The sequence below is a fragment of the Emydura macquarii genome, unplaced genomic scaffold (assembly GCF_026122565.2).
Source record: "Emydura macquarii macquarii isolate MOO-44397 ecotype Brisbane River unplaced genomic scaffold, CSIRO-AGI_Emac_v2 contig_2636, whole genome shotgun sequence".
In the NCBI taxonomy this organism is placed as follows: domain Eukaryota; kingdom Metazoa; phylum Chordata; order Testudines; family Chelidae; genus Emydura; species Emydura macquarii.
This window is the reverse complement of record NW_027132773.1, coordinates 21,485,443-21,557,531: the sequence shown is the minus strand read 5'-3', so window position 1 is coordinate 21,557,531 and position 72,089 is coordinate 21,485,443.

Below are 72,089 nucleotides of genomic sequence, written 5' to 3'. Positions count from 1 at the left end.
CCCTCTCATCTGAGCCAAGTTCTGTGGGAGCTTGCCCTTTTGGGAGGGTCTGAGGACCTCCCTGCCCAAGGAAGAGATTCTGGGGAAGTCCTACCCCTTCAAATGGGGAGCTGAGAATGGGTATACAGCATGCATCTCACAGGCTCTAAAGCACTCAGGAGAGGATAGGAACACCCACTGAGATGAATGAACTGGTTCGCATGTCTCAGAACTATTGTTTCAGATTGTATTCATCTCGATGGGGTGTTCTCATTCAGATAAGAAGATCATACTGAGATGAATGGGGCACGTCAAACTTTTCAGAGACTCCTGTGCTGCAGATGGATGTAGAGAGAAGCCCTTTCACCTCCGTTGTCCCTCTATCCTTCCTGTTTAATGATGTTGCTTCTCAGTGCTCTAAAATCTGTATGCTTGCACAGATTTTCTTGAAATTTGCCTTGCCTTGTGGGAGTGCAGCATAGGGTTAGTGGCCCAAATTTGGAAGCATTTGAGCCATCAGTTCCAGAGATATAAACCTTGACAAAATAGCAGTTTTTCAAAAAGTTTCTAGGTAGGTTTTGTTGCATAGAGCCAGAGATCATACGGTTGACGTGATGTGGCTCAGAATGATCTCAGTTGGTCAATTTTTACCCAAGGTAGTGTATCGCACCAAGCAGATCTTTGGGGGTATTGAAGAAAGTGTTCATGTCTTCACTTGAGCCGATATGCAGTCTGGAAGTATTAGAGTGTACATGCACCAAAAAAGAAAAAAAAATGTGAGAGGTTTTCTTTGAAGTCACTTTATGCTTACCTGGGTAGTTTGAGGGAATGTGCCAATGCCATTGTCCCAGTGAACACAACACCACAGATATTTCTAGTCCAAACTTTTGTACACCCGTGTAATAAAGGTTTGCTAACTCATGTTGCTTACCACAAGCTGTTATAATATAAAGTGTTTGTATTTTATGGGGAGGCTTTCTATGAACACAGAAGAATAGTCAACAGATGATCTACGCTACATTTTTTGTTATTTTGAATGGAGAGGCACTGGAACAGAAGAATTGGGGGAGTGGAAGGGATAGGGACAAGGAGATGGGTTGCAGAGGGGTTGGGCAATGAGGATGGGTGGTGGGCAAGCCTTGGATTGGTTGTTTGAGAAAAATACGTATTTTTCTAACCTCTTGGGAGGCAGGGGCAAGGTGGCTATTTCCTGATCTTAGAGCAGATTAAAGTGGTGTTTCCAAACATACAGGGTGGAGGTACAGAATTGACAGCATAGGTGCCTTGACTGCTGAGGGAAAAGAAATATCCAACAGGGTTGCCAACACTTCTTGGATCACAAGATTGTAGAAGTTTGTGGCAGAGCAAGAAGCGCACCATGAACTGGGGATTGCTGACACAGGCTAATTTGGCTCTGTATGCAAATTGCAGGACATGATATGTACAACTTCCTAAATGACTATTAACTCCGACCAATAACGTATCTTTCCCTGTTAAAAAAATTAGGTAATTCAATGGCAAGAAACTGCATTAACACAGAGTTAAGGTTAGTTGGTGCTATGTCGTTCCCTTGCAGAATGCTGAATTGAGCAAATCTTAAACACTTAAAATGAGGAAATGCATAGTTACAGCTGCCCACTCAGTCTTAACTCTGCTATCTTTCCCCCCTTTTTATCCTTTAATAGTGTTAGCTGACTCTTGTGGGTGAGAGTGAATGGGTTGTAAAAGGAGGTGAAGAGCTTGCACATTTAAACTGCAGGTTTGAGAGAGTGAAGGTGTATGTGTTAACAGGGCATACTGAGGCATTGTTGAAAGAGGGCACAAGGGTTACATGGACAACTTTAACTTTGCATTTCCTCATTTTCAGAAGTTTAAGTTTTGCCCAACCTCAGTCTGCAAGGGGATGATATACCACTAAGAAACTTGAACTCTTTTAATGTAGCTTTTTTATCACTGTGATTTTTATATATACTATTATATAACTTCTGAATTAAAAATTGATATGTTGATATTTACAGTAAAGCTGATAGAAAGTGTATGGTAAAAAAGGAAAGAGGATATGAGGGATTTATGAATAATACACCAAAGAGTCTGATAGCTAGGGATCCTGAGCTGCAAAGTTAGAATCCAAATTTTCCTGTCATTCAGGCTTATATCTACTTTCTTTGCTAATGAAACTGAACTGTCTAATAGTTTTCCTTGAATATTGGTGAAGAATGACCATGCTCTAGAAATAGAATATTCATTTCCCCTTTATAAAAAAAATCTCAGATTTTATTAAGAAGTATAATTTCATCATGGTATGCAAGCAATTTGATACACAGTTGATAACCAACAGAGAGTTCATTTAGATTTATAAACCACAGATAAGAAACCATACATTTAAGTGTCCTTTACAAAATTTAACATTCACAATAATCACAGAAATCAAATTAAATCACTTAAATCCACTGTCACTATTCAGACAGTCTTCATTACCCCAGGCTTCAGGAAAAAATTGACTGTGAAATCCTTAACAATAATTTCATCCATCAGAATCTCTACAACATAGAAAAGATAGCTATACAGTCCCTGAAATCCAACTGCGAGACAGTGATCAAGCTAGTAGGCAACGGAAGTCCCCTCGTAGTCTTCAACCATGATGTCTATACAAACAACTCCTAAAGAAATTCAATTACCATATCCCACATGAATCCATTGCAGGGACCTTCTACATGCTTCTCAAGATACACAAACTAGGGAACCCAGGCTAATCCATCGTATCGGCCATGGCACCTTTACTGAAGGAATATTAGGACTTGTAGAAACCATCCTCAAACCACTCACCACACAAAGGGCCTATTTCCTCCAGGACTCAACAGACTTCCTCCAGAAACTCTGCAGCTTTAACAACCTCCCTCAGAGCACCATCCTTGCCATCACGGATATCACTTCCATATACACCAACATCCCTCACCATGACAGCATTGCTGCCTATCTCAAATATCTACAACTCAATGGACAATCCTTAGATATCCACCCTACACACATCACCAAACTCATCCATAACAACTTTACATTTAATAACAAAAATATTGTCCAAACCATGGAATGGCTTTGCGTACTAGGATGACTCCACAGAAAGTCAAACTCTTCATGGACTACATTGAGGAAGAATTTCTGGAAAAATGCTTCACAAAATCTATGATATACCTGAGGTAGACTGATATTTTCATCCTCTGGATAGACGACGTAAACTCTCTCAGAGATTTCCACCACAACTTCAACCATTACCCCCATGCATCAAACTCTCTAGAACATTCCCACACCAGCATCAGCTATCTGCACACCACAATCAGCTTCACAAATAGAACCCTACAGACAGCTATGTACAAGAAACCCATAGATCACCTCACTTAGCTCTATAGATCCAGTAACCACGCAAGACACAAAAGCTGTTATCTACAGATTTCTACAGAATATGCTCCAAAGAGAAAGGCCAGGATACACACCTTAGCACACTTAAAACAGCCTTCACCAAATAAGGACACTCCACCAGATAAATAGATTGAGTCATGGAATGGGCTACCCATATAGCTTGGAAAACCTGCTTCAGTACAGAAAAAACAAAACAAAATGACTGCACACCCCTAAATGTCACCTACCACAATACACTGAAAGCCAAACAGGATATTATCAAACAGTTACAATCCATAGTTGATGGAGACAACATCCTGAAAGAAACCTTTCCTGAACCCCCTCTTCTGGTCTTCAAACAACTCCCAAACTTCACCAAGATCATCAACAAAAGCAAGCTCCCCATAGACCAGGACACACCAACTCAAAGTTGCACCAGACCCTGCCAGAACAGAAGCATAACCTGCAACCGTATGTCCAGTGCTATAATGACCCATACCACATGCCTATCACATGCCTATCACAACATGTGATGCACCTCACCTAGTCCATCAAATGCTCCAACAACAACTATGTGGGTGAAACAGGCAATCACTATACTTTTGAATGAGCTCACAAAGAAAGATGATAAAAGACAAAAACACCCTATCACCCAGGGTGAACACTTTTAGTAAGGCAATCTCTCCATATCTGACCTCTCAGTCCTTGTCCCCAAAAGAAACTTGCACAATACCTTCAAAAGATGAGCCTGGGAACTTAAATTCATAACTCTGCTGGACACCTGAAACCATGGACTTAACAGATACTGGTTTCATGGCTCATTATAACAATTTGTAACACTGCTGCCTAATTTTCCTTTGTCCTATGACTGTAGAGGTGTTAATTACCCATTTTCACTGTAAGTGATGTCCTACAACAATCTGTCCTACCTTATATTTAGCTGTGACATATTGTTACCTTCTCCAGACCAGAGGAGGAGCTCTGTGAAGTTCAAAAGCTTGTCCTTCCACCAACAGAAGTTGGTTGAATAAAAGATATTATCTCACCCACCTTGTTTCTTTCATATCCTGGGACCAACATGGCTACAACAACAGTGCAAACAATAAATAGCACCATCTAACCCTCATTGTATGTATTTTATCTAACCCCCATGAAAACAATGGGTGAGAGAATCTATCCAATCCACCTCTTGCACTAGAAATTTATTTTTTACTCAAATTAATTAAGACCCAAGACAATTGAAAGATCTTTTTATATGGCATGTTTGGATGAGGGAGATAAAAAGCCACAGTTTCCTATTTAAATGGAAATAACATGGAGAGGTTGAACATATCTTCTCAAAGGGAGAATGACAGATGCTAGTGAAAGCCACAAGCTGTTGATGCTGGTGTCTCATCGAGTTTTGTTCTTGATATCTAAAATTATCTCTAAAAATGTTTGGAATCAACAAATAGGTGATAGGAGCTGCGTGCTCTTTAGATTATTTCAAATTTCATGACTAATTGCAACTAGTCAAAAACATAAAATAAGATAGTTTCCCAATTTAGGTAATGAATGAGAAACACAGGATTTTCAAATCACTAACATTATAAAAATGAGCACAGTCACTGGTGCTACTTTTATATAGGCTGAGTGACACTTCAACATTGTGAATAGAAAAAACATGCACTGACATTTACTGGTCATTGTAAAATGAAGGTGAAACATGTATGTATTGAAACTAGTTTTAACATATTATTCTATATTACAATTTTTCTAGAATGAAAAGATGAGACATTGGTGAGGACAGATTCTCATTACACTTTTTGATGGAATCTTTGCTTCATTCACTTTTCTGAGAATTTTGCCATTAAATTTAATGGGGTCAGAATTTCACCCTGTGTTTAGAGAAAGTCCTCTTATATAATATCAGAAATAAGGATAGTATTCTGATACTGTCCCTTACTGTACAAACAGTCCTCTTGAAATCAGTGACGGTACATGTGAAATAGAGCAATTTCATCCTGAGTAAGGGGTGTGGGTGTATATTCTGTCCTTTTGTGTCCTTAATGTTGGAGGTCCAGTACAATTTAAGTTGCTTGACCACTGTCCTACAGGCCTAGCATAGCTTCAGTTGCTTGCTTGGCTATTCTGACCGCTGTAGTATGACATCTTCCAGTTGGCAGAGACTGAATAACCTTATAGATGTCTCAGTTTCTGCACACCACAGCACATAATAAGACAAAATACAGATACTGTATGCTTGCAGCTGCACATAGATAACAGTGATGGGAACAAGAAGTTATCCTTGAATGCCTGGGGTACACTGTTTCATTGCCATGGGATATATTTTTTCTCCGCCCCGCCTATCACCAGATGTTGTTTTGATGACCCCAATTATCATGATGAGAATGGAATGTAGTTAAGGGTGGAAACTCAATGTAGGTGGTTAGCATATAGGATAATGAAAGAGAGATAATTAGGTGAAGGTTGTTTATGGAAGGGTATAAGTAGTCACTATTTAGACAAAGGGGGGCGCTCCATCAACACCTGACTCCGTGGGAGGTGCTGCCGGCTGGACCAGAGGATCCACTGGCTGAAGAAAGCTGTTCCTGTATACAGCCTTCTGGGTAACTGCTTAGCTCTCCAGGTTTAGTGAGTATGATATATTGTAGTTTATTTTAGGCTTTGTATCTAACTAGTATATTTATAGAAAACCTTGCACATTAAATCTTATTGATCTGCAAATCGGGCGTACCGTGTCTCACTGGTATCCACACTGATCACAAAGTGTCCAGAATCAACACTTAAGTACCTGATTTTCCAAAGGTGGTATCTACTTCTGTACATGTAACTTCGTGTTTATTCATATATCGGTGTGCATATTGCTGTGTACATTTTCACCTGTTTCCGAGGTGGATTTTGCATATGAAAATTCTATTTGTCCAAATATGTTTTGTCTATTAATCGTATCATCTGCAAGCACAAGTGACAGAATTTATTTATTTATTATTTATGCATTTGTTTAAAGGCATTTCTATAATACTTACTATACATAGGTCTATGCACCTTACAAATATTAATAATTTTTGCTTGACATTCACCTCAGAAGTAGGGAAATATTATCCCCATTTTACTGCTGGGAAATTGAGGTACAGAGTAGCTAAATGACTTGGATATGGTCACACTGGAACTCTGTGGCAGAGCCAGGACTAGAATTCAAATCTCTTGAGTTCCAGTTCTATACATTAATCACCAGCCAACCTCCCTCCCACATGTGCATAGATGAAAGTGAACATAAAGTGCATGTCCATATATGTAGATGCAAAAGCAAAGTATAGATTGAAGCCTTATTAAACATCAAGCTTTAATTAAGAAACAATCATAGACAAATTTTCAAACATAATCTGGAAGCCTAATGTTGTTTATCATATATGTAAATGCCATTTTAACTAGAAAAATCATGTAAAAATTGATTAATTGCATTTTAGATATGCATTCATATATTTTGAGGATGCAATTTAGGCATCTATATTTAAACAGTTGATCTATAAAGTCATTTTTTGTTCTGAATGCTTGCTTACCAGTAGATAAAATACATTACTCTACCAATTCTGCTTGAAGCAATACATACAGTTCAACTTTTAGAAATGAAGAGGAACTAAGCACTTCAGTGAAGTACTGAAGAGACCAGAAACCTAATGCATGTGGAATTCCCATCTGAAGGTCAAAAGAAAGAACCATTTATGAATATTAGACTGATAGAGATTGAGGAGGATTTTCACAGCTATCAATCAATATTCACTCACTAAATCTTACTAGAATATTTAGAAGAACTGAGGTCACTGCAGTCTATTACAAAGGCTTTATGGACAATTGCCGGATTGAGAGAAAACTTTGAAATGGGGATGTGAGGAATCTTATAACTACAGGATCCAAGAATGACAATTGATTGCACCAACTGGTAAAGTGTTTTAATCAGGATTTTCAGCCATACAAGAACACATATTCTTTTCAACCCTGAAAGCAGAGTATAGATTAGGATGGCTCAAATCAGAGAGGAAGTATGTGTATAAGTCTCTCAGTATTTAGCTCCAACAGAGTTTGAGCCAAATGATTTGAATAAAATAAGATCTTTCTGAACCTTCAGCCATTTTCAGAACCAAACTTGTGTTCTAAAATGTTCAAATAACTTTATTTTTAACTTGCAGTTTCAGTTTCTGGTTGGGACGGCAGAAATAAATGGTGAAATAACACAAGAAATGCTGTAGTTGAAGTAATCTGGACACAGTTGGAAGTCTAATTTCTGGAATCCTCATGAGAAAGCCTTTTCTCAGGAGATTTCTATGTCAGTTTTGCAAATCAAAGATGGTATGGAAAGTCAGAAGCTTTGGCTAAGCAGTTGAACCTTTGGATGTATATGCAAACCACACCTTAATCTTAAAACTAATAAAATAGCACAAAGGAAAAGAGATGTCCAAAAATTAAAGGGAGGGAAATTTGTTATTATCTGATCATTTTCTCTAGCTTGTCCATTTTTGGTTTTAAACTTTCACAAGCTCATCATTTTCCTTTCCTTAACCATATTAATTTATAGATACATTCAATCTCATTGTATCTTTCATTCCCAGTAAAAATCCTTGCTCTTACTTCTACACGAACAGAACTTGCTTTGCCTTTACAGCTTTTTGTCTTTTCTTTCTTCTTTGAAAGGTATCTTATCTGCTATATGCAATAACTATCATCTATTATTTTAAACACTCTCTCTTCTCCTTGTTCTGAAGAATTTATTTGTGGTGAACTTGTTCTCTGAATGAAGCAAGGTCCCTGTCAGGCTTTTCCACAAAGCAGATGCATAAAATTTCAGGCTGTGTCATAAAAAGTCATCACCTTTTCAGCAATTACTAGATGATAGCCTTATTAAAAGCTGTGTCCTTTCTACCTAGAAATCTAGCACCTTTTTTTCATACAGTATTTGCCTTGGTAGATGTTAAGGGCCATGACTCAATATAATCATTAATTAATTAAACTCAATTAATGGAAAGGGAGTATCTGAAGAGGTTTGTATCTATTTGCAATTTTTGGATTTCCTCTGCTTGTAATGACGCTGGCATTGGTGACTGCAGACAGAGCAGGGTGCTGTTGCAACACAATAAAACCCAAATGCTCAGCTTGACTCTCTTTTGTTTTTCCTCTGTGATCCTGAAAATTAAAGTGATTCGATTTAATCTGCAATTTTCAGCATATCACATACTCTTCGTCAACTTTATTCTTAGCAAAACACTTTTACCCCCACTCTTAAATTCAGCCATTTCTACATATGCTTCTGCTCTCACATTTGCAAAAGCCATCAGTTTATGTAAAAGGAACATATTTTCCTGACAGGAGGAATCCTTCTTAGCCTTTTTTTCTCCCCCCCTTTTTTTTTTTCGTTTCAGTTTGTGGTACTGAATCAAAATATTAGATTATGGAAAAATGGCATTTTAGCTAGTGCTTCAGACTGTCATTGACCTCAGAAACTGTTTTTGCTAATAGATAGTAGCAATATTCACTTATATGGAATCCTTCACAATAAAATCAGAGCGTGCTGTACAGATCAGTACAATGGGGCATATGCTCATATACATGTGTACAGACTAAATAATTGGATCTGAGCCTCCATCCTTTATTTCCAAGAGGGAGTAATTCCATTGGGCTTGATCCTGCACCATAAATATTCTTTCTCTTTAATGGGAACAGGATCAAGCCATTAATTCTCATGGGTCTTTAATTATAAACAAGTCAATTAAATAAATAAATTGCACCAATCTAAGAAAAAGAGGTAGACTGCTTGACTGTATGTTTGTATGTCATACCCCTTTAGATCACAGCAGGATATTTGCAGCTGGTTTGACATTTAAGGAGCTGTTTTGCCATGTAGCCTTAGTTGATTGAGATATGGATACATCGAGTCACAGACATCATAATATGGTTAAATGCAAAGGTTGCAACTTTATTTAAAGCTATTACCTAACTAGGGTAACCACCCCAAACTACCCAGCAAGTTTCTTCCAGTGCAGACAGCACTGGGCACCAGTTACCCTGTTGGACTATAAATCTGACAGCTATGCCACCTCTGCACCTTCAGGCCTGCCAAAGGACTCTGACTGGAAACTGGAGGTTGAAGAACTAAGATGAGGGGAAGCACAAGCTGCATGACACAGAGGCCAACCCTGCAACATGCAATGCTGTGCTCAGGACCACTCAGCCCATTGGGTTACACAGGCCTGAACTGGACCCTTTCCAAACCATAAACCATGCTTGAACCTGCCAAAATTGCGACAATTAAAATCTAAATCTCCCGAACCAAACCTCCTGGATGCCTGGGGGAAGGTGAAAAACCCACCCAGAAATTTGGCAACTTTGCCATGTGGGAATTTTCTCTTCCAGACCCCAGAACTGGTGATTGGCCTAACCCCCAACATCACCAGAGATCCAGCAACTAGATTGAGTGTGGGAAGGGAGAATTTGACATGGAGAACCCAAAATGGCCTCTATACTGTATCAACCTCCCCCCACACATTCTGCACCTCCAAACACAAGCGAATCACTCAACCATAGCATGACCCCAACCACTCAATGGCAGCAGCAGTGGGTGGAAGAGAACACAGAGTCCTGACCCCAGATTCAGCATGTGACACCCACACACATCCTGAGCACAAGGAAAGAAGGGAGGGGAAGCACGCTGAAAGCAAAGGAGGTACTGGAAAAGAGAGAAAGCAAAGTAGAGGGAGCACTTTGAGCATTGCCTCAAACACTCCCAGTTGCATTCTCTCCCCTCCATGTAGCCCCTCAAGGCGTCTCCACTGCTCCCAGCTCCTTCAAAGCCACACACCATCTAGCAAGGTGAGCATTTTACAAAGGCTAACAAATTGACTCCACTACATCTTGCCTTGCATTACTCATCCCATTCAATCTTCTACCAAACTACCCTGAAAATACTTAGCAAGATCCTTTGTCCATCTTTATTAATATTTGGGCAAAGAATTTGGGCAAAACTGAGAATTGGTGGAAATGGGAAATGGTCCATTGAGTTTGGCCTATTATCTTCGTTTTTTGGAAAAGATGGAGTGGTTATTGGTCTATACTTATTTGTTGTCTGAGGTAATTTTCTCTTCAGCGTTGGCCTTTAATGGCTGACCGGAGACATACCTGCACACAGAAGATACAGAATGGCCATATGTGGAAGTACTCAATTTTGCCATACTACTTGCACATCTCTAATAGATGCTTGATCACAACTAATATAATAGCAATGATATCTCTCTAGAGCATTCCTGAACAGTATACGCAAAGTTCACATTGTACAATTAAACAATTAATGCAATCATTTTGACTTTAAATGTGTCTTTACATGTAAATCATTGGACCATTAACCTTAATAATGCCAACATGCAGTCATTTATCATGCTCACCTAAATTATTTGGTACCATAATAATAAAACACTTCAGAATGAGAAATGTATGACTGCACTTCTGAATCCTAATAAATATAGCAACCTTTTAATGCACTGGGAGTGATTTCTAAAGGACAAATACATGCTAGAAAGAGTGAATGGAGGCCTTGGGGACATAAGGAAAATCATAAAGGTAAACATAAGACAGGTAAAGAGTGAGGATGGCAAAGATATGCGCCTGCATTATAACCAGACAGACACTTCAACTGCAGCAAATAAAGTTGTTTTTTAAAAAATCACGTGTATCCTGGCAGACACAAATCAGCCAGATCTGTTGACTGAGGTAGGTAGATAATATCTATCATCATCTTCAGTGATAGACTAAAAAAAACCATCGAAAGTTAATATGATTGAGTAACTAGAGTGTGTCACATTGTAAACATTATGAAGGTTGGTACACTGTGGGAAATATAGCGGGGAGACAGTGAAGAGCAACTTGTATAGATCTGTTCAACAACATATTCATAATGCAGTAGATCAAAAGTCCAATAGGTACTTCCACCGGGAAACTGGTTATCTTATAGCAAATGGATTTGGCCGTTAGAGATGGTGGAAAACATTATAATGTAATCATACCAAGCCCAACACCTTACTCTTTACTTCCCCCTGTGTAACCCTCCTCTCTGCTCACTAAAGCTTAATTACAACCTAGGTTTTTACTTTACAATTATTTTCTTAATGAGAAACTAATGCAATATATGGCATTGGCCAACAATTACTGAATTGCATATTCAAAACAGAAGAGAACAGTGATTGTTTTCCTCCTTTTCTCTCCAAACAACCAAGTAAGTAGTAAAGAAGAAACAGTAACACATAAGGCTGTATAACCAGAAGTCATGGCAGCACGAGCAGTGAAGATGGGTAAGAAAAAACAGAATCTTCTGAAAAGTTCAGGGAATATTTGACAGCAGGATCAGGGCAGATTTCTGAACTCCTTGTGTATCTTCAAATTCAGGAAAAAGTGTTCAAAGGAGCAAACAAATCTGGATTGTGCAATGATAGCCACCCTTCAGGCACAAGAACAAGGCAAAAGTGAAGATTACTGTATTTCAGGCTCTTTGGAGGATTGAAAGCAGCAAACAATCACCATGAACTTTCACAGAATGAAAAGAAACAATACCTTTATCATAACTTTTTGTCTCCCTCCATAACCAACTGTTGGCATTACTGTATTCTATGCTTTCAGAGCCAGAGCTATATAGTGTTACAGTTTAGACTGGAAGAAAATCTAATTGAATAACAAGCTCTAGGAGTCCTAATAATACATAATGGCATTGGCCCAGATTGGTGTAATTCCATTTAAATCAACTGAGCTGCACTGATTTACACCAGCAGAGGATTTGATCCAGTATTTCCACAGACTCAAGTCAAAATAACTTCTGTTTGTAGGTATCCATAAAAGCCAACTGGTAAGCAAATTTGCCTCTATCAAAAATAGTAGATCTGACGTTTCATATTAAATGACTAGTTGGGGATGGATCAAGCGACGTCTAACAATCATTCACGAACAGATCGACACAGTGAAGAAGTGAAATAAAGCTATATTTTATGTCATGCAACTCTCTACTTAATTAATGATGTGTGACTTGTGGCACAGGTAAATTAGATGCAATAGGAATAAACAGCATTACTATATTTCTTTATATGCATTGCACAATATCTAATGCTCTACACAAGCAATAATCATTCAAGATTGTCTATCATGCAAGGCAGTCGACTGTATTTTTTTTTTTTAGTTTGTAAGTGTCTAAGGTCAACTGTTGATGGAAAAACAGACTGTCTCAGTGATCCTCAGTCACTGCTGGATACAACAGTATTACATGTAACCAATTGTGGAAAAAAATATTTTCCTACAGCTGTATTTATTGACAATGTAGCAAATATTCTTAGCAATACATAGATATTGTAAAAAGAACAGTAGATCCCTTTAAGCCAGAGTTTCAGTAATGGTATTAGGTATGTTCTCCTTTCCTTGCTTGTATTTCCTCCATTGGTTGGACTCAGTAGATGATCCAGTCTGTTCAAGCTGTGCTGAAGGAGGCCGGGAAGGGTAGGAAACCTGCATGAGCATTCAATTCCAGGACTATCCAGGGATGAGGTTGGTCCCCAGGAGAAGTTAGAGACTGCTCTAACTTACATGCAGTTACACATAATCCTAAGGGGTGGTTCTGGCAGGCAGGGTTCATTGGGACAAAAGAGTGCCCTGGCCTCACCTTTTTTTACTGGTCTTGTCTGCTGTGTTGTGGGCTTTGTGGGAGAGAAGTAGCATAGAACCACAGAGAAGGAGTCCTTAAAAGGTAAGATCTATTGGCGTTCTGATTGCTTTGAGTGGGCTGTACACTAGTTAGGGATTCTCTTTTTGCAACTCTTCTTTGGCAGGGATGATTTAGCAGTATCTAGAGAAGGAACAAACTGTCTCGTAGTCTGTCTTCACTGCAAAAAAAGGTGTGCTCTTAACTCAGACTAGCTAAATCAGGTTAAAATAACAGTGAAGACACAGTAATTCAGCTTTAAACTTTGATTAATGGCTCCAGTTAAAGCATACAGGAGAGTTGGGGTTGAAGCAGAGCTGCTAACTGAGATAAAACTCAAGTTGCAGTGTCTCTGCTATTTTAACCTGGGTTAGCTAACTCAGGTTAAAAAACACACTTCTTTTTTCTTTATTTATTTAGTGCAGTGAAGACATACCCTCAGAGACACGGGACTCACCCTCAGTTTTCTTCTCTGTGGTGTTAGAATTTTAATCAAGGGACTTCTGTGAGCTCCCTTCTGGCATAGATCTTCAAAATGTTCAGAGTTTAAGCTCAGTTTAGCTATTTGTCAAAAGATCTTCTTAACAGTGGAAACCTCCAGTGTCTCCAAATTGGGCTGCAAATCTTAAAAGAGCAAGCTATTTCTGATGCTTTTTGATGCTATCTACTTGCAGACAGGTAAAGTATTTAAAGATTTCTGTTTCTAAACCTGGCAAAAACCGAGAAGGGTAGAGACATTAAAAAATATGAAAGTAGTACAAAACATAATTTTCTGAATCTCCAAAAAGACTGTTTGGATCCAATTCAAATTTGGGGCACAGGCATGAAGCTCTTATTTCATCCAGTCCTGTTTGCTCAGCTTTTCATATGAATCTCTTGATAATTCCCATTGCATTTCTCGTGGAAAGCTGCAGTTCTTTTCCCTTTTATATATATAAAACTAACCACTGATAAGTAACTGTACAAGAAGAAAAGGACAGTACAGTTAATTGAATACAAATTGCAAAATTCAAATTATACAAATATTAAAATTACATGTCAAACAAAAAGATTAGAATATGAATAATCTGGGTTTGTAAAATAACAAATAACAAAAGCTTGCCCTGGAGTTAATACTGCATTTAGTACTATTTCTGATGTTACCAACAACCAGTTTTAATCTATTTAATCAGGTTTCTCAGGGGTTCCATTTCAAAGAACAGTATGTGGGAGTTGTATGTGAAAAATCCATTAACAATAACAACTGTGTGTCTCTTCCTCCTGTCCACAACTTGGAAAATTTACTCCTAAGCATTTACTTAGTGTCATCTGTCATTACTTTCTATTTTCCCCTCACACTTATATAGGTCTGTATGGTGCTCGACTAGTGTGCACTAGTGATGACTTAGGGTACATCTACACTGCAGAAAGAAAAACCCTGAGGCAGCAAGTGCCAATGCCTGGGTCGGCTGATTTGGGCTCGTACTATAGGGCTAAAAAATAGCAGTGTAGATGTTCATGCATGGGCTGGAACCTCAAAGCCTGAGGTTCAGTCCAAACAAGAACATTTACACTGCTATTTTTAGCTCTGTAATGTGATCCCCATGAGCCAGAGCCAGTTGACCCAGACTCTGACACTCATTGCTGCAAGGATTTTTTTTGCAGTGTCAATGTACCCAATGAGAGTTGTGCACGCACACTGAGGACTTTGTACTTTATAGATTTTTGTTTCTTACTGATTACATGTGTCATTTTCTAAAGTTAATGACTCCAATTTCTCCTTAAAAGTCCCACATAGTTACATTCAGATCCACTTGCTGAAACAAGGGCTAGAATTAAAGACGATCAACGAGCACTTTCAGTCACAAGTTAGAAAAACATTGCACCTGATTGTTTTCAGTTAAACTAGCATAAATCTGAAATAAATCTACTGAAGGCAGTAGAGTTACACTGGTATAAAACTAGTGTAAGTGAGTTTAGACTGGACCCGTTTCCTCTATTTACATTTATATGATCATTTATATTGTATATTATCATATATTCAGTTCTTCATACAGTCACTTTTGTGTGCAAACAAACTTTCCACATGCAAACCCTCTTTGCACACAAAAATTGAGAAAAGACAGGCTTTGCATCAGTAAATTATATATTTGTGCACAAAAGTGGCAGTGTATAAAAAAACTGCAGGAAAGACCTTCAAAGCACAAAGGGCAGTAAAGGGCCCAACTCTCACTCAAAGTGATTTGAAGTCTCCCCTTGTGTGTAAGTCATTGAGGGCCAAATTCTATCTACTTTCACTTGTTGAATAATTCCATTAACTCTCCAAATTTCACCTGGAATTCTCTCCCAGTGTGTCTAATACTCTCTCTATTAACCTAACTCCCTTTCGGTCTTCTCCTGCATTCCATGTTGCCCTGTAGCCCCATCTGTCCGTCTCATCCCCCCTCCTCTCTCTCATCAGTTTCTGTCCAGTTTCCTAACACTGTCCCTGCCCCTCAGCCCCTACAGTCTCATTTCCTGCACCTCAGCATTCCTCTGGCCCCTGTTTTACCCTCATATAGTGATTGTGGAGCAACCAACTTTCTTGAAGACTGCCTGGTTTCAGACCCATTAGAAACAGTGGAATTTGGTGGCCATTTTTACTAGTCAAAGCCTCACTTTCATTTACAAAGGCTGTAGGGAAATGACAGTCATCTCTGTTGATGGCAGTCTGTGGCTTCAGTTCTGTTCACAGGAATGGGAGATGTTAACAAATTTGATAGCATAAAACATCATACATTTGAAGAGAGATATCAGGAAATCATGAGGAACCTAGTCCTAACAGATAGGTGATAAATCCTTGAGAGCTGGAAACTCTACTGGGTGTTGTGAGTATACACCTATTAATGTGTAAAATAGACTGTAGTGTTAAGTGTTTATGAAAATCAATCAATAAATCTTTCTGTGTTCAAGAGAGCCTTCTATGTGTGGTCTTGCTGGAGCGTAACCAGGTGAGACATCAGAATGTTAGACTCAGGTCAAGCTTTAGGGAATGGAATGTGTATTTAAAATTGTAGAGTTTAGTTTGTTTCAAAACTGTGACTTGTTTACAAGAAGACTAATCTCTTAAAAGATTTTATGTTCTGGACAGTCATGCTTGATTTGGAGGTTGGCTTTTGTCAGAATTATGTGTCAAGAGGAAGGCAGGGATGGAACACAAGTTTCTGGTTTATAGTCTTCTAGCTTTTGGCAGCATGAAGAATAGTTCCTACAGAAAAAATATTGAGATCACTTAAAGTCTCACTCAAGTGAATCTCAATATTAAAGTAAACTTCAACGCAGCTAGACTTTTTTAATAGAGGTAGGAATATTCTTTTTTCAACATTAAAATAGAACTTTTCTATTAAAAACTCTCTCATTGATTCAATAATATGATACTTTGATAAGTAGAAATATACTGAACCACACACAGATAGTATAAGTCGTGACAGTGAGCATTCTCTTCATCATCCAAAATGGATATACGTTGATTTTCTGGTGTAAAAAATAATAATCTGCAAAATATGTAAAATTGATCTTTCCTATGTAAATTAATTGCTAGCAGCTTCGAAAATGAAGTGGGCTTAAAATTTTAGTGGAATAACAATACATAGAAAGCTTTATGTCTTGTAGGAGGATTAATGAATTAATCTTTACAATATCCCTATGAAGAAGATAAGTATGTTTCTCCTCAACTGAAGAGGCAGAAACTGAGATATACGGATGAGGACCAACATTTTCAAAAGTTCCTGCTATAATTTTGGCTGCCTCCATGGTTTGCTGGTTTTCTTATACTTCATTTGGAGAATTTGATGCTCAGCATCTCTAAAATCAGGTCCTAGATATATCATATTGGGTACCCAAAATTAGTGGAGACTTTTTTTGTGATTTATTTTTTATTGACTTCCTTAAACAGACAATAAAAAGTACAAAGAGGTAAATGACTTACAGCTTAGATATATTTCCTGAATGCCACACACTTTGTGGGATCTTCAGTAGAACTATGCAATTGTGAAATTTTACCACTGAAAGTTGCAAGACTGCACAATACTACATAGACATAACATTTTAGATTGGGGGTTAGAGTAGTAAAATAGAAGATGTACAAGAATAGGGAAAGGAGGCATTATGTGGAATGGAGGTCTGGCATTCTGTCAGCAGTCTAAATTTTTTTACTAACGTATCTAAAAATGGGGAATTATTTTCTTTCTCCCATAACATTTTATTATTATCCCCTAGCCCCATAACACTGACTTATTTCCTCCCTTCTTGCTTCCTTCCTCTCACCCATCTTCTATTTCCTGAAATTCTAAATAGCTGAGACTTATTGGAGCACAGAGGAGGCCTCCAAACTGAAGATGAACAGCTGAGTGCACCCCAAACTTCAGGAGATACAATCGTGGCTTCAGTGCTCCACGAAATACAGATATGTACTATGAACTCTTACCTGCTTACAGAAAGGACAGGTGGCAGAGATGAAGGGCTATAGACTCTCACCAGCACTCAGAAGTTACAACTTCATCTAACCCATATCCCCAGTGGCTTTTTGACCTAGGGTATAGCAATAGCACTAACATTCTTCATCTAGTAGAGAGGAAGATCATTAACCTCAGTAAGTCTCTGTTCCCTTTTCCCCAAATATCACAGTTAAAATTCTTAGGGACTGAAGATTGTACATATTTTTACAGTATTTTATCTACTTGCAAGGGTATTTCTAAAGCCTTCTTGCGGAGAAAGGATATTTGGAAAAAGTTCTTGTAGGAAGATCTAAGAGAAATGTTTAAATTACCTTTTGCCATTAATAACCACATGATTCTTATGTAGTATTTTTCATCTATAGAGCTCAAAGTACTCTGCAAAGGAGGCAACTATCATTATAGTCATTTTACAGATGGGGAAACAGAGGTTAGGTGTCTTGCCCAAGATTACCCAGCCGGCCAGTAGCAGAGCTGAAAATGGAACCCATAATGCCAACATCCTATTGCAGGCTTAATACTCTTGGCCACACTGCCTCCAAGAAAAAGGCCAGGAAGAGCTATAGAACTGCAATAGCTCAGTCAAATATCACCTGGTGGTAAGCGTACTTGATCTGTAACTGATAAGTTATGAAGCTGATGAAGTGTTGGCATTTATTGTATATTGCCACCTTCTCCTTCTTTAGTGCTTTTACAGCCAATAGAATAATTTTAATATGTCTGTCCTTCCTCCCTCATTACCTGAACTTCATGCTGTATTGACAGATTTGATTCAGAATCAGATACATGGGACTAATTTTTGTGCAATGCTCAGGTCTCTTTTCACTGCTCTGGTGGTGCAAAGTGGCTAGTTTCTGGCTGTAACATTTCAACAGAGAATTTTCCCAGTGGAGGGGACTCCATGCTGCCATAAAGCCAGCTATACTGACTCCCACCACCCTGTCAAGGGGCAGGGAATGGCATGTCAGGGATCGGTTGGGGCATGGTGCCTCACACCAATACACCTCTACTGGTATAAAATACCTTAGGGGCCATTTGAAAGTGGTGTAATTTGGAGCAGCTCTTCAGCTGTGCTGATTCATTCCATTGCCAGGCTGGTGCAGAATTAGAGAGCAGTAATCAGCAAATGGCACCTACCATAAGGGACCAGGGCATAGGCAGTCTGGCCTCAGCTGTGCTGAGGTCTGCACTCCAGGGACAGCAGTCACCAAGCATCAGATTAAAGGAATCACAAGGGCCAGGTCCCATAAGCAAGAGTTAGGATCAAACTCAGAAGCAGTAGGAGGCTAGAATCAGGAAGTAAGGTCAGAGTCAGGCTGAGATCCAAGACCAGAAAATCAAGAAAACTCTGGCATTGCAGCAGGCTAAGGTCTGTGGGGTTATCCAGACAACTGGGGTTAAATAAGGTGCTTGGCCAATCAGAGGGCATCAGAGTACTGGGTGTCTTGGGTGGTACTTCCTGCAGTGTCTACTGTCCAGCATGATCCCTGGCAGTACCAGGGCCTGGCTTCCTGCTAGCCCTGTAGGAACATCAGCTATCCCTAGCTCTGCAGACCTGGGTTCTCAGCCTTCAATCCGTGCACCTGCATTGAGTGGAGTTTCGACACAGGGGAAAATAGACCCCAAAAGCGTGGCTTCTAAGTCATTCTGCCAAACTAAACCAATATAATTTTATTCACAGTTCATGTGTGTTGATGTCTGTTGACTGATTTTTTACTGACTCTAAGGGCCAAATTTTCAAAAGCACCTAATTGACTTAGGAACTTAAGTCTCCATTTAAACTCACTTAAGTCAAACGTTGGTCCTTTTGAAAATTTTGTCCTTGATCTTATTTCTTTCCTAATACCAATAACATTAAATAAACTTTTGAAAACACAGCTAAAGTATAATTAAATGATATCACGAACAACTTAAAATATTACTTCTGAATTACAATGAACAATGTTCCTACATTTTTCCTGTCATGAGTGATTGCAGCTTTGTTGATGTACAGTATGCTGTCAGCACATCCTCTTGAGAATGTGCAATGAAATAATCTAGCAAAATAATTAAATGCCAATGACACCTTCAAAATAGACTTTAAGTAGACAGCTGTCAGTTGCTAATTTACACCAAACAGTCTGCCCATGTCATACCCTAGGTTGCATGCAAAACACATGGTAATTTATATTTATTTACTAATTTCTATAGCACCTGTTACAAGGCAATCACCTAATTCAATTGCAGGGATTAAACCAAAAACGAAATAGTTAATCACAAATTGAACAAAATAAATGATCTTTATTTATTGTCCCTCAAGATTTTTATATTTGGGCTTTTATAGATTACCAAGGGGAATGAATTCCAGAAACAAGAGGCCTGCACTGAGAAAACCATATGTTTGTGGAGGTGCAATCATTTATATAGGGTCAATACCCTGATTCCCAGAGTATTCATAGCTGGATAAATCACCACCAGCTCCTAAAACTCCAAACTGAAGTGATCAAGAAGCCAGATCATATTTTGGCTTACGTATTCATGGTAATTCACACCATTTGGAAGATGGGCAGCTGTGTTCTGTGTTACCTGCAGTTTCTGGGTGAAGATCAAAGTAGTTCTAAGTGGGGTGTATTATGGAAGTCAAGTCTGAAGGTTAAAAGGGTATGGATGACCACTGGAAGACCCTTTCATGAGAGGAGTAGCCCCAGTTTCCTGGCTAGCTGCTGGTGGTATTAAATACTATAGTGACGGCACTGAATAAAGGCTTGAGGTGGAAAAATAGATCTATGGGAAATGTACAGCGGTTCACTACTGCTGCTTGAGAATCCAGGAGCAGTGATGGATACAGTATGTTGCAGAGGCTGCAAATCCTTTTGGGAAGTGTAGGATATCCACCATTAATACATGGTCCAGACAACATCTCTGCCTATAAAATCCCCAGAAATTTTCAGTGTTACCTCAGGATTTTATACTTCCCCTTCTCCAACCAGTCTAAAGAGGTTTATCAATGTAGCATTTACAGAGCAGCAGTGATTTCCTGCCAACACAGTCATAAGGGGATCCCACAATAATGTTCTTGCTTAGCTGGTAATAAACCCTGTACACTGTTTGTGTGTGCAGACAGGGCAGGAGGAGCTACATTTTTCTATGTAAATAAAAATGCTTTTTCATAACCATAAGCAGGAAAACAAACTTAAATGAAGTGCTCTTACTTGAAATGTTTATACTTTGATCTGGAAAATATATTGTGTCTATAGATACCAAAGCAGAGTGTATGTAGTTTGAATGGGTGGCTGACGACGGTGGTGGTGGTGGTGAAGACTTAGTAGGGAGCCTGAGGGTATCCTCCTCCAAATATATTTAGACAATTCCTTAATGAGGTGCAATTTTGGTACATTTTAAAGACAATGTATCTACTCTTATGAGTCTGAGGGATAGAAGTCATCTCCAGTAACCCTGCTCAGACTTAGCAGTCACCTAGATATAATAGCAATGGATGATTTATTAATATCATAGCTAAATAGAAAGTGCCCTCATTTTTCTCTTTGTTTCCCCATTTCAGTCAGTGGGGGATGCACAAATGTAACAGACCAATATTTGGAACGCAATACTCAGTGGGAAGTGAATTCCATCAAAAACCAGCAAACACCTCAACCCACCCTTCAGTGTTGAAATTGTGGGGGTGTCTTAAGAGGGAAGGTTGTCTCTTACAATTTTCACTATTACTAGACAGCATATTCTGTTATGTGCTTCCCAATATTTCAGTTTTAGTTCTCTCCCCCATGAGAAATGTTATAAGCATTTGAAATGAGAAAACATATGTTCATAGAATCAAAGAAGATTAGGGTTGGAAGGGACCTGAGGAGGTCATCTAGTCCAACCCACTGCTCAAAGCAGGACTAACCTCAGCTAAATCATCCCAGCCAGGGCTTTGTCAAGCCGCAGCTTAAAAACCTCTAAAGTTGGAGTCCACCACCTCCCTAGGTAACCCATTCCAGTGCTTCACCACACTCCTAGTGGAAAAGCTTTTTCCTAATATCCAACCTAGACCTCCCTCACTGCAACTTGAGACCATTGCTTCTTGTTTTGTCATCTACTATCATTGAGAACAGCCTAGCTCCATCCTCCCTGGAACCCCCTTTCAGATAGTTAAAGGCTGCTATCAAATCCCCCCTCATTCTTCTCTTTTACATACTAAACAAGGCTAGTTCCCTAAGCCTCTCCTTATAAGTCTTGTGCTCCAGCCCCCTAATCATTTTTGTTGCCCTCCTCTAGACTCTCTCCAACTTCTCCACATCCTTTTAGTAGTGGGCGACCCAAAACTGGACACAATACTCCAAATGCAGCCTCACCAATGCTGAAAAGAGGGGAATAATCACTTCCCTTCATCTGCTGGCAATGCTCCTACTAATGCAGCCCAATATGCTATTAGCCTTCTTGGTAACCAGGGGACACTGCTGACTCATATCCAACTTCTTATCCACTGTAACCCTCAGGTCCTTTTCTGAGGAACTGCTACCTAGCTTGTCAAACCCCAGTCTGTAGCTGTGCATGGGATTCTTCTGTCCTAAGTACAGGATTATGCACTTGTCCTTGTTGAAGCTCATCAGATTTCTTTTGGCCCAATCCTCCAATTTGTCTAGGTCACTCTGTATCCTATCCCTATCTTCCAGGGTATGTACCACTCCCCCTAGCTTAGTGTCATGTGCAAACTTGCTGAGGGTGCAATCTACCCCCCCACTCCAGATCATAAATGAAGATGTTGAACAAAACCGGCCCCCGGACCAACCCCTGGGGCACTCTGCTTGTGACCGGCTGCCAGCTAGACATTGAGCCATTGATCACTACCCGTTGAGCCCAATGATCTAGCCAGCTCTCTATCCATTTTATAGTCCATTCATCCAACCCTTACTTCTTTAACTTGCTGATAAGAATACTGTGGGAGACTGTATCAAAAGCTTTGCTAAAGTCAAGGTATATCATGTCCACCACTTTCCCCACATCCACAGAGCCTGTCACCTCTTCATAGAAGGCAATTAGGTTGGTCAGGCATGACTTGCCCTTGGTAAATCCTGATCACCTTCTTCTCTTCCAAGTGCTTAAAATGGATTCCTTGAGGACCTGCTTCATGATTTTTCCGTGGACTGCTCAGTTTTGTTGCAATCAAAGATTATGGAGCTGTAGAAGATCCTCTGAAGTGGGTGGCACCAATGGCTCTCCCTCACTGTCAATCTCTGAGGGAGGCCACACCTCCCGGCGCCCGTGCCCTGTGGGGAATCCAAAATAAAGGGGTCATGTATGGCTGTTAGCAGGACGAGCCTTGGTTTCAGGACCTGCCCCTTAGGGGTAGTAGTCTCTAGCCCTTTAATAGGGTGAGCACGTAATTCAGCGCCCCGACCCTTAGTCAGGGTAGACCAGCAAAGGGGAACAGTCTTGAGCCATCACAGGGCGAACAAACAAACAAACAGTCTACAGCCCAGCCCTCAGTGAGACGGGCAGGCAGTGGGAAACAGCCTTCAGCCCTCAGCAGGGTGAGGCAATTGTCTCAGGCCTGGCCCTGGATAGGTCAGGCTAGCAATGGGGAATACAGTCTCTAGGCCGCAAAGGGGCATGGGCACAGTCTCAGGGCCCAGTCCTCTGGCAGGGCAGGCTGGCAATTGGGGAAAACAATCTCTAGCCCCCAAAAGGGGCGAGGAAGTGGTCCAAAGCCCTGGCCCTTCAGCAGGGCAGGGCAGGCAGAAGGGAAGCAGTCTCTAGCCCTCAGCAGTGCGAGTAGCTAGTTCCACACCCAGCCCTTCAGCAGGGCATGGTAGGCAGCAAGGAACAGGATCTGGCCCTCAGAGGGTGATCACCTCTAGGTCGGACTAGGAAATGGAGAGGGAGACACAAGCCTACCAATCTCCACTGTGTCCCAGTCCAGGGCCCTGTCAGTGATGGGGTGTCCCGTCACTGGGTCAGCGGGGCTCTGGCTGAAACATGCTGATTCAGAGCGAGCACAAGCTCAGCCGGACCATGGTCGGCTTCCCTGGGCTTCTTCCTCCCACCCTCTATCTAGAGTACATGGTTTCCTGAGCCATACCCCGGTTCCTCGGGGTATTCTGCCTGAGAGACATTCCAGAAGCCCTCAGCCTCGTTGCTTGACGGCAGGTCTGGGAACTGTACGGAGTCATCCGTGGAAGGCAGCTTCTCTAGGTCACAGGGTCCGTGGGTCCCCTCCAGCTCACAGGCGGTTGGCAGCTCAGGTAGCTCCTCCAGATCCTCAGGGCCCCAGGCAGTGGGCAACTCTGGCAGCCTCTCCTCCGGGTCGTAGGATTCGGGGTCTCCTCCGGCTCATCAGGTTAAGGTATCTCCTCCAGGTCCTCAGGGCCCTATGCAGTGGGTAGCTCTGGCAGCCTCTCCTCTGTGGAGAGGTTGGGTGCAGCCCTAGGCTTAGGTATCAAGGGAGAGGTATCCTTCTCCCTTGGCCATTGGGCCCTGACTCAGCAGGCCAGCCGGGCTTTTATACTTCTAGTCCTGCCTACCTGCTTCTGGTCAGGTGGTGTACTCCCGGGTCCCAACCCCCAGGGGGGGGTTGACTCTCCCTCGCCATCAATCTCAGAGGGAGGCCACACCTCCCGGCTACAGGACCATACAGCAAAACTAGAATCATGCTGGAAGAGACCAAATGTCCCTAATAGGGTCTTTTATCCATATAGTTCAAGGTTAGTGCTATGACTAATGCATTAAAAAAACTTTCTAAACAGCTGCTTTGATTTCTTAATGATTTGTTGTCTCCATATTTGAACTATGAATGAAAACATTTTTTCCATAGTACCATATCAGAATTTCAGCACATTCATATCAGCGCTATCTTCACAGAAAGCTTCCAATTTCAGCCTCACGAAAGCAATTCCTGTTAGTTATACTTGATCTCTAGGATGTGTGTGCATATAATCATATTAGCTGTCTTTATGTATGGCACATAAACACTGAACTGGAAAATTCATTAACAAGGAGTTCTAATCCTTCAAAGATGTTTTCTGCAGTGTGGAAGAATGATTTCTCGGATGGAGGAAGCTTTCAGTGATTTTCATACTGCCATTCATTTAGGAAACTGCTACATTTCTACTGGGTTTCATTTGTTCTTGTGCTGAAAACATCACTGAGGGGAAGAATTAAATGATTCTATCCATTTCAGTTTCATTCTGATGCAATGGAACAAATCCGATACCTTTAAATAATAAAATAGAATACATGCTGGGAGGATGAATGTGATTGTGAGGAAATGGTATCTTACAGCAAATGGCTGGGATTTGATGATTTCTTCATTAATGAGATAGGTAATTAATTGCACCAGTAGTCATAAGATTTCCACATTTTCTACAGAACTTGAAGAAGTGGCTCATTAGAGAAGTTGTTCTCTGAGGCAAGGAGAATTCCTCAGGAGATCTTTACTGAGAAGTGATTATATAGTATTCCTCGGCTAAGTGGCTGGTTTTCTTCTGTGTAGTTGAGGCCTAACTGATTCAGTATATTGTCGCTGTAAACTGGAGTTCTAAGCCTCATTAGATTAATCATTAATTTATAAAAGGACATTTAAGGACACATACCTCTAGTTATTAGTTGTTCTTTTCAATAAAAGTGGTCAATTTTATCCTGTCAAGATGACCCCTCTCCTTATCTGCAAATCCAGCCAACCCTCTAGTATTCTAAATTTTTTCTATTTTTTTTTAAATGTTTTGTAATTTTTATCAATTATTATTAGTAGTTCTACTGTTATAATAGTGTCAGCTAAGATCAGGACCCCATTTTGCTAACTGCTCTGAATATAGACAGCAAGAGACAGCTACTATGCCAAGAAGCTTATGGTCTATATGGGCAAGGCAGACTTTTGTGGGTTATAGAAAAATAAGTATTATGAGTCCAATTTTACTAGGACGCAGAAAGGTTAGGTGATTTTCTCAAGGTTACACAGGAAGTCAGTGGCAGAGAACATAACTGCCTTGTTCCTGATGCTTATAATTATGTTGATATTTTGGATTAGTTCTTCCTAAGGATGGCAGAGATGTGTCTCCAGACATTTTGTCTTGGGGGAGCAGCATATGCTTGAAACTTTCTGACAGAACCAGTTCTTTAATTATCAAGTTCTGTTAGAAACCCAATTTCTGAAAAGTTGGATAAGGGAAGACATGTTGTTTGTGTGGCCATTCCATTACAGTCTCCCACTCTGAGCTAGTCAGTCAAATTTTTGTGAGTGATCTAAGTGGTGGTAAGGAGGAAAGAGAATGAGAGCATTAATGTAGAAAGCACCAGAATTTTGAGTGGTTTCACGTAGGGTTGCACAGATCAAGGGGAGATCTATGTGCCTGAAGGGTAGGAAGACCCAATGTTCAAAGGGACTCTTGATGAGAGTGGACACTGTAGCAGTGGACACAGTGCTGAAATCAGGGACTGAAAGACAGAGTGTATTTCAGAAATTTAAGGGTTAGGATAATAGTACAAAAGGAGGCAGAATAAAGGGATAGGGTTCTAGAACCATAGAAAAAGACATAATATGCACAAGAGGCAGGCATTCGGGAGGACAGGATTTTAATAGAAAATAAACCAATAAACGTCACTAAATGCACCATCAGTGGATGACTTAGTGAGCCAAGAGAGCTCAAACTGTAGTTAATATTTCATGCCATCTTATGAACTCATCTATTTAGTGAAACATATATTCTGTTCTAAATAATTCCTTTCTAACAAATCATGTGTGAATCTAATACTTGAAATAAGACTAATAGCACTGAGTAAAGCTTACCCAACTTTGGAAAGCAATCTGTGATTCTTGGATGCAAGGTGCTAGATAAGTGCAAAGAAAAATTTATTATTATGGATAGTTCCCATAGTGCACAGAGGCACTATTTAAACTTCCCCAGCAAAGCTCTGCCAGCACTTCAACTCTGCTTTGCAACTCCCCTGCTAGACATCTGAGGAGGTGATGTTAAATCATGTCAAATTTCACGGGGGTTTTCTGATGTGGACAAATGTGCAAAAGACCAGGTTGGGACTTATTTTAATTCATCGAAGTCAGGTTTTGAACTCATTTTTTCCAGAGGCCATAAAAAAGTTCCACGTGGTTAGAGGGACATTTAGAATTGTTTGTGGAGCTGTGTGGGTTTTGTGAGTCCCCAAACTTGCAAAGCCATAACCTTTAACATAGAGTTTGGCAAATCACTCATTGTAAAGCACATTTCAAAAGCTAATTTCATAACCTGACAGTTCTTCACTAGCGGTTCTGTATAAACTCTTGAGACGCTGGGCGGGGGAGGGAGGGAGGAAAATACTTTCAGGGGATGGAGTCGCAGCTATTGTTTCTGTTATTTATTCCATTATTTCAAAGGGAAAAAGGAATGAGTTGTTACCTGAGTTATTTGCAGTATAAAGTTTCCATTCACCAAAAAGCCAGCACTTCTCTTTCCTCCTTTGTTCAACAGTATTTCCTCTCTTCTATGTAGGATGCTAGAGACAATTTTTCCCTCTGCACAGTGTTTGCGGAAATATAAGATGGCTGTATTATTTTTTAACTCTCTCCACATTGTGTTTGTTCCACAGGGACTATCTTAGCTGAATGCAGCAGAGTGTAGCCACCTCTGTTCCGTTGAACTAGCACCTGGATCTTGGGGTATTTCTACACTGGAGCTGGAAGGTGTAATTTCCAGCTCAAGTAGATATACCTGCACTAGCTCTGACTGAGTTAGTGTGCTAAAAATAGAAGTGTAACCATGAGTGGTGAGATGGGATAGTCACCCAAGTCTGATCCCACCTGAGACCCTAGGTATGTACTCGGCTGGCTAGCTCTTCACACTGCTATGGTTAGACTTCTATTTTTAGCACACTAGCTCAATCAGAGCTAGCACAGGTATATTTACTCTAGCTGGAACTTACACCTTTCAGCTCCAATGTAGACATAGCCTTGGATCGTATTTCCCTCAACCCTCAACAGGTAGTTGGGGTGTGGGTGAGGAAGAATGGAAAATGGGCAAAGCTGTTGGCTCCAACAGTGCAGCTGGCACGTAGATCAGCAACACATTATTATGGCCTGAATACCAGGAGTAGCAGAGACCATGAGCTATAATACTCCCTTGCACTGCACTTGGGACAAAAGAGCAAGGTGCCAGAAATTACAAAGAGCTGTAGCCTAAGGACACAAACTAGCAGTGTCACCAACTTTTGTGACTATTGCCCATCTCAAATATACAACAAAAGGGAGTTTCTAGCCCTCTTGGTTGTGGGCAAAAGTTTGAAAATGTGACCACCCTAAACTCCCAAAAATCAAAGGGCAAATAAAAAACACCCACAATTTTTTTTTTAAATCTTGTGTTCTTTTGGTGCCTGACTCATGATTTTGACTACTTGGGATTTGCAGTATTGTAAATATTATAAAAATATTTTCTTTTAAGAGCTGATGTTGCTCCTGTTGACTTCAATAGCAGCAGAACTGGGCTCATACAAAAATCTGTTTTTCATGTCGTAAATACATGTCTGATCATTCAGAATTGTGATTTGTTTACAGGCTGTGGAAGGCAGAAAAATGTCTCCTCTTCCAAACTATCTGTGCCATGGCTATAAACAGACAATAATTTCCCAGCCCCTGGGAATGTGTTTTCTTTTCCGCTCTACATTCTTCCATGGTTTGTATTATCATTTGCTGAATGGATGACAACATGCCATTAACCGTAGTCTGTATCTTTGGAACTGTTGTGTGACTTTTTCTCCTCCAGATAGTTCACATCTAAATCACTGACTCAGAATTACAGCTTGTAGATGAGAATGAGTTTAAAGAAACATCATACTATTTTATAACAGTGTGTTCCAAAAAGATGTTAAACTTTTACATTAACCTGGAATTCAGCATTGCTACTTCCTCTGGAGCATACATAAGGCCAATGCTAAATTAGTGCCAAGTGTGAAGCTGTAAAGGGCTGTGCACTTTTGGTGCACATGAGGTGCCATTTTGCTGATAATACTCCCTTCTAGCACATATCAATGATTTCCTCACTTGGTGCCTAGTCACGAATACAGTGTCTTCTGACCTATGCTGGAAGAACTCAATTCTTTCTCCCCTTTTGACTCCCCTTAGTGAAAGATTCACCAATCCCTATTTAGGTGACCAAACTCTCCAGAGGTCTTTAACAACACTACTGGTCTCTAACACTCCAGTACTCTGTCCTCCATCTTAAAAACCCACGCCTCACAAACAGACCAGCCCCATGGACATCAACCTATGACCTCCATGTGTCTTTCTTCATATTCAAATCCCAGGCTTCCCCATATATGATAACCAAAGACTATGCAGCCTTATTACACATCTCACTAAACTGAACAACATTCTGCCAAGTCAAAGAGGGTTGGGCCATATGAAATAATTAAAGGCACATTATTAGTATCACTGTTTTAGCTCTCTAAATTGTATGTTTTTCTTTTATGCATGTTTACATTTGATACTCTGTCTATTTTTTTTAATGTTGTAGTCTAAGCACAGAACAAATCTATCATTTTCTCTTTTCTAGATTGGGTTTGAATGTTATTTTGAACCGAGATTTAAACTATAATGAATGTGCATTGCTCAGCACACAAAAGAAAACAGATTTTTTATTTGGTGTCTTGCAGTTTCATTATTTCCAACAGAAATGCTGCTTTTTTCCCTCCCCCTCTTCTTATTTTTCAGCCAGGTTGACTCTTTGGTAAATTAGCACTTGCATGACAGGCAATCCCAGGAAAAGGAACAAAGCAAATACTTATGATAAGATCCTTAGATCAAATGTTGATAGCTAAGCTTACTGGTGTTTATTTTTAATGTTTATTCAGCACCAATTCATTCCCTCTGAATGGCATTGGCCACTGTCTGATGAGAGAATACTGGGTTAGATGGACCATTCGTCTGGCACCGTACAGCCATGCTTATATTCTTGTGCCAAATTATTTGTGAGTGAAATAAAAGGGAGTAAATTCTGTTAGTAAAATATATATGAATTGGGTAGCAAAAGAAGATTCTTCTTGCAGGAGATTGACGAATGGGTAAATACTATTCTAGACCTTGCATGAACATACACCTAATTCCGCATTGTAAGTTCCTACCAGTGGTAGCGTGCATCCTTTAGCAAGTTAATCTTGTTAGTTTAGGCAGTCTTTTAAAAATAAAAAGCAGCTTACTTACTCTGAATTGTTCCTTGCTCTCCTTGGTCTTTATGTGGATACAAAAGCACTGGTAGAGTCATTGCCAGTAACTTACTTTCCCAGCTAGGCTTACTAGCATTCTGTTAACTTTTGCCACTCTAGAAAACCTGAATGAATGAATTGGTGAATAAGTTACTGACAATGACTCTCCTGGTGCTTTGTATCTGACGTGTCACTGTGGCCATGTTTCAGATTGTAACATGGTTGTGTTTGAGCAAGTAGTTCTGTATGAACTTATTTTTCCTTTATCTTATTAATCAGCATAATTGTGTGCATACTTTATATTTTAATGAACTGGTTCATATGTAGGCATTCCACTGCCTTCAATGAGTGGACGAAAAGAAGGCAATGAAGGACCCTGCTGGGGAGGAGGGAAGGAGTGAATTGAGGAAGGCTGAGAGCTGTAGTAAGGGAGAGATTTTATTGGGGTACCCTGGCTGGGTGGGGAAAATCAAGAATGTGTGGGAGTCTGTGCCAGTGAGAAACCCAATGTCTCTGCACTGAGATATCAGCACATCAAAAACTCCCACAAGGCTGCTGTCTTGGGTCCCCAGTGAACTGAGGTAGTGCCACATTGGGGATCCCTGAACGCACTAATGCCTTGGCACAGAGACACTGTTTCCTCACCACTGCATCCTGGAAAGTTGCAGAGCTGAGTGTCTCACCATCCAAGGCAACAGCATCCTAAGGGCTTCCCAGGATGGAGCTGGCTTAGTACAGGGACACTGAGCTCTTTCAACCCAGGACCCATGCAGCCTCCAAAGAGAGAAAGTACAAGCCACCTCTACTCAGTCCCTGCACCAGTCCACCACTGGCACAGAGATAAATCCCTCTCCCCACCAGGCATGCACAGTACTTAATAGTAAATGATCTATGTCCAGAAAAGATGTTATCAGTGTGTGTGTGTCTGCATGTACAATTTGGCATTTGTGGGAACTATGGTTGTTTAGTTGGAAGAATCCAAAGAAATGTGAAAAAAACAGGGCAGGATCTCTAAAATGGAACATCTAAAAAGTGTCCTCTGCAAAAGTTAGTAAATATTTTACTGAAAAAAATACACAGAAAATTCAGTTGTCCCCTGAGATATTGCATCACATTCAAGCATCAGTGTGAAACAGAAGGATTATAGTTCTGCTTTAAGTGGAAATCTCAATTCAGCCTAAAACTATGAAGTTGCTACCATTGCCTTTATAATATAAAAAACTACTTCACATGAGACAGTAAGTGAATAATAATCTTAATTAGCTGTATGCAAAAAAAGCCTTAACAGAAGTACAACTATTATGCTGCAATAAAGAAGTGAGTAATATTAGTGTTGAAAAAAAGCTCACCTCATTGTTCTTGGTGGCTAGGTAGCTAAAATAGCAAACTTTGTATGTATTTTTGGAATGGCTGTCCATGATGCATTCCTTAAGGTCACAGGTTAGCAGTTTGTTATAGAATAAAAGAACAGAAATATAAAAGGGACTGGAAATATTCTGCAGTGGGAGGCAAGATGGCCTTGTGGTTTAAAGAGCTGGGACTCAGGAAAGCTGCTTTCACTCACTCAGCAAAATGAAGAAAAAAATGTCATCCCTCATATAAATCAACTGACTACAATAGAGGTACACTAGCTGTGTGTTTAGCCTATAATCTCTTTTTGCATCAGTTTCCTCATCTGTAACATTTAGAGAATGGCAAAAAGATCAGTTGTTTAAATAAAAATATTACATTTTGCTACTACTTTGGTGTCTGTCACTTGAGATTGCTTCCCCAAATTTCCACTAGTTTATACAAATATTCCTTATCCTTACTTTGTGTAGTCCATATTCCACACTATTTTCTTAGATAGCAAGAAGATGCTGTAACTTTTTGAAGTTGCTGAAAAAATGTGCAATTTTTTACCTGAAATGCTGTTCTTGTTAGCTTTTACTAACTTTTGTAAGGAAAGTTTGAAAGGCAATTGTGGTAAATTCTCACTCAACGCTAGAAAGGCAGTTTTTTCTATTACCATATAACTTTTACAGCCAGCCAAGTCTGAGGAGAAGATGAAGAAGAATATGGAAACAACAAATATTTAATAAATTATAAACTCTCCACAAGATTGAAATGCTTGGAAACCAGCAGCACAATGATATTAAATTACAGTCATAAACATTCACTACAGTGGTGTGAATAAGGCATTTTGAGATTGTTTGAATTTAGAACTCATAGTAAAACTATAAGTAATTTCCCCTTCTTATTCCCACTATGCACTTTTCAAAAGTTCATACAATTCCGTGAAGATAGCGGTAGAGATGGATAACGCAAAATGTTGCAGTTTTCTTGTAAAAAATGTTACCTACTGGTTTCTGGAGTTTAACTGCAGAGTTACTGCTGGAACTGACCTGTGCTGCTAAAATATGTCAAAAGTAGAGCAAGGTGAATAATGGATTTTTCAATTTGTTAGCAATTTCAAAAGGTAAAAAGAAAACTCAGTGTTTTGGATCAGACTGAAAATGAAAAATTTTGGCAAATCAAAAAGTCAACAAAATAATTTTGCTAAAACAAAACATTTTGTTTGAACAGTATTGACAAAATTTGCTTCAATCATGACCATTTCAAAACTTTTTGAATTTTTAAAAAAGAAAAGTAAACTTTGAAACAAAAAGTTGTTTCAAACAAAAAAGAAAATCAAAATGTTTCATTTAGAAAATGTCAGAATGAAATTTTTTGAGTCTTTCTGGCTCTATAGCCTCCCAGGACTGTTCCTCTGCTACACCCAGGCAAGGGTTAGACAAATGATTTTTGAAAAATGAAAATTTTCCCAATGTTTGGCCAGCAACAATGATACTCCAGGGGGAAAAAAAAAAAAAAAGACAAAAAACAATGTCTGTATTTTTCCTTGCCAAAATTTGCAGTAAAATAAAATTTAGTAGAAAATTGCACCCAAGTTTTATTTTGAAAATCATAATACTTGTGCAAATCTTGCTATTGTTTGATTAGCCATTTGCAAAATGGATAAAAAAATTATCAGATTTGAGAATCATTTTTTCAAATGTTGCAGTTATTGTACTTTTTCTAAAAGTTTCTGTTCTATCTGTTGGAAGGTGCCCTTGTTGGAAGTTTCCCCTTATTTTAAGAGTCGTTACTTTTAAAATTTACTAATTATTTATTCAGGCTTCTTCCCAAAGCACAAATTCATCATTTTAGTATTTGGTATAATTTCTGTTGCACTCTTTCTGTTCTCCTAGTATAAATAGGTAAAATGTTTTTAGCAGCTGTCTAAGTGCCTTCAACACTGGATACCCATCTTCTAATTAAGGCTTAAAAGGGTATCTTTTAGCTTAATTAGTCTTTTATCACATTTACTGTAAGTGTATTTCCTGCCATCATTGAATATCAGTAAAGCTCATGAACTTTCATTAGATCATCATATTATTAGAGGTTACATTAAATTTTAAGCTATTTTTAAATTTGACTGACTTGCTGACTGTGCCTAATTTCAGATGGCAGATGCTTTTTTTGACAAACTATTTTAAATAAGGATTCTACAAATGTCTGGTTGAAGCCTGAACTTAAATTCTAAAGATATGTTTGATTAGTTCCTTAGCATTATTAAATATTGCTTGTGTGCATTTGTATATGTCTCATGAGGACTCAGACTGCCTCTCCGGCAGAAATTCTGCAGCATGGGACTATGGGAGATAAGGTCTCCTTAGCTGTTCAGTTCATTTTGAACTTCATCAATCATTTTTATTAATTAAATATATTAGAGTAACATGTAGATCCCCCAAGTAGGATTAGTGCTTCATTGTGCTAGCTGTTACACAAACAGAGTAAAAGAACAGTAGGACAATGGAACAGACTGCCTAGGGAGGTTGTGGTAGCTCCTTCGCTGGAGGTTTTGAAAAGGAGGCTGGATAGCCATCTGTCTTGGATAGTTTAGACACAACAAATCCTGCATCTTGGCAGACAGACTTCTAACCTTGTGATTCTATGATTCTAAGACACACCCCCATTTAGAAGAGCTCATAATCTAATTAAGGCAATTCAACACGTGGATATAATTGAACAATTAGAAAGAAATGGGCAGAGGAAAATATTGCTGATCCTTTATGTAATTGTAGAAAGCACTAATGAATCAGATTGTTAGGAGAGAAAGTATGACAGCCATCGTTCTGATTGACACAACAAGGACTGAACTAGGGACTTGGCTGAGCTTTAAAAAAAGAAAAGCTTATTGAGGTGCCTCCTGGGGCTGGACCAGCAGACACAAGCATCCTTGGTAATATCTGTTGAACGGCCCACAAAATGTATTTAAGTTTATCAGAAACATTTGTGAGGATATTATATATAGAGAGAAACAAAAATTGTGGAGCAGCAGTCAAAAAAGCTAACAGAATGTTAGGAACCATTAGGAAAGGGATAGATAATAAGACAGAAAATGTCATATTGCCTATGTATAAATCCATGGTATGCCCGCATCTTGAATACTGCGTGCAGATCTGATCGCCCCATCTCAAAAAAAGATATATTGGAATTGGAAAAGGTACAGAAAAGGGCAACAAAAATTATTAGGGATATGGAACAGCTTCCATATGAGAAGAGATTAAAAAGGCTGGGACTTTTCAGCTTGGAAAAGAGCTGACTAAGGAGGGATATGATAGAAGTCTATAAAATTTTGACCTGTGTGAATAAGGAAGTGTTATTTACCCTTTCACATAACACAAGAACTAGGTGTCACCAATGAAATTAATAGGCAGAAAGTTTAAAACAGACAAAAGGAAGTACTTCTTCACAAAATGCACAGTAAATCTGTGGAATTTTTTGCCAGGGGATACTGTGAAGGCCAAAACTATAACAGGGTTAAAAAAAGTACTAGATAAGTTCACGGAGGACAAGTCCATCAATGGCTATTAGCCAGGATGTGCAGGGATGCAACCCCATGCTCTGGGTGTCCCTAACCTCTGTTTGCCTGAAGTTGGGAGTGGACGACTGGGGAGGATCACTCAATGATTGCCTGTTCTATTCATTCCCTCTGAAACATCTGGCATTGGCCACTTTTGGAAGACAGGATACTGGGCTAGATGGACCATTGGTCTGACCCAATATGGCCATTTTTATGTTACGTTTACTTTGTGTAACTTGCTCTGAAACTCTCATTTGAATATAAAATAAAACACTATGTACTCTCACTTGTTCTATTTTGGGACTAAACTTCACTAGCGCTTGTAGCTCACTCTGCCTACCTTGCTTTGGGGCTTTCCTTTTTTGTTTCCCCTATACTGAGGCTCTCAGCCCACCCTCCAATCTCTGGGGTTCTCAGGTTACCAACACATCCTACAGAGCTCTGAATTTCCCAAGGCTGGGGCTTTTTCAAGCCATACTCTGTTTCTCCCCTCACTGCCTCTATGCTAGAGAGAAGAGGTGATGAAGTGGCTTAGTATCCACTAAGTGTAGTGGCTACTGTTACAGTGAGCCGGTGGCTTTGAAGAGACGAGGAAATTGCAGGGCAAGTAGGGTGGCAGGAGGCTGGAAGAACGGCAGGGTGGAGAGGAAGAGGTTGCTTTCTTAATTGTCTCTCACAGAAATCAAAAGCCTGGGAAATCTCAGTCCTTTGTTTACATTAGCAGCAGAAGTTGGCCCTCATAGCACTTGCTAGCTATGTTGTCCCTCAGATCTACCACTGGGAGTGTTATACCTCTTCACTTGAAGAATCTGTGTGTATGACATCACTGTTAAGAGAAGCAAAGCACAGAGGAAGAGGCAGAATGCTTCCCTCAAAGCCTTGGCGATGAAGGAGAGTAAGGATGGTTATCTCATTACACTCAGGCAGGTTGGTGCTTAAGATCAGAAATATTAGTCTGATGCTCTTTCATCTGCCAAAATACATTTTTAGAGGGCGCGTGGACTTCTTTTTCATCCCCCCAATTTTACATCAAAGATTGAGCTTTAAAGGAATGGAGAAGGGCAGACCTTCTGACTGGGAGATGAGTGGAGTGCTGGGAAATCACTCTCTTTGCATCTATGATTCAATATCTCTGATTCAGAATATAGTGCAAATGATGTTAAGAACAGAACACTGACAGCGCAATAGGGAAAAGTGTGAAACACCCCATGTCTTTGTTAATAGGATTAGTTTGTCACTCTAAGCAATGTGAATCATCATCACATGGTGAGGTCACGAAAAACCCACCATCCCCAAATTGACAAAATTATATTGAAAATTGCCAAAAATAATGGGTTACATTATTTTAAAATAGCCTTTATTTTTTCTATAAAAAGTTCTTTATATTTCACATATCACATGCTGACTATTACCAGGAAAAGAATGCGGGTCTCTAAAATAAACTGGCTTCTTAAAAAAGAACTATTTACGGGGGTGCTGCAACTCCAGCCAGCATAGAAGCCATGACATAAAGACTGACTTCCTGGTGCCACCTCCAGACTCTGCCCTCTTGCAGACTGTGCTCCTCCCTCCAAGGCCCATGCAGGTTGTTACACTTTATAACACTATCCCAGTGCTGAGTCAAGCAACCATATAGGAAGACAGCTATGAGAGAACTGACAGTGCTTAATTTGTAATGAAACAGACTCCGGGGATCAAGTAATTAGGTGCCAGGGCTCAAGCAATTTTTTCACTTTCATAAGTGATGTGGGAAGCTCAGAGGTGCCAGGGCTATGAACTGCTAAGTTTAGAGGTGCTGAGGACCTGCTCTGTCAAGGCCTAGCACGAATTAAGCACTGATATTTATTCTTCTCCACTGAACACTGCCCAGAATACTCTTCAATCCTCCTAAAAATAGTGAAATCATGGAACTTGTGACACCTTCTCTCCATTGTGACAACAATCAACCCACTACTCTTGACCTTGATCCTGCAGTTTATTGTGTGACTGAATGGGGCTCCCTAGTGGTACAAAATCCACCTGCTCATTGACACAGAGTTGAGACCCAAGTTTTGAGAGTTCCTGTTCTCACCTGCCTGTATGACCCACATTTTAACTTGAAAGATCTAAATGGAATTTGATTAAACTGTGTACTATCAGATTACCTATCCATATGCAAAAGTCCCAAGATATCAGCAGTAGAACTGGTTGGAAAATTCTGAAAAGTTCAAGATTTCAATGAAAAATAGGGAGAGGAGAGGGAAAATTCACATTTTTTGAGTGGAAATTGTTTTAGATTTATCTCACCTTCTCTCGCTAAAAACCATTGAATATTTTCTTAACAGATGAAGATAATAGAATCTTTTGACTCATGACAAAAATGATTACATTAAATTATTTTACTGAATGTAGTTACCTTTAATACCAAAGCTCTGAAAAATGCATTAAGGGAGAACAAAACATCACCATTTTTTTTATTTACCAGTTACTTTAATGTACATAGTTTTTCACTTAGTGCTTTTCATGCCAGCTGACAGAAAAAAAGCTTTTACTGAGAGGCAAGCATCAGGGGAATCTTAAAATGAGATGTACATAGAGGAAGTGAATGCTCAGTAAATGGGACCAGTGAGGGATTACCACCACCGCCCTCAGATTTTGAGACTGATGGGAGTGCACAGTGAACACGTTAAGAAGAGAGGAGCAGAGGGAATGAGCAGGTGGGAACAGGGATAATAGGAGATGAGAGAGGAATGAATACATGGAATTTTTAAAACAGCAGGTGAACTGTCTTATTTACTCAAAAAAAGGCACAAGAGCTTTTACATTGAGAAAATACTTCTAAAGAAATCATCATTCCCCCACATGTATCTCAGGACCTTAAAATTGCTCCAGCTGAACCAGTTACTGTAATGTACTAGATGTAGCAGATGTTATGCATGCTCCCCTCTGATATGGAATATGGCAATCAGAATTCCCCACCCTTCCATAGTGTGCTAAGTGGTGCAGAATGCCTCTGCAGGGTATGTCCATTAGTGCCTAGCCCACTAATGCAGCAGAAACAGGTCTTTCTGGTACATCCAGGGGTATGTCTATACTGACGGTGGCAAAGTCGCCACCGTCAGATTGACCTAGCTGGATCGATTGAGTGGTCAGTGAAGACCCGATCAATTGATCCAGAAGTGGACGCTGTTAATCCACCCCCTCAAGTGGCGTAGCGCTGCATTGACGGGAACACGGTTCCCATCGGCGCAGTGCAGTGAAGATGGTGTGCAGAAGGGAAGCACAGCAGTTGCCGGGAGTTACACAAGCTACTATGCGTAGCTTGTGTAACTCCCGTCGACTGCCGCCGAAACACCAGGTAAGTGTAAACCAGGCCTAGATCTTCTGCATTTGGTTCATTATTATTTTTGTTTCATTTTCAGATCTATAATGGTGTCTTTCAATTTTATGTCAAATTAAAAAACATCTGGTTGCTGCTGATGCTTCTTTCAGGTTCATCAAGCATAACAGACCCAATATTCCCTCATTTGTTGAATCTAATTCCAAAAAGTTAAGTGTTAAACTAAACCCTGCTAAACAATCAGTAAATTGGAAAGCAACTATCAATGAATATGGTATCTACACTTAGTTTCCTCGATGTTTCTCAGGTGTATAGAGACAGTTATTATGTATAGCAGGGATCTAACTGAACCAGTGAATAGTGGCAGAAAGTTACAACCCTGGTAGTGAAATAAGAGCCAATCTGATTTTGCAGCATTACAAGCACTATTAAAATATCTCATAATACAAATGTAAAATGGTACCAGCAAGGCAATTGCCAAGATGGATAGAGGATGCTCGAATAAACTTTAAAAGCCACTTTAACTTAGCAGGTTTGATATCTACTTTTGAAACGGAACTTTTACATTTGAAGCTCCCTGAAATTGTTATTAATGCCACTGCTCAGAGATACAGATTCATTTCTCAAACTTCATTGAAAATCATCACAGTTAGTCACCAAGCACGGAGAACATTTGGATAAAGTTACTGAAACTTCTGTAGCCTTCCACTTTGGAATTTAAGTTCCATGATGATAGACTTGCTCTCTTGTGGCACTTTTGCTTCGGGTCCAAAGTGAAAATACAGTACCATGAAAGCAGCTATTCCTTATGGTATTTGTTTTGACCTTTCTGGTTCTATCCAGAAACCTTAAGTGAAAAAAACAAATGTTTCCATCAGTTTTAATTAATTCCTAGAAATGGCTGTAGATTGTGCAGGGCTCCCTTATTGTTCTCAGTCTAGTCCACAAAGACCTGTTGTTGCGTGAATGACATTGACAAAAGAGTATGTGTATACAGGTCAAGATTTTCAAAAATAGGAGTCTCTTGGCTATGATCTAGGCTTTTAGCACCATATATCACATGACACACACACAGCTCATCCCTCTGATTCTACCCAAAAGACTGCCGGATGTCTACTAAAGCAGAGTTTTTCAAAGTTTCAACTAAATATTTTTTTAAAAACCAGCTCTAGTGCACAAACCTACTACTAGCCAATTTGTTAGAATATAAACAAAGTGGTGTGTGGTCTGTGTAGCTGGAACATTTTACAGAACAGATTGGTTTCAGAAGTTCTTTTGAAGGAGGAGAGGAAAGGAGCTTGATGTAAATTAAGTAGGAGTCTATCAGGTATAAAGGGTGACATTAAAAGGGCACAAGATTGGATGTAAGCGAAGGAGACAAAGAGTAGTTAAGGAAGCATTGGCATTTGGGCCAGGCATTGGGAATAGGATGGGACTTAGAAGGAGATGAGGACATAGGCAGAGTTATGAAGTTCTTTGAAAGCAAGGAGGGGAAGTGTGAACACTATGTGGAAGAGGAGTGGAAGCCAATACAGAGATTAGGAAGGGCAGAATATTACTGTATATTATTCTCATTAGCCCAAATCCTGCCTAGTGCATAGAGTTCTGCGGAATTCCTCAAGGTCTGTAGAGGCAGAACTCCTTCCTCACAGACCATGGAATAGCAGCAGATCCACGTTGTAGTTTCTATTCTTCCTTCAGAGCTGAAGTAGCATCTTTGGCACCTGCATCTTCCCTTCGATGGAGTAGAATAGTTGGTGGACTCTGCAATTGTGGGAAAGGGAACAGGAAGAACATTTCATTCTTTTCAATGGGACCTTATGGTCTGATAAGAGCTTAGGCTTGTATGCATTGAAATGAAGGTTAAGGGACAGATTGTGAGAAGCCTCTGTGTAGTGTAGAGAGGCATACAAGAAACACTCTCTCTCCCTCTCCCATTGAGCTGTGCAAGGTCCACTCAAACCAGCAGTTTCTATGTTGTGGGATACATATGAACTGCTTGATGTAGCTCTCCCACTCAAGGGTGCAGGATGTCATAAAGGACGTGGGAGGGACAGGGGGGCGGCGAGGGTGGAAAGCAGATGGTGGGAACATGGCCCTGTCCACCCTCCATCAGACTGTGTAGGGGTCTGCTGCATTGTGAAGAATACTGCCCTATGGGAGTGTGTGGAGTAGATTCTGCTCCCCTCTTTCACACTCCTCCTCTAAAAGTACCTACATAGGGAACAAATATTTAATAATGGGCTCTTCTGTCTGTTAGAGAAAGGTATAACATGATCTAATGGCTGGACGTTAAAGCTAGATAAATTTAGACTGGAAATAAGGCATACATTTTTAACCACCAGGGTATATAACCATAGGAACAATTTACCAAGGATTCTCCATCACTGACGATTTTTAAAAAATGAATGGATGATTTTGTAAAAGATATGTTCTAGGAATTATTTTGGAGAAGTTCAGGTACAGATAAAAGTAGAAGATCGCAGAGGTGCCTTCTGGCCTTGTAATTTATGAATCTATGCACAAGGAAAAGCCTTGTGAGAGACTGTGGTATCCTGAGGCAAAAACATTTTTCAGTGCTCCTTCTAGGGTGGTGTAGTTCCATGCCACTCTCTACATGGGCCTATTGCACAGTGGCCATATTCCAGCCCTTTATGTGTGGTTGCTAATTTAAAAACATCTCATCATCTAGATCTTGTCTTATGTAACCATGCCATCAATTTTTAGACCAATACCGTCAGGAACAGCCAAGAAATGAAACCAGGAGAAATCAAAATAAATACTCTGCCTATCAAGATTTCAATGTAGCAATGGTGCATGGAAAAGCGTTATGCAAAGTAATTTTATTGACTGTTTGGAGCTACTAGGTAAACTTCTTAACTATCTGAACACTTTTTAAAAAGTCATAAAAGGCTCTACTAAATTTCAGCTTTCAAAACTGGCATGCTTTTAGCCCAGACATTGCAAAATAAATGCCCGAAGTCCCAAGAATTCAGTGTTTTGCTAGTTCCTCAACCAAAAGTGACATATAGCTAAATATAGCTATTTAAGGCTTCTCAGGGGACAGGCTAAATTTCAGCCTGATGAAGTCTTGAGCTGCAGAAACATTAAAATCTTTAAAATATAGTTTAATAATGGATATGTTGACAGTCTTTGAACTAGAATGGTGCTACCAGTTGTTGCTGTCTTATACCATACTGAAAAAAGCTTTCTATAACATACACAACTTTCACTCAGTTCTGCAAGCATGCTAATTTCACTTAGCTTAGTTTCTTTTTTACCTTGTGTTTATAAACCTAGTTTAGCAAGTCTGTTCCACATGGGAACCCTTTCGGCAGGTGTATCTTACATCTCTATTATTTATTTAAAAGGTGTCTAGATCAGTTTTCTTCACCTACCTCTGCTGGATAAAGTACAAGCTTGTTAATCATTTATACACCATATTCAGACCCGATGCAAGCAGGTGAATCTCTGTTGACTTTGAATGGATTTGTACCTGCTCCCACTAATTCTGAATTTAGCCCAATATTCATTGTTTCTACTCTTGTGGATGGAGAGGAATGCTTGTAAGGAATGATGGGGAGAAAGTGGGTACTGCAGGATCTCTCTGCTTAATGATCATTGCATCAGATGTGAAATATGTGCTCTCTGGAAACACAGGTTAAAATACTGATAGGGTCAACATACTGTAGCTTTTCATCCTTCCAAAGTTAAAACATTCATTTCCCAGCAATTTACTGTGTATGGGTCTTAAACTTAAAACCTAAGATCCTGTCTACTCTGGATGGAAAATAAAGATTGCATGAGATTTCTCTTAGAAGGTAGGATGTTTCTCCAGTGTCCTTAGCTAAGTTTCCTTCCTTGCAGTGTGCAGAGAACCCACATTGTACCATAAGTAATTCATAGAATAATGTGTGGAATAATTCTGGATCAATTTTACTATGCAAGTTATCATTTCACCTCTTTCCCACCCTCTCAGAGGCCTGAGTTGGACTAATTCATTTTTTTCTCCATCTTCTCTTCTGAAGCATATCACTTTTGTGTTCACCATATAGGATGACAGAGATCTACAAGATGCTTAGTCCCCTAAAGGGCTATATACACTGCCTCTGTAGTGCAAGATTAAAAATTTTAGTCTATTTCTGTCTAATATTTCTCACCGTATGAACTTATTTAATTGTTTTTACTGAAATACTCTGTAGTGAATAGCAATATAGAGTCATGTAGATCAAAACCATAAATTTACAAGGCAAATTCATTCTTTTCTTCCTCACTTATATTATTTCTCATGTATATTGTTATCTGGTCCTGCAACTTTGTCTACATTGAGTGCATCTGACCTTTATATAACCAATTTCTGTTATTTGGCCAAATCCTGAAGTCATAAGAGAACAGAAAGTGTGATTTGTAACTTAGGGTGTTTCATATTAATTCCTGAATGGGGAGGGAACTTACTTCCCTCTTCTTCCACAACTGAAGAAGCCACGAGTTAAGACCCAAGAACCTGCAGTTCTTGGGGAATTTGCAGGAGGAAGGGCCACTCTCACCATGCCAGAAGATCACTCCGTTCTTGCTCCTACACACTCTACTCAGAGACATGGGCTTCAGTTTTATATCATCTTTGTAATATTTTGAGGATGAGCAGATCAATTTTCAGATAAATTCTTTATTATGAACAGGAACTATCTACAGAATTGAGGGAATAGAATTTTCTACTATTCTGTCTAGCTACAGCCTGCAACTGCCTGGCCCTGGGCCTCCTTGTTTCTGCCCCAGCAGAGGAAGTGTGTGTCAGGAAACCAAAGACTATCTCTAGAGTGTACAGGCAGTGTGGCATCTCTGCACTTCCTGGAGGACTTATTCTATAGCACATCTTCCCTTTTTTAAATCCTTTTTTAAAATATCCTGACTTAACTAAAACACTATTAAATTAAACTACAAACTATGACAAATACAATAACTTAACTCTTCAGGTTGCTTAAAGTCAACCTGACATGTCTCAATCAGTCTCTTAGGGCATTTCATCAATCTTCCTGATCTGCTGTATTGCAAGCTCTCTTTAGTTAAATCCTTGTCTATAACAGAGTGTTTACTTTCATGGTCAATAACATGGTCAGTTATTGAATTGTTTTCAGCTTGTATGTTTGCTCTCACTTCACTTTTCTCAGGCCAGTTGTCATGTATCTTTGGCAGATGCTTAAGATTCCTTGGTAAGATTTTGCCTTTATCTGTGATTACTGAGTGTGAACGAAGGGACTCTTCATTGATCACTTGCTTTGACTGGCCAGTGCACATCTTGCTGAATTCTCACCAAGTCTTTGTGTTTTAACTGTGGTAGAGGTTTTGCTCCTTTATTGTACTATTTTGTCTGATTGTAATTTCCCAGTTTTTTCCTCACTATCGCAGACTCCTTTGTCATCTTTTTTCTTTTTGGTCTCATATCTGATAATGAGTATTTTTATGTCTGTTTGTAGAGGAGTTCAGCAGATGACTTTCCATTTTGCAGCTCTCTAGTTGAGTGTAGCTTTCTAGCTGAGTAATGCTAAATATGGATAGTCTCTTGCATTGATTTGGTTTTTGAACAAATTCTTCACTATACATACTCAATATTCAGCTGATCCATTGGCTTGAGGATATCTGGGACTAAATATCTCACGATGAAAGTTGTACATTTTAGCAAAACTTTCTACTAGCCAGTGTAACTGCAGCCTGCAAGCATCTTGTCCTAGCCTTTCTTGTTTCTACCCCAGCAAGAAGTGTCCCAGGAAACCAAAAAAATGCCGCTAGAGTGTTTAGGAAGTAGGGCATCTCTGTACCTCCCGAAGGACTTACTCTACAGCACAGTTCTCACTTGAGCAAACTCTGAGTGAAGCCAAAGGGAGTTTGTCAAAGTAAAGACTTCAGGATTTGGCTGACAGTAAAGTATTTAACAACTCAGCTATTTTTATATTCCCAACTAAATCTTACCTCTCCCATGATGCCTATGAAACTCTTCCAGCTCACCACTACTAGGCAGGTGGAAAACTGTGACTATTGCTTACCATGTAAAATTTGTTCATTTCAGTTATGCTCATCCTTCTCTTTCCCACTACCATCTGTTTTATCCTATTGTTTCTTCACATAAACAAAGATGATAATTTTTTTTGAGGCAGGGACTGTCTTTCTATTTAACATCTGTACAGTGCCTAGCACAATCGAGCTCTGATTCCTAAGTTAGGTCCTTAGGTGCTATTATAAATCATCATAATTTTAATTGGCCCAGTGATTTCTTTTTACCTTGTGTCTCTAATGGGAATATTTGAGCTATTTTGTGAAATCTTCTATTTTTTCAGTTTTTTTCTATAGTTTAATTCATCTTGTTTTTCTGTATCTTCTTTGCTTGTTACAACCTCCTTCTAATCTTCCTTTCTTCCACTTTATTTCTATTATTTAAATGGCTTCTTTATATGGTATTATTTATCTTCCTAGTTAGCCACATTAAATTTTCTAACACTTTTCTCTTTTGTTTTGCTTGTGATCATGGACTAATTTTGTTGGCACCTCCAAAGTGTTTTCCACTTTTCAGTTTTGATTTCACATATATAATTGAATACCTGCTGGTTTCCTTTAACTTTCATATTCTTTCAAAGTCTGATTTCCTGAAGTCCCATATCTTTATATTCTTACCCTTTATGCAGACTCCCATTAGCACTTCAAATGTGATATTACAATCACTAAATCCCCAGAAATGCTATAAAATTTTACCAGAGTGATATGCATCTTAGACATACCTTAGATATCGTAGATAAAACTCAGTGGGAGCAATGTGGTCCATAACAAATGTACTGTAGTTTGTCTACTTTTTTCCCCAGTGAAAACCTAGGTACAGTAATTGCAATCCTTTATGACTAAAGTTCTGCCTTTTATTTTAAACAAACCTCATTTATCTGCAAAAGCATTTCTTGCTCTAAACCTTCAATCTATGTTAACAATCTATAGGGACATCCAAGAACCACTTTGTTGGTATGCTTTACTTCATCCAAATAATATATAGGGTCACCAGAAATATTACCATCTATTTCTGTGGACTCAATATCTTTTTCCTTAGAGAGACAAAGTTGGTGAGATAATATATTTTATTGGACCAACTTCTGTTGGTGAGAGACAAACTTTCGAGCTTAATCAGAGCCCTTCTTCAGGTCTGGGAAAGGATGTTTTTCTCTCTTATCCTCTCTGTAATTTCTATACCCATTTCTAATTGCGAAGGTGATTTCTTTGTTTAACTTGGTTTCTGTAGTTCTAATTATTTCACACTTTTCCTTCAGCTTGTATGGTTCTGATTCATATATTACTCACAGCATGGTGGTTGGCATGCTAAGTGGATATTTGAAATGTATGCAGACATGTACAAAATGGTCAATTTCCAATCAAATCCTTCTCTAAACAGTGTCATTTTCTGATATTGCAAACTCTAAATTGTATTTAGATCATTAGAGAGTTTATTGGATATAAATTGTATGAGAACAATGTATTCTGGGTGGGATTTTCAAGAGTGCCTAATGGCCTATTCCTGGTTCATTGGTTCAGCTTTTCCATTGACTTCAATGGGTTCAGGATCAAGCAAAAGTCCCATAGACAGTCAAAGTGTTTTGGAAAATCCCACCCTCTTTTCCAAAGATGTTAGGGTGTTATTCACATAGGGACTTAGGAATGGCAATGTTGACCATCACAGAGTGGAACTTTTAGACACCTAGAAAGTCTCAGGAACCAGACTGGGATCCACAAAGCCTGAGTCAGGCACCTAAGCTTCCTATACAATTAATGGGGAGAGATAGGTACCTAAGAATGCAATCCACAAAAGCCAGTGCACTAGATATGGAGCTAGCTAAGCTAGGCAGTGGGAGATGCTGACAAGAGGTGTGTGTCCTAAGCCCCACCCCTTGGAGATAAGCACCTATCTCTGCTTAGCGATCTATGAATGGGGACCAGCCACCTGGAGTCAGGTGTCTTAGGCACCCAAGGCATTTCTTTCACAATTGCTTTAATTTTTTGTGCATTATTCCATACAAAATGGGTGCCGGGGGGTGAGGAGCTGCTGCTGCTGATGCCCAAGATGTGGGACACCCAAATTCAATTTGCCCCTCTGTGCCAGAGGGGAAAGAAAGGATTTGAACATGGTCTCCCACTTCTCAGGAGAGTGCTCTACCCACCGTGCTATGGGATAGTCTGATATAAGGGCCCTCAATATCCCCTAAGGAAGCTGTTCCTCTTTTGATGTGTAACCTCTAGTTGGAATTTGTCAGCTCCTGGAACTCTGGCCTGAGCCTCTAGGGTGTCCTACCCTATGGACTACAACAATAATGGCTACCAGAGCTCTCTGCACCATTTCCCAGCATGCTTGAAGTCAGAAGTGGGGACAGAATGGACTAGAAACTTCTGGAGAGGCCAATAGGGAGGCTTCTGCATGGGGTGACATGGACAAGCAGTTTGCTGAGCCAATGATGAGCCAGGTCTGCTGAGCCCCTCATTGTCGCTGAGTCAGGCTGTCCTCTCCCAAAGAAACAAGGTTTAGTTTCAGTTCTGAACCCTCAGTTTTGGAGCTGAGAGAGAAATTGAACAGCTCAGGGAGTCTCTGATTGATTTAACTCATGCTTTCTGTAAAGGAAGTCTTTGAATTACTGTGGCATCTAATGCATGGGTCAGGCAGTTCCAATCCTGTGGAGACTAGCATCCATAGTGGCAGATATCTGACTCGGTGCTGGCTCCCAAAAGCCAGCTGAGACCTCCACAGGAATAAGAGCAAGGGGCCAGCGAGCCTGATAGGAGCCAGGAAAGGACCCTGCCCCGTCCAGGGGTGAAGACACAGTAAGGTGATGCTTTTTGTTTAAGCCATCCAACATTCACAGTGTTGCAGCACTCATCTCAGGACTCACCCTCACCATATCATCTGCCTGGGGAGGTGCCAGGGAGGGAGCTGGGGGTTGGGAAGAATTGTAAGTGTTGGGCCAGGTGGAGTTTGTTGATTTGTTAATGTTGAGTATTTGTTAAACCTAACCCTTTCCTTCCACAGATCCTATTGTCCTGCTCCCAGTAAAGTCTTCCCTTGTTACATGATTATGTTTGCATGTCATTTCTTTGCTGGGGTTTGTGTTGATGTACTTCATTGTTTCTCATGTACTGAGTTTTATATACCCAGGAACAACCCATGTGAGGAGATGAGAGAAGATATTTGCAGTAGAAAACGCCAGGGGACAGGCTTGAGCCAAACCTCAGGGCGGGACTACAGCTCAATAATGAAAGACTGACTGGTGCAGGGGGAACTGGACATAGGGGTTTCTATTGGGTGGGTGCCCTAATAACTGAACTACAGAATCAGTCTCTTTCTTTGGCCCAATGACTATTTAATTCTACGCAGTGGAACAGTCACTGCGCGAGAGATAGACTAACTCTGTAGAGGTTAGAGCACCCTCCTGAGAGCTGGCAGAACAGAACCCCCTACAAATCCTTTCTCCCCCTCTGGCAGAGAGGAGGGAATTGAACCTGAGCACATGTATTGGATTGGACCCCACATGGAATTTAGGTGGCCAAACTCCTGTCTTCCCCAGTTTTGAGGCTCAGACTGGAGTATTCTGGCTGACTTCAATTTTACTTTTAATAAAAAATACCCCAACAATAAAAAACCCCAATAAAGAAAAATGAAATAGATATTTATCCAATAAACACCAGAAAATACATTGGAAACAGTTACTTGTATCTAAGTTCTTGTCTACATGGAGCAGTAATGCAGGCTATGGGGGTGTGATTTGTAAAGCATAGTAATATACTGCAGATTAATTGGTCTGTGTAGACCCTGCTGGTATGCAAGAAAAGTTCCCTAGTGCACTTTAAGGTAGTGCTGCTTGAAACAATATATGCTACTCTCATGAATAATATAGATACAAAGAGAAAGCCCCCCGCCTCTCTCCCCTCCCCCCCATTTGACATCTACATAAAAATAAAAAATTGCTAAAAATAACCCTCAAAATGAAATGACTATCTCACCCTCCACCCCCAACAGAAGCCCTATGCAGGAATTAGGAGACCAGTATTATGCATGCCTAGAGACTGAAACACAGGTGCCTAGGGAACTTTTTCTTTGAAAATTTAGGGACCTAGTGAGTTTAGGTGCCTACAGGGTAAGGCAAGAGTTTTGAGTTTGGCAATCTGAGTCTTGAGTTTGGCAATCTGAGCCCCAGTTTTGGCTCCACTGAGCATTGCAGTGGAGTCAAAACTGGGACTCAGATTGCCAAACTCAAGATTTAGACACTTAAGTAACTTTGTGGCTCTGGGCCTCAGTCCTCTGAAGATTCCACCAGACATTAAGAGTGTACTCTCTCAAATTAATATTCCATCTAATTACATTATTATGGGGCCTCACTTTCCTATCATTTACACCAGTTTTAAAAGGGTATAGCTCCATAGGCTTCAGTTGCGTAACTCCTGAATTATTCCAGCATAAATGAGAGGAGGATCAGTTGCATGTGTTCTCTTGTTCAACTAATTGAGACAAGGTGTATACTAATTAAACACAAGGGCCGGTTAATAGTGGGATATTTTTATTACAGATAGTTTTCACAAAGAAGTTGACTTTACTCATACTTCTTTTATGCCAAATAAATAAAACTAATGCTTTTCAGGTAATTATTCAAGCTATATTTTTCATAAAATGTTTGCTAAATCAGACAACAATAGATAAGGAAATGTGATAACCATTTACATAACAAATGGTAAGGTTAGCACGTCTGACTTCAGTCTGGGGAACCTGATAACTCATTGCTGAGTCCTAGAACATGCCACATAACTTGATATGTCTCTAGTGGGTAGACCTAAATACTGATGCAAAAAACAGTTATTAATAAACTTATTTTAATTCATTCTTATGTTATTACAACTTTGCTTTTGCACTTGTACATTTTTTGAGAGAGAGTTACAGTTGTGTTCATACACATCATGCTTGAAGAACAGGATAGTTAAAATACTTATGTTAGTTATTTAATTATATTAAATGTCAAGCTAGTGAAGGAAATTCATGGAGGCCTGTGCTTTCCATCAGGCTCCCAAAATGTTAAAGAAGGTAATACCATGTTTATTACCTCAAGGGTATTTATAAAGACTCTGAAATGCAGGTTTGTAACTTTTATTTTGCTTTAACATTCTATACTATTTTCTTTGTACGATGTTTTGAAAGATATATGTAAGTGTTAGTTATTGTGACTTTGTTTGTATAATATATTTGATAGAAGTCTTTAATTGCAGGTTGTAAATGCAATTTATAAGTGGTAGATTGTATAAAAGTATATGAGGAATAATGCTTAGGATGTGTTAAAAAAAGTAATAAACTAAGTCATAAAACTGGGCTTTTTCACTCCCTCCTCTTTGCAAAGAAAACCCTAGTTCAAACCCGCACAAAGGACTACAGGAGTATTCTTTTGTAGGCACTAAAAAGCATACATTCATTCAACTTTAAGGAATGTGTGCACAGTTGAGAAGTGTTTTGGTCACATCTAACCCAATGTTTCCACATAAGGGTGAAAACTTTTGATGTTTCTTTTGAAATGGACATTTGCAAATATTTTGTATCTAAATGCAAGTCTCATACAAGTCTTGATACCTCTGTTATCTGAATAGTAAGATGTTTTATGTGCAATTCAGCAAGGTCATTTGATGCTACGGCTGGTTATTAATGTCAGAATCTATTTGATTAGAAAATTACTTATATTAATTGGGACATTAATTAGTTATCTAGTAATGCTTAAGCAACTCCTTACTGCACTCAGAAAGACAAGAGACTGGTAAGAAGAAAGGACAATAACTTCTTTAATGTTTATTCTGGTTTAAAGCCTTTCTGTAAGAATTATTAAAGTTTAAAAAAAAACTATTTTGTGAGCTGAAAGACCTTTATATGGGAAAGAAGAGTGTTTGGACACATCTGAAACAGAATTTCAACTCCTGTTAAACCATGATGGAACTAAAGGGCTATCTCAGAAAATGGACCGAACAGGAGAAAGTTAAAACTCTAAAGATGTGCTCAGAAGTTTTACACCACAGGACAAAGGCAATTAAAACCCTGCTGCATATGAATTAGCAGATTGTGTATTTCTGAGATGAAAATGCTAACAAGACCATCTCACAAAGATGTTGAGACAATGAAAGGGTGACAGCAGCTGATATTTAAATCCAGAGGAACCCAAGGAAGAGGTGTGTCTTCCTTCTTCAGGGAAATTATGGAAAGAGAAAAGTAAGATCTTTTTGAATTTATAAAGCAGCAGCAACACTTTATGCCCATCTCTCAACATCAGCAGCAGTCACAGCACCCTGTACTAAGCTCCACAGACTTCTAGAAGAAAAGAGCAACAGCAACCTGGCAGCAGCAGCAGCCTGACAGCTAAGAAGAAGCAGCTTTCTAGCCAAGCATTTTCTGCTCTCTCCTTCCCTCCTGTGAGAATGGATTCTGGTTGCAGAGGGCAGGGGCAGAGAGGACTTTCTGCAATAGCTCTGTTCCAGGAGGCAAACAACTGGACTGGCAGCCAATCAGGGGACTCAAATTTGCTAAAGGGTTGGAGTTTTCCCACATCATCGCCAGACTGGCTCCAGCCCCAGCCAAAATCCTGTCACTGCCAAAAAAAATGATCAGATTTGGCAACACCGTACCTATAAGAAGCTCCCAATATCAAACAATATTCATAAGCTGTATACAGACAGATTCCCCCCATCACCACATTCACATTAATTAATAACTTGTCTGAAGACAACTCCTTGAATGGCTTCCTCTAAGTAACTGGATTTAAAACATTTTCTTTGATTGCATAGTACTTAGTTAAGATTATTCACCTTTGCCCATTTATAAACAAAACAAGATGGAACCGTTAAATGAAATTTCTTTGGTAAAACAGAACTCACTGCTGATATTGGGAATAAATTACCACCAAATTAGTTTATCTAGATTCATAGATTCCAAGGCCAGAAGGGACCATTCTGGTCACCTAGTCTGACCTCCAGTATAACACACGCCATAGAACTTCCCCTTTCTAGAGCAGATCTTTTAGAAAAACCTCCAATCTTGATTTAAAAATTGTCAGTGATGGAGAATCCACCACAACCCTTGGAAAGTTGTTCCAATGGTGAATTACTTTCACTGTTAAAAATGTATGCTTTATTACCCAGTCTGAATTTGTCTAGCTTCAACTTCCAGCCACTGGACCATGTTATAACTTTCTCTGGGAGACTGAAGAGCCCATTACTAAATATTTGTTCCCCATGTAGGTATTTATCAACTGTAATCAAATCATCCCTTAACCTTCTCCTTGTTAAACTAAATAAATTGAGCTCCTTGAGTCTATAAACAATAAGTCATGTTTTCTTCCCCTTTAGTCATTCTTGTGGCTGTTCTCTGAAACCTAGCCAATTTACCAAATTCCTTCTTGAATTGTGGACAACAGAAGTGGACACAGTATTCCAGCAGTGGTCTCACCAATGCAAAATGCAGAGGAAAATAACCTCTTTACTTCTACTCAAGATTTTCCCGTTTATGCAGACAAGGATTGTATTAGCCCTTTTACTAGGAGCTCATCTCAAACTGATTATCCACCATAACCCCCAAATCTTTCTCAGAGTATCTGCTTCCCAGGATAGAGTCCCATCAGCTAAGTAGGGCCTACATTCTTTGTTCCGAGATGTATAAATTTACATTTACACATATTGTTTACTTGCACCCACCTTACCAAGCGATCTAAATTGCTCTGTATCCGTGACTTATCCTCTTTATTTACTACTTCCCCAATTTCTGTGTCATCTGCAAACATAAAATCATCACTGTTAAAGTTTTATTCCATGCCATTAATAAAAATGATAAATAGCATAGGGCCAAGAATCATAGAAGATTAGGGTTGGGAGGGATCTCAGGAGGTCATTTAGTCCAACCCCCTGCTCAAAGTAGGACCAACCCCAACTAAATCATGCCAGCCAGGGCTTTGTCAAGCCGCACCTTAAAAACCTCTAAGGATGGAGATTCCACCACCTCTCTAGGTAACCCATTCCAGTGCTTCACCATCTTCCTAGTGAAAAAGTTTTCCTAATATCCAACCTAGACCTCCCCCACTGTAACTTGATACCATTGCTCCTAGTTCGGCCATCTATTACCCCTGAAAACAGCCTAGTTCACTCTGGAATCCCATTTCAGGTAGCTAAAGGCTGCTACTAACAACCCTCCCCCCCCCCTTCTTTTCTTCTGCAGGCTAAACAAGGCTAATTCCCTGAGCCTCTCCTCATAAGTCATGTGCTCCAGCCCCCTAATAATTTTCATTGCTCTCTGCTGGACTCTTTCCAATTTGTCCACATCCTTTCTGTTGTAGGGGACCCAAAACTGGACTCAGTACTCCAAATGAGGCCTCACCAGTGCCAAATAGAGGGGAATAATCACTTCCCTTCATCTGCTGGCAATGCTCCTACTAATGCAGCCCAATATGCCATTAGGCTTCTTGGCAGCAAGGGCATACTGTTGACTCATCCAGCTTCTTGTCCACTGTAACCCTCAGGTCCTTTTCTGCAGAACTGCTGCCTAGCCAGTCGGTCCCCAGTCTAGCAGTGCATGGGATTCTTCCATCCTAAGTGCAGGACTCTGCACTTGTTCTTGTTGAAGCTCATCAGATTTCTTTTGTCCCAATCCTGAAATTTGTCTAGGTCACTCTGTATTCTATCCCTGCTCTTCAGCGTATCTCCCACTCCCCCCAACTTAGTTTCATCTGCAAACTTGCTGAGGGTGTAATCCATCCTATCCTCCAGATCATTAATGAAGATGTTGAACAAAATCGGTCCCAGCACTGACCCCTGGTACACTCCGCTGGTTACCGGCTGCCAACTAGACATCGAGCCGTTGATCACTACCCGTTGAGCCCCATGATCCAGCCAGCTTTCTATACACTTATAGTCCATTCATCCAACCAATACTTCTTTAACTTGGTGAAAAGAATACTGTGGGAGACCTTATGAAAAGCTTTGCTAAAGTTAAGGTATATCACATCCACTGCTTTTGCCACATCCACTGAGTCATTCATCTCATCATAGAAGAACTGATCTATGTGGAACCCCACTAGATACACACACATTTTGGTGATGATTTCACATTAACAATTACATTTTAAGACCTATCAGTTAGCCAGCTTTTAATCCATTTAATGTATGCCATGTTATTTTTATTAAAATAATAAAAAGATACAAAGTTGTCAGGCAGTACCAAGTCTAATGCCTTACAGAAGTCTAAGTACATTACACCATCACTATTACTTTTTATGAACTGAATTTGTAATCTCATAAAAAAAGATATCAAGTTAGTTTGACAGGATCTATTTTCCATAAACCCACATTGATTGGCATTCATTATATTACCTTTCTTACCCTCCAAGGGCAGGCCAACTCTCAGAGGTGCAATCTCTGTTAAAAGCTCATCATAGAGAAACATGCATGAGAGATTGTAACTGAAATAGCCTTTGTTTGCTGTTTGTTTTTTCTATCCTTAAATTATAATAGTCATAGTTAATAACTGTGATTATTTTGCTTGTCTTTTATCATACTGTTCCCTAGGGCATGGAAATAATGCCATGTAAGTAAAATAGTGGGAGTCAACCCTGAGCTGGCATTAAGAGACACAATTACTAAGGTTTGGTCTCAGCCATCTCTTGTTTCTCTAGACTGTAAATATTAGTAACTTTTGGAATAAAATTACTGGCTACTTGACAATTTAAGGCATTCCTTTATACCCCACATTTTATAACAAGAATTGAATCTTCTGCTCATTTGTAGTGACAAGGAGAAAGGCAAACATTTCTTTTTCAGTTGGTCCCCCGTTTAACTGAATGAATTGCTTCTGTTTAAAGTTTGTATATTACCTGAGAATACCTTTAAGATTTTTCAATGAATTATTCTAATAGAAAGAACCATTTAGACTTGTTTTCTTTATTTTTGACTTTTTTAATAGCTCAAAGTGAATGGAAATCAAATAGAAATCAAACAAGGTGCATTGCTGATTTACTTCAATGTTTTATAATATTTTGTTTTTTAATAAAAATGTATTTTATTAGAGATTTATTTTAGAAAATGAAGGACAATTCCTAATGGAGTTTCATACTCAAAAATAAGTAAATGTTGCAGCTCAAGAGAACTTGATAAATCATAATATAACCACTTGTATATCTTCAATCCCTATGTACTTTGATCCCCGCAGATCAGAAAAGATGAGCAGTCAATCTCAGTTATTGCATGAAGTGGCGTAAGGAACACATAGGTGCTGTGGGAGGTAGCAGTGGTGATCCAATAGGCTGCACTTTTGTCTCTGAATCTGTAATGGAAGAGATGCCTCAGCAAAGGATAAGAGGCTACTGTGTTATTAGGAAGCTGATGATCTAGGCTGAGTGAAATATTTACAGAAAACTCTTAACCCACCCTAAATCAGAGTCCGACTAGGATTCTTTATGAACTCAGACATTGACCCAGATCTGAGAGTGCTTCATGAACCATAGATTAGGCTATTTATACCACTAATGTGGTTCCTTTCTCTCTCCATCTTCAGAGTGTTCCCTCCATCCTGCTTGTCTGAAGACCTCTCCCACAAGTTAGCCACAGAGACTTTCAGGGAAATCAGAAAGGTGTGGGATTCGTGACAGTTCAGAGTCGAAGTTAATTCAACCTTCAGTGCAAACCAGCAAATGACAGACCAACCAGCCAACCAACCAAATGACTTCAACCAACCAAGGCCGTGCTCTAAATGAAAGCCACTCTCCTGGATCCCCATTGCATTTTCTGTCTGATTTGAATTGTCTTTCTGCTTAGACTGTATTCTCCTCAGGATAGGGAGGACCAGCTTCCTTTGTGTCTTATGAAGGCTTGATCCTGATCCACTGATGTCAATGGGAATTTTGCCATATGTTCTAATGAGGATGGGAATGAGCCCAGATCACAGTGTCAGTGTTTAACAAATAACAAGGCAATAAGAACAGTACTGGTGATGTCTAAAATTTCATAAAGAAACCTCATTCTTCTTCAGAATGTGTTGGGAGGTTTTCCTTTCCCCTCCTGAAAAAAAATTATCAAAATACCCTACGGTTTTAATTCTGAGCACAAAATGGCCAATATAGTGTTTGTATTAAACAGAACTGGTCTGGTGCAATGATTCAAGAGTCTGACAGGGACACACAAATGGGCCAGATCACAATCACCTTCAAAGAAAGAAGGAAAGATGAAGAAAGTCAAGGAAAAGGAAGAAACAGAAGAGAAGTGAAGACTAAAAGAAGATTAAGAAGAAAGCTGGGGACAGGAAAAAAAGATTGTATGTCACAGGTGTTTTCTCACTACCTCCTGGGGAGGTACAGCATCTGCATGCTTCTTTACCATGGGCTGACCCTACTGCCTCTATCTAGGCCAAGGGAGCTGTAGTAACTCTGTTTCCTCTGTATTCTCTTTGGGAGAGCCCTCATCTTCCTTTGTGTTTGTACAGCACAATGGGGCCCCAATCTTGAACAGAGCCTCTGGGTGTTATTACTAAATAGTAATTATAAAGCCCAAGTGCCTCCATCTGTTCCTGCTGGGTTCTTGTGCCTCCATACCATCCCCATTGTGCCCAGTGACTGAGGAGCTACACTCTGGACTTTGTGTGGAAGTGCATTAACTGATTCCTCAACGTTGACTCTGAGGGAATATTTTTACCATTCACATTTGCAGTTTGCCATCTGACTATTAAAATATGTTCTTACTTTTCAGGATTATATTCCTATACAATTGCCTTTCCCTGATTCAGTAAAGTCTATTGGATACTTTTCCTGCATGGCCCTCATTTGTTGGCTCTTCTGAGCAGGTTTCATGACCCCATTTCCTAGTAGGTTTTATTTAAGAAGAATACACTAATTGCCTCATTTTTCAAGACATTATCCACTTATATTTTAACCAAAAATATTTGGTGATATCCATCTTTTATGTTTTGTTTAGCTCTCCTACTTCAGAACATATTTTAGTAACTTTTGTTCTGGATATTATCTCTAAATTCCTATTAGATAGGTACTATTACAAAAGTTTGGAGGAATCTTTATATATATTTCTTCACATAGTAAGAGAATTTGGAAAGCTATTTGAAAGAAACTATATATTTCTTCTGTATAATCTACAGTATTCTATGTACTGTCTAGTTTCACTAAAAGTATTAAGCACTGTCTGTCATTTTTCTGTCTCAGTTTGAGAGAGTAAAGCAATGTTATCACCAGTGTCCCATAACAGATAATCGGATTTAAGACCACTTTTATATTTGAGTGCTAGAGAAGGAGCATCAAACAGAGCTGCTACTCCATTAGAAACTATACTAACTAAGCCTTTTCAAACACAATGGGACTGATTCTAAGTTTCTCCATTCCTGTGATTGACACAGGAATGCCTTTGTGCTCCCTGTAGAAGATGATTGTTCAGAGTTCTGCCCAGCACTCAGTGTAAGATGGAAATGGACTACTCTAACTTTTGTTCCAGCTCCCATAGCTTCCAGGAATCAGAGAATAGCCATAGTGCAGTGTACTCACCAGTGCAGTGTCATATACCCTTCCAATGCCTGAGCCACCCCCGATATGCTCTCTGTCCTCAGCGCTGGGGATACGGCTTTTGCAAAGCCATTAAATCAGTTCTAACCCAGAGGGAGAGGCTCCCTGCACAGGGGACATTCTCTGGGGTGCTGTTTCTAACTCTTCATGCTGCCAAAATGTCAATGGGTCCTTAGTGGAACTGAAAATTGGAGTTCCATTGAAATGAAGAATTTGGCCCAATATTTACAGTTTTTAAAGTCTTTGAGATACATTATTTCCATTTTTGAGTCTGAATATAAACTACATTTTGTTGTCTGTTTCCTACCTAAATGCTTCACATTTACATTTAAAACTATATTGGGGAATGGTTGTTTTGTTTTGTTTTGTTTTTTGGGGGGGGGGGTGTTGTTGTTTTTTTTTACAGTAGGACAATTGATTGGCTTATATTTCCATTCTTTGTAATACTGAGATCTTTACAAATGCCATAACAGGGAGTGTAAATTGTTCTTATTTCAATGGCTATTTTATATTGCATCAGTAACAGTCCAAGGTAAACTCAAATTTTTCAGATATTTGATATGGCCCCTTAGAGTATTTCAGTATGTAAATTTTTGAGTTTCCTCAAAATAGGTCACTAGTGTCTCAATGAAATAAAGGCAAATAAATGTCTTTGACAAATATGGAATTTAGAGCCTGCAAAGGGATACAAGGATTTACTAGGTTTGTTGTATGACCGTTTATGGTTTGATGTAGCTTTCAGTTAACCTAATGCTGACTTTAAATACATCTGAAAGAAACTTTTTGGAAGCTATGTTTAAGAACACAGATATTATACACTGAGTCAAGTATGTGGTAACTTAATGGCGTAAAATAATGTAAATTGCACCAACTGAACTGTTAGAGGCAATTGTCACAAACAACTGTAATTCAAATAAGTTTAATGGGAAGTAAATTCAGTTTTGTATGCATGTGAAACTTCAGTTGCAGCCAATGGAAGCTGCACTTATGAACAGAATCAATTTCACGCAGTGTGGATGTAAGTGAAACTATCTGTGTTAAATTTTGCTTTTGCATTCACTTTTATAAATGGGAGTATAATCTGTCCCTTTTTGTGTGGGAGATAGAAAGATAGCAAATTTTCCTTGATTTTGATTTTAAATTAATAATCGAAGCAAAACTGATTGTGAGCAAAAATTTAAACAGAAAGTGAGGACAAATAATCAGAGGTAATGAGCATTTTACTAGATGCTGAAGCCAAAATTCTTCACTTGCAAAAAAAGGCTGCTCTGGTTAAAAAAAAATCCTAGGTATAATAGGATGTGAAAGCAGCAATAAAAAATAAAAATGTCAGTAAATAGCAAGTGGAAAATTAGGATGTTGATTCCAACAGATATAAATTAGATATTAAAAATGCAGGCCATTGATAACAGAAACTGAAATAATCAATGAAAAAATCTATGGTCAGTAGAGTTAAGGATATAAGAACCAATGTTTTAAACAAAAGTAATAGTAAGAATATTAGTCCATTACTAGATGGAAATGGCAAAATTGTCAGTGATGCAAAAACAGATGTGTCCAATAAATATTTATTTTCTGTATTGGAACAATGCCAGATGATGCATTCATATTATACAAGCATCAGCTGAACTGAAACTTGAACATATACACACACAAAACCCCACAAAACCACACAGGTCTGGATAACTATGAAATATTTGACCAAGAAGCTCTCTGGAGCATCAGCATTAACTCTGAATAAGTCTTGAACCAAGGAGCCGCAGGGCTGAAACCCTGAGCTCTGAGCCACAGTGCCCCCACGGGGCTAAAGCTGGAGCTGCGGGCCTGAAGCCTGGAGCCCTGAGCCCCAGGGCTCCCTGTGGGGCAGAAGCCCTGAGCCCTTGAGCAGAGTTGGGAGGACACGGGGGTTGTTGCCCCCACAAACAGCAGTGCCTTACCCAGAGTGGGGAAGTCCTCGGGGCAGCTCCAGCCCCTGACCTCCTTCTCTCCCGCAAGCCCCACAAAGCCTCACCCCCCCCTTCCCCCCGGCATTTGCCTTCCAAAGCAAGTCCTTTTCTCCCAGTCATGGAGGCTGGAAGCTGGAGCTGGTAAGTTCAGGGCAGCTGCTGCTCTGACTGCTGACATGGAGTGGTCAGCTGTGGTGGTCTCCCATGTGCTGCTGCTGCTGGTGCCCAGGATTGCGGCTGCTCCTCAGCTCCCAGCCCCCTTTGACTGCTCATGTATCTGGTAAGAGCTGCCCAGGAGGGGCTGGAAGAGCCCTAGGGGAGCAGTGACCACAGCAGGAGGGACCCCCTGGCACATAGCCCCTAGTTACTCCTCTCCTTGCACCCTGAGGTCTCTTTGGTTATCCCTCAGTACGAGGATGATGTCTGCACAAAGGGTTCATTGGTGGATTTTAGGTGGCTAAAGAGCACAATTCATGCCCTGCAGATTTTCCGACAGAGGTGATGGGTGTAATCTTGGAGGAGACATAGTTGTTGGCTAGAATGTTATGTCCTTTCTTTCCTCCTTTGTCATTTTTCTGTCTCATGAACACATCAGTTCTCCTCAAAATGGGCTGTAGCTTAGTGTATTGTATGGCTCCACTGTGTTCTGTTCCTCCTCAAGTCATCCCAGTTTGTTGGATTGATACCACCTTTTTAAGGTGTACTTTCAGTATGTCTTTGAAGCACTTCTGCTGCCCTCCACAAACCCTTCTTCCCTGACCTAACTGAGAGAAGAAGACTTGCTTCGGGAGGCAAGTGTCAGGCATACATACACAGTGGCCAGCCCAGGTGTTTCATGATCTGTTCTTCTACACTGCTGATGTTGGCTGCAAAGAGAATGCTGATGTTATTGCGTCAGTCTTCGCAATTGATACAGAGGATCCTCCTAATGCAGAGCTGCTGGAATCACTTCAGCTGCTTGAGATGTTGTCTATAGATCACGCAGGTCTCACACCTATAGAGGAGGGTGTGGATGACAACTACCTTGTAGACCAAGATCTTCGTTCCTGTTTGCAGATCTCAGTCACTGAAGACTCATTTAAGTAGTCTTCCAAAGGATGTGCTGGCACAGTGGATTCTGTATTCAATTTCTGTGTCAATGCTGGCTGTTTGGGAGAGTTGGCTTGTAAGGTATGGGAAATCGTCCACAATATCCAGGTGTTCTCTGCCAATGGTGATTTGTGGAATATGAAATGTAGTTTGTGCAGGTGAGAACTGATAGAGTACCTTGGATTTTCTGTTGTTGAGAGAGAGACCCATGCTGTGATAGACATCTGCAAAAAGATTTAGGGTGCTTTGTTTGGAGACCTCAAGATTGAAGAGTTGGCTCTCCATACGATACTCAATCCCAATTCCGTCAGGAAGGTGGTTGTGGATAAGAATCAGGATCACGGCAAGGTAAATGGAAAAGAGTGTTGGAGCAATGACACAATCCTGCTTGACACCAGTGTGAATGATGAATGGTTCAGTCTCTGAGCTGTTGCACAGAATGGTGGCTGTCATCCCATCATAAAGTAGTAAAATGATGAAAATGAATTTCTGTGGGCAGCCAAGCCTGCACAGCACCTTCCATAGGGCATTATGATTGACAGAGTCAAAGGCCTTGGTTAACTCAATGAATGCAATGAACTGGTGTTGCTCTCTGCACTTCTCCTGAATCTGTATTTCCATGAAGATCATGTTAGTTGTACCTTGAGATGGCCTGAAGCCACACTGTGATTCGGGGAGAAATTCCTTGGCAAGGGGGAGAAGGTGGTTTAGTAGGATCCGGGCAAGAATCTTCTCTGTGTTGGAGAGGAGGGAAATACCTCTGTAGTTCTCATTCAAGAATTGTAGCAATGTTGGTGTTCTTAAGATCAGGCGGAATTTCTTCGCAGGTCCAAATTTTGTCAAGTAGTTGGTGGAGTTTGTACTGTAGCATTGTTCCCCCAGCTTTAAAATGGGGTGACATCTGGGCCAACTGATTTTTTGTCTTGGTGCTGGCATGTTGGACTTCCTCAGAAGATGGAGAACAGCAAGGTGTTCCATTGCTGAACATTATGGAATAAACTGAATGGTGTCTTTAGATACCATGGTTTCGTGGGTTAATAGATTCTCAAAATGCTCCTTCCAGCATTGTTTAATGGCTTCATTATCCTTGATGAAGGTGGAACTGGAAATGTAAGGGGGTTGGGCCTTTGGAATTTGGTCCATATATAGCTTGCTTGAAAGAAGCTTCTCGTGTCATCCTGGTCTATGAAATCCTGGACCACAGAGACCTTCTCTTGCCACCATTTGTTTTTGATGTCACATAACCTCCTTTGGTCTTTTGGATTTGAGCAGGTGATAGGCCTCATATTTTCATTGGTTAGATGAGTCATTTTGGCAGTTACAGAATGCATATCTTTTCTGTCGAATTAACATTAGGATTTCCTCATTGTTTTCATCAAACAGTCTTGGTGCTGGTGACTGGAATATCATATGGTTTCAGCACATGACTGTGACTGGTATTTTCAAAATGATCCCAGTGCTCTTGAATGTCATTAATTTTATCAGGCAATTTAGAGAGTTTCTAAGACAGGTATTGCCGGAAAGTCTCGCAACTAGCTTGGTCAGAAAGTGCTTTGACGTTGTACTACATTCACTTAGTTTTTGCATGTTTGTGGTGTGGTGGAGCGAGCTGCAAGTACATGACCGATCTTACTAATTGATGGTATGTCCAACAGTGATCTTTACCTCTTTACCTCTCATGGCTCGACATACAGATGTTGGTATGATCTCAGGCTCTGACTATCACATAGTTAAGGAGGTGTCAGTGTTTGGACTGAGATTGTTTTCAGGTGGTCTAAAATTTGTTGCTCTTCCTGGAGATGGTATTTGTGATGAGCAAATATTTGCTGAGTAGAATAATAACATTAAGGTTTACATTTCCCACCTGTTCTTTTCCTATTATGCCACTCAAGAGTTGGGAGTTCTGTCCAACTCTGGCATTGAAATCTCCCAGGAGGATGAGTTTGTCTTCCTTAGGTGTGGCTGTGAGGACTGCATTGAGAGCGCTGTAAAACTGCTCCTTGATGTCTTCCTTATCATCAAGTATTGGGGTGTATGCACTGATGACAATGGCATATTGGTTGTTGCTGAGCTTGAGCCAAGGAGTTATGAGAAGCTCCAAAAGCTCCACAGGAAGCTCCAAAAGCTGACTGGCTATCTTACTTTTGATGACAAAACCAATCCTGTGGATGCAATGCTCTTCAGGCAGCTTTTCTTACCAAAAGAAGGTATAGCCACTTCAATCCTCTTTTAATTGGCCCTCATTGGCTTGGCAGGTCTGACTAAGGTCTGCAATGTCAATGTTGAGTCTTGCCAGTTCTCTGGCAATTATCACAGTTCTTCCTTCTGGGCGTTCACTGTTCTAAGAGTCCATAAGGGTGCAGATATACCAGGTCATGAAATTCATTGTCTTATATCTCTTATTTCAGCTGCAGAGTTGAGTGATCCCACTGGATATGGCCATCCAGTTGGAGGAGTGTGAGACAGCCTATGTTTGGGGCACCTTTTCTAACCCACTCCCCATTTGGGGTGAGCAGAAGGAATCCTAAAAAGGCCTGCTCAGTCGCAGCCGCTGCTGCCGAAATCCACTTCTGTCTCATCCAAGAACAAGACAACCATCACATGGCTGCCGCCTGCATGCACATTTGTGACTGAAGACTCCCAGAGATCACTGCTCCTGTCTTCACTGCCACTTGTCAGTTGCCGTAGGACTGTATGTGGGTGTGAGCCCTTTGTCACAGGCCTGCACGTGAAATCTTTTAATGCAGGGAAACCGGTGCGCAGGCAGTAAACACGAAGCTTGCCAGGAGGAAAACCCAGACTCATGGCAAGGAGATCCAAGACAACCAGGGGCCTCCCTCCTGCTGCAGCCCTCATCTGCCTTCACAGCAGCAGAGTTCTAAAGGATCCTTTTATGTGCCTGATCCACCACTGGGGTCTTGTGTGGTTTGGACCATGTTTAGTCAGGAGTCTTGTCTCAGATCTGCTCATAAAAGGTGACTCTGCCAGGAGTATGAAAGCTTTGGATGGTATAGGTTTGAGGGCCTTTAGCCCATGCAAGCGTCTACATCATGACAAGATTGTGGTCCATCTAGAGAGGACCCTAAGCTATCGCCATACCCACATACAGCCCCTTGCTACCTCCTGCCACCACCATGAGTGGTTTTTCAAACTTTTTGAGCTGAGATGCCTCCCACCCCATTGAGTTATAATTTTTGGTTGTGTTGCCCCCTCCCTGTTGAGGTGGCCTGTTGAGGTGAGTCAAGGGTGGAGCACTCCCTCCCTGGGCCCTGGCCCAAGCCCCACCGGGCCCTGCCCCTGCCAAAATAGAATTCAAACTATACATATGCCTGAGGGTTCACCTCGCAGCTGGAACCAGGAGTCCAAAGTGTGTCGTCGTCCCGTCCCGTCCCCCCCCCCCTGGAGCAGGATGCAGTGCCATTCAGATTTGGCCCATCCACTCCTCTGGAGATGGAGATGGAGGGGCAGATTTGATTATGTTGCTAACTAGCACACAGGGTCACAACGCGACTAAAATTTGTCCTGAACACATCTCCATAGACAGAGGCAGAGGGCAGATGGGCAACCCTATTGGATTGGGGCCCACACAAAGCAGCTGATAAGGAGGTCTCCTCATATGCAATAGCCTAGTGGTTCGTGCACTCACCTGGGAATTGGGAGATGCAGGTCACACACTACCTGATTTGTAGTAGACACTTGACCCCAGCTCTCCTATTTGCCAGGTGTGTACCTTAACCATGGGGTTACAGTGTAGATCCCACAGTCTCTCCTGTTGAAGGTATTCCACTTTGTATGAAACACTTAAATATTCATGAGAACAGAGACTGGAACCTGGGTCTCCCAGGTGAGTGCCCTAATGACTTGGCTACAAAGTCATTGTCACTCTCTCTCTTTCTCTCTCTCTCTGGCACAATGAATATTTAAGTATTTCATCCAAAGTGGAACATTTTCAACAGGAGAGACTTGGGAGTTTTGAACAGTTAAAGTTTGGACTTAAGCGCCTAAGGTGGCAGTTTAGATGTCTAACTCCTTGTATCTAGCTACAGGGGAAAGAAAAATAAAGAAATAAATCTTAAAGAATCCATCATGTCATTTTCATGGAGACCTTCATTTTCAAATGGAATTTATACCTCTGTGATAACACTCACCACTTCAGTTTTATTACTCTCAACCCTCCTGCAGTTTACTCAAATAAGTGTCTTGGTCTAGCATCCAAGTCAGAGGAATGTGTGCTGGATCTTTTCCTAAATCCGAAACAGAGTTTCATTTCTTCTGGATTAAGAGTCAAATGTAAGCAGTGGGCAGGATGATTAACCAGTCCAGCTAGTGCCTGCGTAGGGTGCACTTATCTAATACCCAGAGGGAAATTATGATCCAGTTATCCAGCAAGCTATTAAAGAATACACATAGCCAGCTGTCCTGTTATTTTAAAGAAATGCTGTTTTTGTTTAACATTTGCCATTGAGGCTGCTAGCTGGTGAGTAAATACATGACACACTGAAATCAGATTATATACAAAGCTGCAACCATAAATCGATGGCTGCAGTTGTTTTAAAGGGTACATCTTATGGAAGCCAGCTGTGCCTATGAAAGCTGGAATGATAGAGTTCAAAACACTGGGTAAAGTCTGTTTCACCCAAATTCAGTTTTATGACCACCATACCATAAAACATATTAATAGAGGTTTAAATTCACACTCTACTGAAAAGGATAACAACAAGACCAGTGATTATATGCCTGGATGCTTTCTGGGATATAGGTTGAAAAAGAGTATAAAATTATTGGAATATTGGGAAGGCAAGAAATATGGTATTGGTTTTGGGAAAGGAGGGAAGCATGTGGACCTTTGCGGGTATTTTGGGGGGGGGGGGGGAGCAAGAGTGAGAGTATTTTACTCGGGATGTCAACAATTAAGGCAGAACACTTTTGAAAGAACCCTTTGTTAATTCCTACCTATAGATTTACATTATTACAACACTGAATTAGCTCCCCCTGGAAGATGTTTACCAGGTTGCTTTATTTGGCTCCAACCCCTGGATTGCTAATACTTTTAGGCTGGCTGGGGCTGGATCAAGTGTAGGCGCTGTCTCTGGGTGTTCCAGCATACTCTTGGCTGTCAATCTTCTCTCTACAGCCCCTTCCTGAGGGATGAAACGCTGCAGTCCAACTGCCTCAATTCTGAATCTAATGACTACCCAGTAGCAATTGCCACTCCCATAGTGCCACTGAAGCTGTGGACCCTCTGGGTTACTGTTTTCCCCTTTGGGAACTGAGGGTTACTTGCTTTCATTGTCACATAGACTCTGAAAAAGAATTTCTAAACCAATCACACATTATTCACAGACAAAGCCAAGAACAAAAGATATACTGATATATGGAAAAATAACAAGCACCTGAACACAAAACCTTACCTCAGTTTTCTCGCTATTCTAAGAACCCTTTGGATTTTATTCAGTCCTTTCAGGTTCCTAGGATTTTCTTTCTCCCACACAGCCTTGTCCTCCTGGTTATGGTCTCCTCTCTAAAATAGGCAGTGAAAGAACCACTCTTCTCAAGTGGCTTCAAGTCCTTTATTACATGGCCTGTTGCTTGGTTACAAGCCCACAGATAGAGAATTGGTTCATCTAGGCAGCAGCTAGCTCATTTTACTAAACGGGAGACTAACTTAACAATGCTTGATTGCTCTGTGTTGTTGTCCTCAGCTAATACCCTTTGGAATTCCAGTTCAAGATGGAAGTAAAAAGGCAACAGTGAAGACAAAGAGCAGTTGACACTCAAAATGGCATTCACAAAACAAAATAGAATTTGTAGTTTGATATGGCTATGTAGAGCTATCCACTGATCTGTCACATGCACACAACATTAAGCAGCCACATCTGAAAATTGTACACTCAAATGATTAGTAGAAACATTAAATGACCATAACATATGCTTTCATCTATAAGACTCCTAAATCAGGAGGATATCTACCAGGCTCAGGCCTTCTGCAATTGTTGTTCTAAAGAAATCAAGATAAAAGTCTAGGAAGAGTCAACAAGCCTTTGTGAAATATCCATATCACATTGGTTTATACAAGAGAATACAGTCTGGCTTCACTTTTCATAGTCAAGGTATTAAAATTTAATAGTGCAGTGTCTTTGTAAATGCACAAAGCAGCCTTAATCTATTACCTTATGCACACACGGCTTTGAACATTGTTTTACGAAGAAAGGGTACAATAGAATTGGTTGGAAAAAGGTGAAAACACCTTAGATCTTTTTGATGAAAAATATCTGCTGAAATTTAAAATTTCCTAAAACTTTCAACCAGCCCACAGGGTAGTTAGCAGTAAGCAGTACATCATGGTTATCCCCTTCAGTGCAGTGCTGACCAGGTGGAAGTTAAAGATGCAACAAGAAGTGAACAAAAAATCCAGTGATTCATTCAAAGGACAAGTTGATGTTAGATTCCCCTGCCTCTACAGTATATTTTTTTTACTATTATGTAGAAGTCAGCGGACATATCAAACTCATTTCCTGTATCTTGCCACCTTCTACATAAGGTCCAAAGGATATGACCATATGTCCAAATTATCTATAGCTGCTTGATTTTAAACTGGCTGTCCTGGTTTCCTCATGATTTTATTAGAATGTGCACATGTCTTGTGTTTAAAATTCACAGCAATTTCATCAGCACTTCCAATTTACTTTCTTCCAAATGCAGTGCTGATATTAGAAGCCAAGAAATCTACTCAGGTTAGTGCCATCATTTGTCTATGCATTTTACTTTATGTAATACTGCAGCAAGCTACTCTAATAAATATTGCAGCACGTTAGCCAACTGAAAGTTTCCAAAGTCAATTTCCAAATAATTTTTCTGGAGGTTTTAAAGAAAATTTTGAAAGTAAAACTTTAAGGGCCATGTTCTGCTTTCAGTTACTCTACGGTAAATGAGAGAAAAATTTGACCCTATGACCATAAATTATAATGGCTAAAAATGAAAAACTATTCTTAACAGGAAGTGTATATTTGGCTTCCACAACTATATTTCTAAGCAAGTCATTAACTTTGACCTGTTTTTCAATTTTGTAGCTTTTCAAAACGGGACTTTTCGAAGTGAAGTTGAACAAATTACACAAAAATTAGCATATTTTGTATAATATACCCCACTTGAAGTCCTTTTAGACCATTCTCTCAGATGCATGTTCATTATTACCATAGTGCTTTGAGGACAGGATAGGAAAAAAGATAGTTAGTGATATGATTCTTTTTTTCCTTTCACGATTTGAAAGAAAGAATGCTTGGCCTCTCTTTTGGATGAATGTTTGTCATTTCCTTTCATCTGTTTCTAGGAAATACTGTATAGACGTGTAATCTTTAAGCTTAAGAATTATGAGGATTTAAAGGATTGTTCTACATTTAAAGCCAAGAGATAACATAGACTTATTTTTTCTCTGAGTGAAAAGGAAGCAAAGATGTAAAAAATGAGGTAATGATTTTATCTCAGGAGTTTGCTAATCTTTTTTTCCTAAAAGAAGAAAATATATTATTCTTTTTTAAAATTTTTACTTCAGGAATAATCCATTTTAAAACTAAAGGTGGTAGGATTGTGCTTCTTAGACTTTTACTATATCTTATTTATGAAACCTTAAAACATAATTTATACAATACATTCTGACTGCAGTCTATATTCTCAAATGCAGAGCATGTTAAAATAATGAGTCCTCTTTTTGCATCTGGAAAGCTGACATTGCATATTTCTGCATTTACATAGTGAAATAAAAAAGTAGGTATGGACTGGAGTTGAGACTCCTGGGTTGGATTGGTGCACAGGAATATCACACAGGCGTCTTTATCTATTGATACACTGAACCTCAGGCCATTCCCATCCCCCTCCTTATCGCGAGCTTTGCCCAAATAGGGGCCAAGAAATTCCTAAATTGCGACGTGCAGCTTTCTGCCTTTTCTGATATCTGGAAGTGGAAATGGGAATGTGGAATGAGAAGATTTGTCTCACAAAACTAGACAATCTCCCAAGATCCACAGAGACCTGGTGTCCCTCTTGTTGTCTCCCTGATGCCCCCTCCATGATAGCTGACTTCTTTGTTGGCTGGCACAGTATCAATTTGGGAAGAAGTTTGGGATGTGGATGTCATTGCCTGAAGAAGCACTGTATACAATTGGATGTCCCAACAGCAGATCATGTTTGAGGAAAAAGTGCACTTCCATTATTCACTCTTGACCTCCGGCTCCAAAACCTGTGGAAGAGCAATTCATACTCTGTAGATTAGGAAGAAATCAAGGGAACATACCATGGATCACACACACTCCCTATTCTTTCTGTGGCTTCTGTTGCTGGGAGCCATTTGATCTGGCTATCCCTCTCTGTGCAAAAACAGAGAACTCTGTTCATAGGTATTTCATTGGTAAAGGGAGATATTGAATTCAGGTTAAATTGAACAAGTGGTACTTTATTAAATTATTTGGATTGCTCTGTCCGTGTGACTGTGTTACTTTCATTTTAATATCCCGGAGTACCCTGTAAGCCTGGTGTCTCATCAATAACAATCATCAATATCCCTCTGATTCAAGTTCCCCTGATCATGATACAGCTTTTCTATTTTACAAGCAAACAAAAACAAATAATTGATGCCCACCCCATTTCCCACCCCATGTCCCGTAAACCAGAGGTTTCTAGCACATATCTGAGTTGGAGTCTTGTCTTTACTACAGATTCACCTGGTTACATAGACTGAGATAGGGTGGCCAACAGGTGGCCACACAAGGAATGACCTATCTCCCTGTCACCTATTTCCAAGTCTAGGAAACTCTCTCTTTGTGGAGTCTCCTCCCTCTCTGTGGGGCTGGCCTCCATTGGTTCTTTGTCTCTATTCTGTAATGATCTCTGTAGTCTCTCTCTGGGTGTTGTGTCTGCCGGATTGTAAGTGTCTGTTCCTTCAGATTACTTGTTGCTCATGCATAGTCACCTTGAAAGACTTGGGTGTGACATTACCCAGGGTACAATCTGGACAAATGGACAACTGTGTCCTCTCAAACCTGGGGTTTCTTTTACCCTGCTTCATTGTGAGATCAACCACTCCTGGTCTGCCCACACAGCCTCCAGCATGTAAATCACTCCCAGCTGTACTGCATGAGTGCTATAGCTAGCCATTCATCAATTATATTACGGGGCAACACCATCAAATTCCCAGTCCCAGACCTTCCCCCAGAAATGTGCATCTTATACTACCCAGCACCCTCCATGACAATACAAGCTCAAATAAAGTCCGCCATTCATTAATAGAAATTGATATGCACAAATCTTGTTATCCAAACTGGAGTTTCCAACATATTTCATTACAAACTCACCAGTTTAGCTAAAACAACAAAACACATTTATTAATTACAGAAAGATAGATTTTAAATTAATACAAGTAATGAGGGATATAAGCCAGAATTGGTTACAAAGAAATAAAAAGTAAAATGCAACTAATACCTAACTTAAGAAGCTAAGTGAATACAAAGCAAAGGTCTCTCTCAGAACATGTTCCAACAGTCTTACTGGCTGAACCTGTTTCAGTCAGGATCTCCTCCCCAGTCCAGTGCTGCTTCCTTTTTTCTTCAGGGGTTGGTGATGCTGTGGCCAGAGAGGGAGAGATCATTTGGGACATCTGCTCTCCTCTTATAGCCCTTTCTCTTGGCAAGAATCATCTCCAGCTGATGTTCAGGAGACAAGAGGGTTGGCGTGGCCAGGAACTTTAAATTGCTTCTTTGTCAAAATGTAAATCTTTTGCCCACACCCTCTTTCCTGCTGAAGAGTGGCCTCTTAATCAGATAATGGTCCCTTTGATCCCTTGACACCTGGCTGAGGTGTAGGCTAACCTTTTGTCTCTGGGGAACTTGTTTGGGACTGCCCTCTAGAACATGTTCAAACATGTCCTGGGTAATATCTTACAGTGGAATCTTATATCTTTACATACAATGTTGCCACACATATTTTACCAGGACAATAATGATCAGCAAATCATGAGTTTTCAGATGATACCTTATACAGTATGCTTTGTTAAAATTTAACATAGTCTTGTAAAAGGGGTGAACATACAGACTGTCATGGTGGGTACTACTGCACCTCTCACAACTCCTATAGTCTACTTCTGTTGTCTCTTTAACGACTGGATATTAACAGGAATGCCTGTCTCCAAGGCTGGTAAGTTCTTGGTTGACCTGTCATATTCTACTACTTGCTTTCTCTGATTGTTGGCCATCTTCCCTTGGCAGTGTCTCCATCCTTCTGGCTGCCACAGATCTCCCCTCATTGATAACAGTGTTTTGGTCCTATGTCCCATCTGTGCCTGTGCTGGACTGTTTTGGCATCCCAGGGTTATTCCTGTGTATCAAAAATTATAACAAGGGGTCTGAACCAGAAAAAAACACTCTTGTGTAACAGTCTCTTAGCTGTTTTCACAGCTGATTCCACCTTACTATTACTCTGTGGTAGGCTGGGGAGGAGGTGTGGTTGTCAAACTCCCATTTGTGTGCAAAGTCCTTGAATTCTTCCAAGGCAAACTGGGGTCCATTATAGGCAAATACAGTGTCCAGAATGCCATATCTTGCAAAGTGGGCCTTCAGTTTGCTAGTAACTGATTTGCTTCTTGTATGAAGCAAGACATTGACCTTCCAAAAGTATTGCTTTTTCTTGAAGATAACTAACTTTACATCCACCTTTTCTCATGGTCCAATGGGAAGCTTGAGATAACACAGTCATTTTGCTAGCAGTTATCACATCACTGGCAGGTCACACCCTTCTTTCAAGTAGGGGAGTTGTGTATTCATTCCCCGCCAGTAAACGCAGCCCTGTGTGGACAGACCTTGCACAGAACATTTATCATTCCTATGAAAGGGGTGTTTCACATCTACTGGAGCTGGCACGCTTGACTGTCTTGACCTTGTTGGGATCTGCTTTCAGTTCCTCTCTGCTGTGAGCAGATATCCAATGTCACCTCAGATTGTTTGAGTCATATTTTTTCTGAGTTGAGTTTTATGTTCTTGTTCCAGTGACAAGTGTAAAAGCTTGAAGTTTTCTGTCACGGTCTCATTCAGCTCCTGTATCCTTACTCCCTTCATCTACAATGAGGATATCTGAAGTTATTTTCACCCCAAGCAGCACTTGGGTGAGTTGCGCACCTTTGGTGCTGGGTTTATGCCCAGCAATCAGTAGTTACTACAAAGTACCGTAAAGCTTGGCAGCATTGTGAAATTTTATCCAGGTTTATGTACCAAAACCTATTCCTCTCATCATCACAGACCATAAAGAGTATGGCTTTGGAAAGTTCTGGCAAGAAGTTATCAATTGTGAGCAGTGGATAGAGGCATCTTTTCAATAGCCAGTTCAGTAGCTCTGAGTCTATATGCAATTGCATAGTTTGCCAGATAGCTTCTTTACTTCCACCATGCTGCTTATCCAGCTATACTAAGCCTCTACAGGTGCTACGATACCCCTGTTCTACAGACATTTGAGCTCCTTGCATTCTAGATTATGTAATGCCTCTGAAATTTTCCTTAATTGTAAACTCACAGATTCTACTGTGAAGTCTATTTCCAGTCACAGTTTCTTTCAAGGCATATGTCACCTTTCAAACATCCCTGTATGGTTTTAAAATTCTCTTCATTATCCATGTGACTCCTCCTTTTGCTTTTTGCACTGTAGCTGTAAAATTTGGGTGTTGAAACCTGATCAGATCTATGGTTTGTATGACTGTATTCCCCAAGAGGGGTCAGTAGTGGTTACTAACCACTATCACAAATTTCAGTTGGGACCATGTCATTTTCATGTTAGTTACTATGAGGTCACATTTTCCTATGGGCTGCATAATTCTCTCATTATACATTATTAGATTGTACCTGCTCTTTGTAATGGATGTGGTTGGGTCCAATTCACCCCTCTGTAAAATGAGGAAAGTAGCACTGCCTTACCTCATAGAGGTGTTGTGATGATAAATACAGTAAAGACTGTGAATCACTCAGTTGCTACAGTAATGGGTGCCATGAAGGAAGCTTTGATAGAGGTGTCACTTCCAGAAGCAACAACATATTTCTATAAAAACTGAGTTATCTGAATTAAGGGATATGGTGCTTATAGGGTTAATACTTGTGGGAATAGTATAATTAAAGATCACAACAGCAACTAGATCTGAGTTATTACAGGTTGGATAGGCATAGTACCTTAACTTACTTCTGGCCCCAGTTGTCAGTACTACATTGGTCATGCTCATAGACTGTGATCCCCATATGTGATCTCTCAATGAGTCACAGTACAGCTAATCATTGTCAGCAACTATAAGAAAGCTGGACTGTGATAGAAATGCTACATTACCTACATAGTAAATGTGGCCATAAATACATCTCACCACAGCATCAGATGTTTAGTAACATAGCTGAACCTTCCCAGTTCTTATAAATAGTGAATAAAAAGTATTAAATACAGTAGACAGTGTACTTAATGGTCAGTCTGTAGATTTACTGGATTGCCATAAATATAAAAGA